The 72,089-nt window shown below is 40.6% G+C and overlaps 3 protein-coding genes, 3 long non-coding RNA genes and 1 pseudogene across 22 annotated transcripts in view; 4 read left to right on the top strand and 3 right to left on the bottom strand.

Annotated features, from left to right (window-relative positions):
* Positions 1–3,296, top strand: part of LOC147324192 (uncharacterized) — a 7,812-nt gene extending 4,516 nt beyond the window's left edge. For 2 of the 10 annotated variants that reach the window (XR_015130103.1, XR_015130104.1), the window contains exons 2-6: positions 216–294; positions 504–625; positions 723–1,993; positions 2,091–2,269; positions 2,626–3,296. This is a non-coding gene — a long non-coding RNA (uncharacterized LOC147324192). Of the gene's footprint in view, positions 295–472; positions 626–722; positions 1,994–2,090; positions 2,270–2,625 lie in introns of all 10 variants that reach the window. The other 8 variants (XR_015130101.1, XR_015130098.1, XR_015130100.1 and 5 more) reach the window with 8 other exon arrangements.
* A 14,383-nt stretch (positions 3,297–17,679) lies between these two features.
* LOC147324193 (uncharacterized) lies at positions 17,680–27,461 on the bottom strand (annotated as a pseudogene).
* Positions 27,462–27,614: 153 nt separating this feature from the next.
* Positions 27,615–29,480, bottom strand: LOC147324194 (uncharacterized). Its single transcript, XR_015130113.1, has 3 exons — positions 29,171–29,480; positions 28,884–28,971; positions 27,615–28,185 (listed from the first exon to the last, which is right to left on the bottom strand). It is a non-coding gene; the product is annotated as an uncharacterized LOC147324194 (long non-coding RNA).
* Positions 29,481–41,429: 11,949 nt separating this feature from the next.
* LOC147324195 (uncharacterized) lies at positions 41,430–46,753 on the bottom strand. 8 transcript variants are annotated; one of them, XR_015130110.1, is made up of 8 exons: positions 45,319–46,343; positions 44,431–44,509; positions 44,100–44,221; positions 43,412–44,002; positions 43,182–43,283; positions 42,732–42,963; positions 42,456–42,634; positions 41,430–42,100 (listed from the first exon to the last, which is right to left on the bottom strand). It is a non-coding gene; the product is annotated as an uncharacterized LOC147324195 (long non-coding RNA). The 8 variants fall into 8 exon arrangements; XR_015130108.1 differs by having other exon boundaries at positions 44,676–46,343; XR_015130106.1 differs by having other exon boundaries at positions 41,431–42,100; positions 43,412–43,775; positions 43,934–44,002; positions 44,431–46,334.
* A 7,414-nt stretch (positions 46,754–54,167) lies between these two features.
* Positions 54,168–57,585, top strand: LOC147324196 (uncharacterized). The gene has a single exon (XM_086297824.1). The coding sequence runs from the start codon at positions 55,004–55,006 to the stop codon at positions 56,033–56,035; it is 1,032 nt and encodes a 343-aa protein (XP_086153950.1). The 5' UTR covers positions 54,168–55,003; the 3' UTR covers positions 56,036–57,585.
* Positions 57,586–62,909: 5,324 nt separating this feature from the next.
* LOC147324197 (uncharacterized) lies at positions 62,910–71,257 on the top strand. Its single transcript, XM_086297823.1, has one exon. The coding sequence runs from the start codon at positions 64,126–64,128 to the stop codon at positions 65,155–65,157; it is 1,032 nt and encodes a 343-aa protein (XP_086153949.1). The 5' UTR covers positions 62,910–64,125; the 3' UTR covers positions 65,158–71,257.
* Positions 71,258–71,400: 143 nt separating this feature from the next.
* LOC147324198 (uncharacterized) overlaps positions 71,401–72,089 on the top strand; it is a 1,502-nt gene continuing 813 nt past the window's right edge. Inside the window, exon 1 of the mRNA XM_086297825.1 lies at positions 71,401–72,089. This exon is cut by the window's right edge and continues 813 nt beyond it. Within this exon, the coding sequence (XP_086153951.1) occupies positions 71,555–72,089 (535 nt within the window). The 5' untranslated portion in view covers positions 71,401–71,554.

The raw sequence follows: 72,089 nt of genomic DNA on the forward strand, positions 1-72,089 counted from the left end.
TCTATTACAAACGTTAAAGGACTTGTGTGCTGCAAAATACCCTCACATGGTGCGTAAAGCAGTTTTTGCATTAGAGTTCTGCTAGCTTTTTATAAACTGATGATGCTAACGTTAATTGCTAACGTTAACTGGAGCGCCAAGACTGAAAATCATTTGAGTTGCGTTAGTTATGCGTTTATGTCACAGAGTTCTGCAAAAATCTCTTTCCTCTTTAGCTTGAAAATGAGCGATTCAGAGGATCCCGAGCTGGAGGAAGAGCTTCAGGCTGCTGACGAACTCCTTCAAGATATGCAGGTAATATTTTTAGTGGAAACAGTTGTTAAAGAGGGAACACGCTTGTCTAATATTTTGTACGGAGTAAACGTTATATTATTTGAAATTTTTTTTTATATATGTGTATATATAAGTTTGTCAAATTAAGTTGGTTAACTTAAGATGTTTGATAATCTTTGCTTTATGGACTGTATTTTAGGTGTTCCCTTTTTTCCTTGTTAATTGCGTAGAATGATGCACAGAGTGAACCTCAGCCAAGACCAGTGCGCTGGAAAACACGTGACAGACAGACAGGGAGATTTTATTCCTCAAAGACCATCAACCAGTCGATGTACTAGTTGCATGCCACGTGGTCAGTGTTCACACAACCAATGATTTTATCTCACAACTTGTTTTCACCAAAGAATTTCAGTAAGTAAATATTCTTCAATCTCTTTTTTTCCTCCCAGTGTCCAGAGAGCAGCATCAATGTCCACGTGAAGAACCTAGTTATGTTGCCAGTGTCAACCCAACAAAAGGTACTTTACCTTCTTGTATATGTTGTGATTTCTGTTTACTTTTATATTTGTTGTTATAGTTGAGTTAGGCAGGGCTTTTGTGCAGTCCTAAGAAACATACTGCCTAGAGTGTTTTTCACTTTGTGGAAGAGTTTCTTCCTTTATTTTTTTTCTGTTAGTGTATGGAACTGAGGTGCTTCGTCAGGAGCTCCTTCAGTTGTTGGAGGATGGAGAAGAGGACGCAGCCATGACTTGTGAGACGTCGTCTGAGTCAGCTGCTACTCACTGGGCGATCAGAAATATGGTGTCCTCGCAAAAGTGGAAAGAGGCCAGGCCTTGTCTTATAGATAATATGTTAGCTACTCTGGATCCACAGTCACACCGTGTGTGTCAGTGTGGCAAACAAGTAGTTGTGAGGTGTCTGGACTGCCTGCCTCTCCCATTCCTTTGTGCTGACTGTGATATTGCAGTTCACACACGCTTTGTCCTGCACAACAGAGAGGCAGTAACAGGAGGGTTTTTGCAGCCTTCATCACAGTTTAGGTACGGTTTTTAAGTCTTATGCATTTCTTGCTATGTACTATGAGTGGGTGCTGTTATTGTATATTTGTTGTGTATCAGTTAATTTCCAATTCCTTTTTATATATATATATTGTGTGTTTTAATGTTAGTTCGGCTGTTGCCTGTGCAAAGGCCAAAACATGTGTGTGACTGCCCAGCAGGTAACGTTGAGGTTTCACGCGGCGCAATTGTGGCTCTTGTAACCATAAATGGTAAGTTGCCCTTTTGTCACACACTACATACACAATAGATGTGTTTGGAGGTTTTATTGCAAATTGTGCATTGCTATCTTGGTTTGAATTACCCTCGGCCTGCAGTATATGTGGGCACCTGTCAAAGGTCATTTGGATTTACCAGACCGATTTGAAAACAACATGAAAAAAATGAATGCTTTGAGCCATGACTGAATTTATCCTGATCCTTTCTAAAGGCCGTTATAACCTTGCACTGCCAGTGGTGAGCTGCACCAGCTGTGGCCTAATGTGGTCCCCCTCAGTTAAGGACATCCTGGGTAGTGGATATTGGCCTGGCACCTTAAATTTCTGCACCCTGTTTTCAATGGATGTCTTTCAGTCTTTCTATGACATTAAGAAGGCTGCACCAGGGATGTCACTTAAGGCATTTGTCAAAGTGCTGGATGAACGAACAGCCATTTTGGAAGGGTGAGTTTCTAAATTTGCCAAGTTTAAGGAAATTGTGTAAATCAATGTTTATGATGACTGTCCTTGAATATTCTGTTGTATGTCCTCTATGTAAAAGACTGGCCGAATATCAGCTGATGCCTTCAGTAAAAGTTTCTTGGAGTGGAGTGCTGTAAAGTTTGAGGTGGACAGGATGTGCAAGGAGCCATGCTTTAGCTGCCCTGCCTGCACTCCAGACATGCTTGCCGTCTCAGTTGATGGAAACCGCAAGCTTTATCGCTTTCAGTCTAATGCAAGGTACGTTATGCATTGTGTACATAAGTCAAATATGGATTTGTAGAAAGATGTGTGTGTGTGTATACATATATGGATGGGTGGATATTTATTTTATTTTTCTCTTAGTGTTGTCGTAATACTATTTACTTTATCTTAATGTGTACTTAATTTTGTCACCATGTGTATTTAAAAAAAAAAAAAACAACAACAACAACATGATTTTTATTTTGTGTTGTCAGTGCTGTCCTGGGGAGATATGAGGTCTCGTGTAACTTAAGGCTAATTCAGCTAATTGTTATGCATTTGTTTTAAAAAGTTTGTCCCTGATAGGGCTTAATCATGCCGAGTCTTTTATGTTAAAATCTTTGGGTGTATAGGTCCCAGGGAAAGGGTTGTGCGGATCTTCATCTTGGACTGCAGCAAAGGAGTCGTCCAAAAAGTCCACTGGGAAGTTGGATGAAGAGGGCGTGGAAATAGCTGTTTGTCACCACGGAGTCCTCTTAGCTGCATTGAACATGTTTCGAGGGGAGATCTTTGCTTACCCTCTTTTTCTCCAGAGGAAGTTGGCAGCTAGCTTCCCAGGACATATTATGTTCCTTTGCTCCGATGTGGCCTGTAAATATTTCCCCCTATTTAACCAAGGTGGCTCAGCAGTGCCCTGAGCTGAGGAACCTCTTGTCAATGCGTCCTTTTCTCTCCGTCATGCATGCAAAGGCTCACACTTGGAAATGCGAGGTATACTGCAGCCTCGATACGCGCTTCGCGGAAACGCCCCCTCCATTACTCGACACACGCTCCGAAGCCTCGATACAGAACGACCCATCACTACATGCCCGGGTGTGGCAGCGTGTGTGGAGTTTTGGAGCGAGTGTGCGGAGGAGCTGTGGCGGTGACTGTGTGGAAGAGGAAGCGTGTGTGTGGATTTCCCCCCTCCTTCTCTCCTTGGAGCGCTGGACCCCCCTCCCAACTCACTGTACATATATATAGCACTGAGGTGATCCCTGTTGTAAATAAATCTCCTTTTGTTCTCTGAGAAAGAACTGTCTGCGCGTGAGTCCATTCAGTAGCCATGACAGATCTGTTTCTTGTGTGGTAAGCTTCCTGCTTTTATGATCCTTTTTGGTGAGCAGCAGGTCACACAAACATGAGAATGAGAATAAGTTTCTAAATTAGCTGTGGAAGCACACAGCAAAATCTCCAGTGTTAAATTAACACTATAGAGTGTCTATATATGGGTCCACACCTCTGAGTGTTAAATACAACACTGTTGAGTGTTAAATTACAGTTTTTTTTATAGCCGCTAGGACAAATTTCTCAATACTTACGTCACTTTTGCAAAACTCCTCACACAGTGAGCACAACAGAAGTCTATGTGGGCTAAACTGAGGATCAGTTATCATTGTTTTGGCACAAAATGCATTCAATGACTACATCTCTCAAATTTCATGAATTATTTTCTCACTCAGACACAACTGCCAAAAATCTTTGTACGTACAGGACATTTTGCATGTACTTACATACTGTTTTCAAAACTTAAACTTATGGTCAAAACAATAACATAATGCAAAACTGAATAAGACAGCAAAATTCAACAGCAATATTTTATTGAAACATATTTTAAATCTAAAAGTGCAGTTTAACCAGCAACAGCTGATTCTCATTGTAGATGAACATCTACACAGGTGTTACGCCTTCAATTTCATTACAAAAGGAGACAACTGCTGAATAGGTTTGTTTTGTGATGTAAACATGGACCCAGCCAGAAATGGAGAAGTGGCTGAAAGAGGAAGAAGAGTGGCTGGGAGGGGGCGAGGTATGCGTGGTGGAAGAAGAATAAGAGGAAGATCAAGAGCTGTAGTCTCAGATAAGATCAGAGCTACTGTAATTGATCATGTAGTAAATCATGGTCACTCAATGAGAGAGGCTGGTCAGAGAGTGCAGCCAAATCTGCAACGCTCTACAGTGGCATCTATTGTTAGAGTTTTCCGGCAAACCAACAGGTAACTTGTATTCTGCAGGGGCATTTGCACATTTCAGAAGTAAATAAGCTTTTGTGTAATTTTTGTTGCATTTCTGCTTAGGACTCAACAGTTACCTCACATAGGAGGGAGAGGACGGATGTTCACTGATGTGCAGGAAACTGCCATTGTTGATATGGTCATCAGAAACAATGGGATAAAACTCACTGAAATTAGACAGAGTCTTGGCAGACAACGTTACTTTCGCAAATATTCACAGTGTAAGCATAACAACAATTTCTAAAGTCCAGAAAAAACATCAGGTCAGGATGAAACCGTTGTATACTGTGCCTTTTGAGAGGAACTCTGAACATGTCAAGCAACTCAGGAACCAGTATGTCCAGGTAAGATCACAATAAAATACAGATCTGTTTTTGAACAAAACCAAACACACACAAAGACAATTTTTACAAATTTACTACTGTAACAGCTTATGTTGCCTTGTGGATTTATGTTAGAGAGTCATGGAGATTGAAGGCAGGCAAACGCACCACATTTTCATCTTTGTGGATGAGGCAGGTTTCAACTTGGCCAAAGCACGGCGACGAGGGAGGAATGTGATTGGGAAGAGAGCCACAGTGACTGTCCCAGGCCAGAGGGGTGCCAACATCACAATGTGCGCAGCAATATCCACCGATGGACTGCTGTTACACAGACCACTAATTGGGCCATACAACACTGAACGGCTCCTTGCGTTCCTGCATGATCTCTATGGACGGGTTGTGCTAGGTGAGGAAAGGGATGCAGAGAGAAGGAATCAGCCAACATTTATAATTGTATGGGACAACGTGGCATTTCATCACTCCCGTGCAGTCACCAAGTGGTTTGCAGCCCATCCCAGAATGGAGTCTCTTTTCCTCCCACCTTACTCTCCATTCCTCAACCCCATAGAGGAATTCTTTTCCTCATGGCGGTGGAAGCTTTACCACCATCATCCACATGATCAAATGTCCCTCCTGGATGCAATGAATGCTGGATGCCTGGAAATATCAGCAGAAGATTGCCAGGGATGGATCAGGCATGCCAGGAGATTCTTTCCTAGGTGTATCGCCCTAGATGACATAAGATGTGATGTGGATGAGAACCTGTGGCCAAATGGAGAAGACCGAGTAGATTAGCATTACTATTGTATGTGTATCAGTGGATGGTGTGTATACAAATTCTTGTATTTTGGGATTACTTAGTGCAAAAAAATAAAAATACATAAACATAAACATAAATACATGATGTCTGATTCATTCCAGTAACATATATTGAAATTATAAACAGAGATGTGTCCTTGTTTTACACAAGAAAACACTGTGTAATGCTACATGTTGTTAGTGTTTTTTAGGTCATTGTTTTGTGGGTGACAAAGTGTGTTTGTCGGCTGTCAACCTTTGCTAGTGTTCTGGAAGAATGAGTTTATTTGAGACCTGAATAAAGTGTTTTGGTAGTTGTAGTGCATTTTGAATGTGAAATGAACTGCTTTGCCAAGCTGAAGGTCAGTTAGAGGAGTTGTGTGAAGAGTTTTGCAAAAGTGACCTAAGTATTGAGAAATGTGTCCTAGTGGCTGTAAAAAAAAAAACAAAAAAAAAAACCTGTAACACTTTTGACAGTGTTATATGTTTAAAAGTAACCTAGTCAGTTTTGAAAATTAACAATGGCTAACACTGAGCAGTGCTGATTTTCTAACACTGGAATATTTCTAACATTTTGAGTTATTTTCCAGTGTTAGAAAATCAGCACTACTAGCACGTAGAGGCCTCCTCTGTGCTACGATAAGCCAGCCAAACACTGGCTGTAGCTTCAGATGTCCTGCACAAACATGAGAGGCAGCAGTGCTCTTATAACACTCAGCAAGAAGGTGAAGATCAAAAGTCAAAAAGATTTCTTTGAGTTTATTGCTGTTTATTGCTTTATGTCCCTCCTTTTAACTTTTTGTCCCTTGCATCATATCCTTTCTAGGTTTTTAATGACGTTTGAGTTTTGTATTCTTCATGTATGAGTGTAGTTTTACGGTGGTTTAAAGACCCATCTAAGAATGGGCACAGTAAGCAACCCTAGGCTACATATGTGCTTCTAGAAAGTGCTGCAGGAACAAACCTGAAATGCCTGAAATAAGTTTGCATTTTGCACTTACTGGTCCCTTTTCTCTCAAATCCTGTGGGTTATATTTTCTGAACAGTTCACAAGTTCTGTGGGTAAGTTACAAGTTACATTTTTGAGAGGTGGAAATAAAGCAAGTAAAAAGTAGACATAAAGCGAAAAATAGAGCAATCTACTAATAGTATTTCCTACATGACAACTCTGTACAGAGAGGGTGGTAATGCACGTATTTGCTGGCGAGAATCCAAATAGCATTCTGGGTATTTCACACATAGTATTGCACCTTTTGATATTTAGAATATTTTACCTAATATTGCACCTGTTTCTCAAATCAGTTTCAGTAAGCATATTGTACATTAAACAGACAGTGATTTATCACATTGTACATTCGAAGTGAGGTGAGGTAGTGTTGTATTATTTCACGCGTCCAGTGTTTTGTTTTGCCATCAGTCTGACTGTGGCGGGGAAGAAGCTGTTGAAAAACCTTGTTCTGTGTGTAATGATCCGGTCCGCTCTGTTGTGTCTCACTTTGTACAGTTTTTGTGTCTCAGCAGAGAGTGAGCTGGATGGTGAGTCCCAGATAATTCCCTCTGCTCTTTTTCGGCAGCATTGTACATACAGATTACATGGAAGGAAGTTTTGTCCCTGTGATCTCTCTGCAGTCTTTATGACTCTTTTCAGAGCCTTCCTCTCTGCCTGTGTGATGTTCCCATACCAGACAGTGATGCCTGCAGTGAGGATCAGTCCTCTGTAAAAAAAATAAAAAAAATCATCCCTACCTTCAATATGATGGTGATGGGGGCATCCTCTGACAGCGTGTTGTGCCTCAGGTAGACTTGGCCCTGTATAACAGTAATATTAGTTCTGCTTTTCTTTTCATGAGTGGAGCTGGACACAAAGAGCAGAGCAAACACAAGCGTGATTAGTGTCATGTTCTTGTTCTTTTGCATGTTCACCCTAAAACTGTGTGGTCTCTCTGCATACTCAGACTTCCTCCCACAGTCCAAAAACTTAATGGCTACATCTGAAACTAATAAATATATGTACAATATATAATAGTATATGCATTTCTGGATGTGTATACTAAATATTTTTCTACGTGTGTGTGTGTGTGTGTGTGTGTACACATATTTACAAATTAAATAGAGTAAACAATAAGTAGAATATTTAAAATAATAAAATAAAATATACAGAGTGATAATAAACTGGTCAAAGGTGTGAATGGTTTCCTCTGCTGATCTAGGAATCTGAGCAGAGCTCCAACACAACCCATAACTGGACAATGAGTCAGAAATTAGATGGATCCACTAATATAAGACTAAAAGCTTAAGCTTCTGCCCCAAAGGTAAATGTAAATATAACAATACAGTCTACTTCTTGTGTATTCTTAAAAGAAAACCAATTAATATACTCTAAAGTATAAGACTAAAATATTTGCTATATTAGAAGAGTAGAGTTTACTACTCCTTTCACAGAAAAGTGCAAACCAGACTGAACCATAACAAAAGTTGGAGAACTGAGTGCAGAACTGAGGAAGGGTACAAAGGTCATTCAGTGTCAGCTCATCAAATGTCTCCCACCTGACCATGTGAGATTTTCTTGAAAAGTGACACTACAGCTAGATAAAAAGAGTTGTTCCTTTCATATTAAAGCTTTAATGTCTATAAAACAATTCACATGATTTAAACTGTTAATTTGAAATCATAATTAAACAATATCATGGACATTGTGTACGACCAGGGGTAGGCAACTCCAGGCCTCGAGTGCTGGTGTCCTGCAGGTTTTAGATGTGTCCTTGAACCAACACAGCTGATTCAAATGGCTAAATTACCTCCTCAACATGTCTTGAAGTTCTCCAGGGGGATGGTAATGAACTAATCATTTGATTCAGGTGTGTTGACCCAGGGTGAGATCTAAAACCTGCAGGACACCGGCCCTCGAGGCCTGGCGTTGCCTACCCCTGATATAGACAGTGCTTGAAGCAGTTATGACCTTCTTGCCATATTGGCAGAATAAATGACCTGGAAGCTGTTGCACTGTCTGCACCTGTAAACTCCAGGACACGTTTACAAACAATTTTCGTTGTTATTTGCGCTGCAGCTGCAGGTTAGGGTGGAGTTACTGTGTGTGTGTTTACAAGTAGTTTTAAACCTTGTGATCCACAAAACAGCATAACAGTAAAAGAAGAATTGACTGCGTTACAGTCAATGCGGGAGCGGCGGCTTTGCTCGTGCGCGATTCATTTGCAGTTTGGACGCACGTGAACATCTCCTGCCCTGATAGCGGCTGGAGGAGGACTATCCTCCGCCTGTGAGTGCTTTGGCACGAGCGAGGTGCCCACGGCAGCACCCGCTGCTTGTTGAGAGCAACAAGCGCTTTCACGTCAAAAGTCGTCATAAATAAGCCTCCAATAACACCAGAAAAAGTCGCCAGATTTGTCGCTAGTCGCTTTTTAGAAAAAAAACGACGCTAAGGGGGGTTTGAAAACTCCCTAAATATAGCGACAAAATCGCTAAGTTGGCAACACTGTTTGGACTGTTTTCAGGGTATTTAAAAAAATTCAAAACAAAACAAAACCGTGCGTCACAATGGGTATTCTCTGAGTATGCGCAGAATTACGCACAGCTGTCATGTGATCCTGTGATCGAACAAAGGATCAAAGGCTCAAAGAGCGCTGACGTCAAATTCGCTGCCACGAAAGTCTATAAATAGCCCCTCTTCACCTTTGCAAACACAGTTTTACTTGGAACATTTTCAGAAACAGCGAGTTGTGTTTAGCAAACCAGAAACCTTTCAGAAAGGGACTGTTTTTAAACTTTAACAATTAAGCAGACATTTTTTCTTGTCGACACTTTGCATTAAGAGTTTAAAGAAATGTCAAACGAAGCATTTAATAATTTACAGTCTGACGGAGAGATTCGAGAGGAATCACAAAGACTGTATGGGTTGATGGAGACAGAAATACCTGACCCTATGGAGCTTCAAATGAAAATTCAACAACTCCAGTTGGAGTTGAGCACCCTGAACAGCACAACAGAAAGTCTTACACTGCAAATATTTTGGCTGGAAGAAAAAGTCAAAAAGCAAAATTTCAAGATTGTTCATAACGAAGATCTCATAGATGAACTTTATGAAAATCTTAAAATGAAAAGAGAAATAATTAATAATCTTAAGGATGAGCTGAGAAGGGAGGAGGAAGAAAAAATATTAGCTGCTGTTCACAACATCACTGGTGAACCTCTGCAGCTGGAGAATCTTCCTCCTGAACCCGAGGAGCTTTATTTTCCTGCCTTGGAACCATCTCCTGATGTGGTTCCAACACAGGAGAATCTTGCTCCTGAACCCGAGGAGCTTTTTTTTCCGGCCTTGGAACCATCTCCTGATGTGGTGCCGACTAGTGGTTCATGGCGTCATGGTGCTAAACGCCTACTTAAAATAGGTTTAGGTGTTGCTGCAGTAGGCCTTATTATAGCTGCAGGTTACTGGGGCTTTTCAGTGCTTAACAGTGATTGCCTATTTAACTCTGTCTATGGCCTCCTTGAGCCATATTGCTACCTTGGTGATCGATTAGTCCCTTTTTAAAGACTAGTAATGATGGACTGCTTTTCATCCACAGTCCAGAAAACCATACGTTGTTCATATCAGACAACATAAGCAACATTTAGCTAACTTGTGCTCTCATTTTTCTTTTCTTTTGCCTCTCACCCCCCAGCCAGTCGCGACAGATGGCTGCCCCTTCCTGAGCCTGGTTCTGTCAAAGGTTTCTTCCTGTTTAAAGGGAGTTTTTCCTTTCCACCGTGCCTAGTGCTTGCTCACAGGGGATCATTTGATTGTTGGGGTTTAATTTGTTAAAAAACATAAGAAATTAGGTGAGGGGTTCACATAATAGAGAGCACAACAAAAACTACAAATTTTTAAAAAATTTGTTAGTTGCAAATCAAAATAAAGACAACAGTTTCTGAAAAACATCTCTTACGGCTCTGTTTATTTGCTTAAATGAACACTTGTATTTTTTTGTCATAGAAGAATATACATTGTCTTAAGTATTTAATAATTTTAAATTTAGCCCTGCGCTGCGTGAGATAAACTGAGATGAGATAAACACAGACGGCTGTCGAGGCCTGGCGAGGGAAAGTTCCTCTTCAACCTCCAAACTGAACCCAGTTTGTTACTCGCAGCATCGCAAAATTAGACACAGCAATTTCTTAGAGTCTGGTTTAAGTCCTGAAATGACATCTCCTTACCTGTCACGATTCTGGGTCAGTTTGACCCAGTATTTTGAGTTGTTATGTTTTGGTGTTTTTGCATTATGGATAGTTTTCTTATTCTCTTGTGGTGCTTTTTTTGGTTATCATGATGATGATGATGATGATTAATCTATGTTTTAGTTCTTCTTGTTTAGGGATTAGTTCTTAGGTTTTGTGTTCTCATGTTTTTTGCTGGTTTAGTTCAGTGTCTAGTCTGTCTCTCTCTGTCCGTGTCTTAGTTTAGTGTGTATTGTTTCCTGTTTTATTTTGAAGGATTGTGTCTTATGTCAGTGTGTCCAGCTTCGATCCCCTGACTCGTTAGCCCCAATCTCTCCCAGCTGTGTCTCCCTCCTGTTTTCCATTCCCTGATTACTTCCCTGTGTATATTAGCCCTGTGTTTGCCCTTGCTCAGTGCTGCATCGTACCGTCGGATTATGCCTTTGTGTTTTATACTGTGTTCAGTATTTTCGTGTTCACTACCCTTGTTCAGTTCATGTTTTAATTTCTCCAGCAATAAAGCTGAGGTTTTGAGTTACAATTCTGTGTTTGAGTCCTGCATTTGGATCCTCATCTCCGCCTGCCCGCACACAGAGCCCTGTATTTAAAATCCAACTCTTACCTGAACTCTGCTGCCTTTCTGTCTCTCTCGCTGCTTTGTAACGCACCATCCCCCTTTTGACATTAGATAATGGTAAATCAAACCTGCACTGCAGAGAGGTTGGCATGACAGGAAGTCGAGATGATAACGATAGACCAGCCTTCAAACTAAGACGCGTGATGTATAAAAGTCTTTCTACTGAGTAAAGGACAGTTTGAGTTTCCTGCTGGCACCATGCACTGTCTTCACAAGTTTCTTCTTTGTTTTCTACCATGTCTACAAGGCATCAGTGTGAACATCAAATATATCTGATTTATCTTACGGCTGTAAACGGCACACTAACTTTATCATCTTCTTTTTTTTTTTTAATTTACCAGAGTTTTCAACAGGAATTATTCATGGAACAAAAGCTCCGGACAACTCGATACCCTACATGGGATCAGTTCAGAATAACAAGGGTCAACATGTCTGTGGAGAATTCCTCATCACTGAAGACTTTGTGCTCACTGCTGCACACTGTGACCGGTTGTGAGTTAGATTTCCTGTTCATGAAGTTCATCCAAAAACAAACTTTTTCAAACTTGTGTTTATTGATCAGATCACTCGAAGTTATTGATAAGGCAGATGTTATTTCGAGGGAAAATAAAACACAATTAAGTGCAATAGCATCAAATAAAAATGACCTTTGACTTCTGACAGCCGTTGGTTACATGAAAATGTGTTTCTATTTTTTACTTCATGTTGTGTCTCCAGTTGTGTGTGAACGTTCGATTAGTTCACAGAGTACAAACAATTCAGCCTCCACTTGCTGAAATAAACCTAAAAGAAAATCAAGTGTTTCAGGTGGCGAACCTGTTGATGAGCCGACGGTGGTGGACGTGTCTGTCATTGAACCAAAGGTCTGTAAGAAACACTGGCCTGGTCTTCCTGCCAGTGTTTCCTGTGCAGGTGGATATGGAACAACCAAAGGATTCTGTCAGGTATGTTTTCTGTGATTTCAGTGGAAACTTGTGTTCTGTTGACAAATGTATAAAAAAAAAGAATATAATCTGACATATTAAAATCCTCACAGGGTGAGGTAATACCAGGATGCTCTGTAGAATCCTGACCACTTTGTCATGGGAACTGATCGGCTGCTGACCGCAAGGCACTGCAGCGGGTGATATAAACAGCCCAATTATTCCACCATTTATACTGGCCTTATCTGTATTTATACATGTAAATGGTAAACGGCAAATGTACTGGTTCTTATAGAGCTACTCTTTCTACTGTTCTTTACACAACTTGTGCATTCACCCATTCGCACAAGCACATTTTTCTAGGTGCTTTCTAAGTAACATTCACACACACTCTGTGTGAATGTCGGAGATGATCTGCTCTACCACCTGAGCTACAGCCACCCCGTGTGTGTTGACAATAAACTGAAATCCTAATCCTAAAATGTGGGTCGTGTTTTGGGTCTGCCACTTGAGGATACACAGAAATAAGCCATGCTGAACAGATTTCCACATCTTTTCATCTCATCACAAATGCCTCCAAGATACCTGAAAAGCTTCTGTTTCATTTTATATGGAGAAATAAAAGCTAATATTTACAAACAGTATTTTGTTTAATGTTAAAAGAATCTGGTGGTTTGGAAGTTTAAAGTTTGAGACATTAAAGTTACACGGTTAACTACTGTAAGGAACAAAAAGACACTGTTAGAAACTCTTTCTTCAAACATATCCTTCATTTGATACATTAAATGATGCATGAATTCTACTAATTCTATTCTACTACATCAGTCATGCGTGATAAGCACTGTTGATGATTCACCAGCAGGATCGTTTTACGCTGAAATCATTTTGAAATCAGGACGGTGTGTGGCCACAAAATAAATGATTCATATCAAATGTGTTAAACCTAAAGTAAGAAGCTCATTTTGGAAATGTGAGGGGGGAGAAAGTGGAGACGTTTGACTTCAGATGTTTGGTGTAAAAACAAAGCTCTCAGGAGACTCCTCGAATACTGTAACTCTGTGAGTACAGTAATGGAGTATTTTTACTTTGTTACATCATTGATTAACATCAGTCAGCCTTTTAATATCATTTATTTAAAAAGACGTTTGTCTGTCTGTGTGCGTGATGCTCTGCGAAGCGTCCTGCATTAGAAACAATGGAAAACTATCCACATCTCTCATTTTCAGCGACTCGTTTGATTTCTGATGCAGTACGCTCATTTGGCCACACAGCGGCGCTGCTGACTTGTTAAATAGCTCAGCAGAAACATTTCAAATTATTTCATTCAGCATTTGTTTCGTGTCTCACTATGAAAAGGCCTCATGCGTGACCTCATCAGAAGCTCAAATGCCATTACAGCAGCAATAAGTGACGCCCATGTCAGGAGCGACAAGTTTCTGGTCACCTTCTGGTGTGCTGTATACAAAAGCCAGCCGGCCCTCATAGATCCAGTTAAAATTTTTATTTTATCTTAAAAGCTGGAGCTGCTTTTATTTGAACTCATTTATCACAAAAGAGAAAACACATTAATAGAGGAAAGGGGAGGACGAGTCACAGATATCCTCGGTCCTGCTATGTTTTCTGAAGCGTCTCATTCTGTGGCTTGGAGCCACTGCTGGATGAAACACGAGTCGACTTTTCAGGAATGGAAGAGAACCTGCTTTAATTTTGCAGCTGTAACTTGGAGTGTTTTACAACAATTTGTAAGCAGCTCCACAGCGACAGTCGGGCTCCCTGGCTGCATAAAAGTCACTTTTTTTTTTTTTGCCTTTTTTAGGTTGTAATTTGTACTCACACTGCTGCTTGGCTAAAGTAGCAGCTAACAGAAAAGACACACACACACACATTTTGTTGCTGTTTCTCCCTCTCATGTTAACTTTGGGCAGAAAAAAACAGGCTATGTGGTCAATCAAATTTAACTTTCAGTTGATCTCCAGTGATTAACAAGGCAAAAAAAACTTTAGATAAAATGATCATAATGCAACATTTTGTTTTATTATGCTGTTAGTGGTTTGTCTTTCAGCAGTGGCGTGTCCAGCGGGGTGGCCTGGGGGGGCACAGGCCACCCCCCCAACCAGACTGGCCACCCCAGGTGCCACCCCAAAGGCAAAACAATAAAATTCAATCAAATATCAAATGTACGATTATGTTTTCACGGTGAAGCTCAGATATCCGAGTGTAAGTGAATGCAGCATTGGCTTCTGCGCTATGTGCATCAAGTTAGCAAAGGTAGGAGAGCCAAGCACGAAAGATGGCACTGCACGAAACAATTTTTCGGTGAAAGAAAATGAGGACAGAATAAATGTCCCGGTAAGTAATATTAAGTTTGTTGAGTTTAGTAAACTTCGGTGAAATTAGAATCCCAAGGAAAAAATTACACTTAAAGAATTATTGCAGCCGTGGAATATTTCAGACAGTATGCTACAGAGGGCAGCTAACATAAGAGTTATGAGTTATAAAATATAATCTAAGTCGTAACATTGCTGTATGGAGCTGCAGATTTGGTTGCAGGTTAACATAGCTGGACTGGCCATCGGGCATACCGGGCATATGCCTTATTTTTTATTTTTTTTTGTAATGGCATGAACAATGAGAGGTGGTGGATTGGCCAGATGCAGGTCGATGTGTAAAAATAACTCCGTTGTTTGGTGGTGGCTATGGCGGGGCTTCCACAGAGGCCAGCAGGTGGATGAGGGAAGGGGAGGCAGGAGGAGAGCCCCGAGGCGGCCACCAGTCCGAGTGTCAGGTGAACTGAACTTCAGGTAAGAAGTTATGACCTGCAGTCTATCTGGGTCAGATATAAACCAAGTTTAGGTGGAGTTTATTTTCGTTGTGCTGACTTTTTACTGTCAGTTACAATAACTCATACTGCGTTCTAGCCAGCTTGGAGTTTTTATACAGCTGGGTGGGTGCTATGATGTTACTGATAGTGAACTTCTCTCATTCTCCCCCCTCCCTCTCCTGTTGCTACTTCAATCATGAAACTGATCAATGATCAGCTGATCGGCTTTTTTCTCTTGTTTATTTATCGCCCACTTTGCGCCAGAAAGGAAACCAGCAGATGTCGCGCTAAACAACAGCAGCACGTTTAAGCTTGATCAGCTTTTGTTAGAATTTATTTAATATTAATTTCTAGTATCAGCTGATGTTGGCTGGAGCCACAGCTGTAAACCTGCTGGTCATGATGTCGGTTTGGTTATGTGGTGAGAGGGAAACATGAAGATGAAACCAGGAGATGTCCTTACTGAATCATCAGAGCTGAACAGATGATGGAGAAACAGGTTTACCTTTTAGGTGACATGGATGAGTTGAAGGGAAGTTATGAACTGTTTCTGAGAGACAAATAACACCAGGATCCTTTTTTATGTAGCTGACAGCTGGTAACTGTGCAGGGGCGGGTCTAGGAAAGTTTTGCCAGGGGGGCAGGTAGGGCATTAACAGGCAAAAGGGGGGCACAAAGAAATACCTTTCTTTCTTATTCTCATTTAAAATGTCTAGCTTTTATTAAATAATTATCTAAATCTTACAACCAAAGTTTTTATCTGATGTAAAATGTATAGAAATCATACATATACCAACAAGACGGTGTACATATGGAAAAGATATATATAAATTTTATAAAGTTTGTATCTGTCTTGTGTGAAACTTGTATGAAAAGCATACAAGAGTAAAAACAGATATAAGATCCCTTGAAAGATTATATAATGAATCTTGTATGTTTTGGATACTAAAACAACATATGAAAGTAATAAGAAAGTGGCCACTTTCATGAGTAAATCATGTAAGTTTTTACTATTTCTTTTCCATATGGGACTGTCACAACAGCATTTGTTTTCATTCAAAGGCTTTATGGCTTTAATACCTGGTGGGCCGGTCTGTAGTCAAAATGCCCGATTTTCTGTCCCAGTCCAGCCCTGCAGGTTAATACTGGCAGTGTCACCATGCCAGCTGACTGTATTTCATCATCAGCCAGTGTTGTTCTTGATCAATATTACCAAAGTTTACCATAAGGCAGCATAGAAAGTATTTACTTGCTTTCAGGTTTTATTCAAATGTTAGTCTTTTCAGTTGTTTCTCCACTTTTTTCCTGTTTCAAAATCAAACACCAGTTTGTGAGAAGATTATCTTCTTTTTTTTAACAGGCAGATAAAGTTTTACATTGGAACTGGCTAATTTGTCAATTGTTTGTTACAAATGTTCGTATTTTAATATTCAAAAATGTTTTTGCCCAAAACATATGTGCACTATATGTCAGTAAAAATACTATGCAAATATTGCTGTCCTTGAATACTGAGTAAACACTGACAAAGCACTGATTGTATCTCTTGTACTTTATCAACACAGTATCTAAAAACTTTGCACCATAGTGGTTAAAATCTCATTCGAATAAGAGTTAAAAGCGCATTCAGTTATTAGGTTTACAGGATTATTGAATTATGGTTAACGGTTGGTAGGTCTGTGAAGGTTCTCAGTCATCCAGGTCATCGTAGTCAAAGGAGCTTGCAAGCTCCTTTGATTAACGGTTGGTAGAATTTTTTTAACTTTATCTGCCAATTACATCTGCCACCCTTCTCCAAATCTGTGCCCCTACCTGGCCCCCCCAACAAAAATTTTCTAGACACGCCACTGTCTTTCAGTGCACCGTTTCCTAGCTGCACTTCCTGCCGGGCTGTAGAAGGTTTGCTATAGAAACTAATAGTGTCAGTTGAATTATGATTATGGTACAAAAATTCCCTTGTCAGAGGAAACTTTCAATAAATCTGACTTTTGTCCAACAAATTACTATTTTTCATCCATCTCACCCTATCTCTAGCATCCTCCCACATCACACCAACCCTCTGTCCTCCTTCATTCACAAACCTCCTCTGAGGTTGTCTTCTTTTACTCCTGCCTGGCAGCTCCATCTTCAACATCCTTTGACAATCCTTCCTCTGCACATGTACAAACAAGCTCAACTTTGCCTCTCTAACTTTGTCTCCAAACCGCTCAACCTGAGCTGTCAATTTACTTGCAACCTCCAGCTCCTACAGTGATGGTGATAACTTTAGTTTGATCTTTTCTTACAGGTACCAGAATAATAACATGATTTTCCATTGCAGATGTAACCATGATCATTCCATACACATTGCAGTTTGTTGCTTATTCTAGAGTTGTGCTCAAGGTAATTAAAGGTTAAAAGCTACAGCCAGCGCGAGTCTGGCTGATCTATGGAGGGCAAAGGCTTTGAGCTTGGAAGGCCGCACGCGCTTACACAGCACTTATAAGATGTTATTCTTGGTGATTTTGTGCTTAGTCATGTTTTAATATGTTTTAAGTAGAAGTAGCTGATCCAGCAATATTCATTTAATATTATATACTTGATTTAGAGCAATACACACTGATGGTCTTAACAAATGAAAGAGTCCTTGTAGCTGCCATGTTGTGTCTTAGCAGGGTACAGACGGTTCCAGGAGCAGTCAGCGTCTGCCCTCGGGAAGGAGACAATGTTTTTATTTATTTATTTATTTTTATATATATCCACAGATATATCCACAGTTCCTCCGCACACACGCGTTAGTTCCACAGCAAAATACACACAGGGGATTCTTTCGAAACTGCCAAGGTTCAACGTTCCAGCGGTGAGCTGCTCAGTGCCACTGCCTTAAATAGCAGCTGGGGAAATCAGCCAGATCAGCAGCAGGTGGACACAATCACACAGGTGCGTGGGCCAAGAGCGAGAGCCCGTAACGAGCTCCACCCAGGCAGAGAGGAGGAGGAGAGACAAAGAAAACAAAAACTAACAACAACAAAACCAGGGGTCCGTTCTTCGTACCTCGCTCACTACATCCAAGATCAAATGACACATCCAAGATCAAATCATCGCGCTAACTTTGAGCTCGCTATTCTGGTTCTCCGAACACACCTGTTGTTGACGATTAGTATAGCTGGATGAAGTAATGTGAGATCACTGGGTGGCTTAACAGGGGCTACGCATCGATAGTAGAAACATTGATCGGCAACCCTCTGATTGGTCGGCGAAAATGTCGAAGGAGCGCGCTTGGTATTTCTCGGCAGCAGAGCAAGAACTCTTGATTGAGGGATTTCAGGAGTTTCAGAGTTTAATTAAAGCTCAAGGGAACACTGCAAAGGCTGCAAAAGCAAGGAGGGCTTGCAGAAAGTTGCTGACAAATTAAACTTGTAAGTAATTTAATAATAATAATGATAATGGAGTGGATTGATATAGCGCTTTTCAAGGCACCCAAAGCGCTTTACAATGCCACTATTCATTCACTCTCACATTCACACACTGGTGGAAGCAGCTACGGTTGTAGCCACAGCTGCCCTGGGGCAGACTGACTGAAGCCAGGCTACCATATCGCGTCATCGGCCCCTCTGGCCAACACCAGTAGGCGGTAGGGTAAATTTATTATATTATATTATATTACATTATATCCTCTTTCACATTAGAGCCACGACAGGACCCACTAGAACATGGGAACAAATAAAAGTGAAATATAAGAATATTCTACAGAATGGTAATATTTATCACTTATATTGCTTTTAGTCTCTTGGAAAGAGACCCTGAAATAATCTGTTTGTTTGTTTATAACAGCAACCAAGAAAAGGGCAGAGCAAAAAAAGACAGGTGGTGGTCCTGCACCCCCTCGTCAACAAGTTGGTTAGGTAAATAATACCCTCACGGGAAAACCGATATCTCTCTATGAGCACACTGTCGCGCTGAGCTAAAGGATCCTGTCTATCCCGCAATATACGCTGAATTCTGAGGACTCTCCTTATCAATCTTGCACCTTCCGCAATGGGTTGCTCGCGTATACGGACAGGACATGGCTGCAACAGGCTTCCCAAATCCACCTTCACTTTTATAGCCGTGGTCTCCCATCTTGATTACACAAAGTAATTTGCAATTACTACTCTGAAATATGAATTACATCTGAAATAATCAAATACATGTAATAGAATAATTAATAGTACATTTCCCTTTTTTTAGGAAATGACCTGTATGTATCTGTATGGAATCAATAAAAAGGATCAAGTGCTGCATTATCTTTAGTTACATTGATGTTATTTATTTATGGAAAAACAGTGGTCAAATATCGCTGTTGCTTTCGTATACATGAAGCGGACATATCTGAGTGGCCGCGATCTAATCTTGTTTACATAAAGTAAACCTGCTCCCGAGCAGGTTTACGCTTACGGATCTGTTGCTATGACAGCAAGTCCCGGATGAGCTTCGGAGAACCGAACGATCCAAGATCACGCGAAATCGTCAACAATCTAATCCAGCTAACTTACTTAGCGAGGTACGAAGAACGGGCCCCTGTAGCCAGCGTGGGCCAACCAGAGAGACACGGGGACCGTGACAAGATCTTTCAGATAAGATGTGCCTACAATAAAAAACCCGTCAGCCTCCCCCACCAACAAATTGGCTGGAGAGGTGGTCAGAGACAAAGGAATGTCTTTGATCCTATAGTTTCAACTAAGATTTACAAATTTAAGTAGCACAATGACAACATTTAACAATTTGACTCCAACACAGTCTAAAAGAGCTTCATCTGCATCTGACAACAATATCAATATAACTCTTTGGAATTCTGTTTATGATCATCTGGAACTGAGAACATTTCGATACACAGACCATAATGTTCTAGACTTAGAAAAGGATATAGACCCAGAAAATAATTTCTTCTACAACATCAGCAATAACTGCTGCTGCTTCACCGATGAACAGTTTAATTATAAAAAGTGTAAGGAAGCAAATAAAGGTCCCTATATATATGAATAACAGAAATCCTTAAATATATATAATTTTGAGGACCCTGATTTTAAAAATTCAATGCGAAGATAAGTTTAGCCGCTTTTGGAAGAGGCGAACGTTTCAGTCCGATTGAGTGTTACAGACACCCGTGCACCCACGCGTCCTCGGATGAGCTGAATACTGATTCACGGAGCCGGGCCACGCAGTGACCACGGCGTGGCACATGACTTTAAATCAGAAGGCATGTGGATGTAAACGTCGTTACATGAAGAGCGTTTTAGGCACAACAGTTTCAGCTTTCAGGAGGATTATCGGCACCCGCTGCCACTTTGTGCTTAATGGACAAAAGGAGGGAACGATCAGGGTGGGGGGCTGGTGGCAGGCAGTGGAGGTATGTGGTCAGGTCAGCTGGGATCCTGTTGGAGGATTTATTAATACATTTTCAGGTCTTGCATCTTTTGATTCTGTCCACATTTTTTGGCAGTTCTTGGGATTCGTGCTGGGGTGGTTTGCTTCCCGCTCACTTGAAAGATCAAAGTCACACAGGAACTCGGAGCACTGAGGTGCAGCGCTCTGTCTGCGTCCATTTATTATTCGGTAAACGCCTTCCACCCACGCTTCAAGAAACATCTCCAGAGATGACAGAAGAGCGGGAACTGTCTGCAATCAGTCCTCAGTCCCAGATGTTCAGTTAGGCCACAGCCTGAGCGGCCTCGGGTACGAGGGAGGAGAAGAAGGTTTTGAAGAAAACCCAGGCCGTCCAGCTGCTGGTTCATCCTGCTGTCTGTCGGCGTGCTCACCTGCCTGAGGAGACACACACACACGTCACACATCAGCCTGCAGCACTTAATTCACCCACTACAGCAAACATCAGGGCCTGTGTGCAGGTTAGAGACTCGACCTGACCCTGGTCTCTCTGCTAGCTCATTTCAAAAACATTCAGTCTTTTCTCAGTGTGCAGCATTTAGCTGGAGTTTCATCAAATGTAGGGAAAAGTGGACAAGAGAGAAAAATGATGAGTTTCTTACTGGATTCAGGTTTGGGTTCCTGTTCTGGTTCTGCTGGTTCTCGGGGGGCTGCAGCTGGTTGGGTTCTGGGACCTGCACTCTCCTTCTGAAGGGAAACCAGCCGACGGTGTGTCTGGAAAACAAGGCAGGAAATTCAGGGGTTACAAGGAAAAGCTAACTATCTATAATCCTGAAAGAAGCTCCAAAGGTTTGTAACGTCACATCGTGGTTGGATCTTCCTGCACCGTGATGCCCACATAGAGCAGCCAGTATAATGTATATAGTTACATTTTAATCTACACTCATCAATTTGTTTGCTAGAACAAATCACATCCAGCTTAAACAAACCTGGATCTGATTTTATTCTGTTTACAAAGTAGCTGTACAAGCTGTACAAACTCAGCATCAAACGGTCCATTTCAAAGAAACTGGGACGTACCATTTTGTCTGTAAAGACTTTGTGTTCGCACTCTGATGATGACGACAAGCTCCTCTATTCGTGCCTGCAACGCTCCAAGGCTGCCATCAGTTTGATCACTTTCTAAGTGAGAGGAATATTAATCAGAACACAGGATGAGTAACAGTCACCAAACTACAGTGGACTCTGTAATCACTGACTTGATGACATTCATTATAAGACATCTGGAGCCTGCATGTGCTGCATTATCATTAGATAACAAGTATGTTGGTGTTCAGGTTTATAAAACCAACTAGTACGACATCATTTCAACCCAGGTTCTATCCAATTTGATGAAACGCAACAACTCTGCCATAAATTCTGCTTTTACAAGGCTTATTTTTCATTGTTTGTTGACACTGTCGTAATTCTACCTTAAGTTCTTTAATGAGGCCATGGTGGGTCCTGTTGTTATACACGAGTGCATTATATTGAGACTCACCTTCAGCCCATTTCTACACATCGGCCACCCATTGCTGCAGTGTGTCGTCTTCTACACCCAGCTCATTTCTGGTCGCATTCAGGCTCTCCACTTGTTCTCTAAGGATCCTTATGATCTAAGAATACATTAATAAATGTCATTCATATTGACATTAAAAGAGTACGGGTGTTTTTCCCCCATTACCCCACACATTAAAATGGTTTTTGAAAAGAAATCACCTTTAGATATCTCTGGCTCAAAGTGCAGCCCAGTTGTTCCACTTTCCTTTTGTTCCAGCCCAAAGCCAGGAGGGTCAGCATGTCTGTTCGCCCTGCATTTCAGTTAGTATACAAATAAGAATGAATGAGCAGGAGACTGAGTGGAATCTCACACACAGACACATACCTAATTTAGACATGTACTTCGTTGTGATGGCCGCCCTAGACAGGAAACTGTTTACTTGTTCCACCTCTTCTCCAACTGTTGAACCGGCCCCATCCTCAAACGCACCTCCCCATTTGATCTATAGAAAGGAGGTCACAATACATGACTGCTGAATTCATTCAACCTTATAACAAAATGTCTCAAACTAATCCAAAATTACAAGCTGCAGTATACCTCGCATTTCCAAGTGTGAGCCTTTGCATGCATGACGGAGAGAAAAGGACGCATTGACAAGAGGTTCCTCAGCTCAGGGCACTGCTGAGCCACCTTGGTTAAATAGGGGGAAATATTTACAGGCCACATCGGAGCAAAGGAACGTAATATGTCCTGGGAAGCTAGCTGCCAACTTCCTCTGGAGAAAAAGAGGGTAAGCAAAGATCTCCCCTCGAAACATGTTCAATGCAGCTAAGAGGACTCCGTGGTGACAAACAGCTATTTCCACGCCCTCTTCATCCAACTTCCCAGTGGACTTTTTGGACGACTCCTTTGCTGCAGTCCAAGATGAAGATCCGCACAACCCTTTCCCTGGGACCTATACACCCAAAGATTTTAACATAAAAGACTCGGCATGATTAAGCCCTATCAGGGACAAACTTTTTAAAACAAATGCATAACAATTAGCTGAATTAGCCTTAAGTTACACGAGACCTCATATCTCCCCAGGACAGCACTGACAACACAAAATAAAAATCAAAATAAATACACATGGTGACAAAATTAAGTACACATTAAGATAAAGTAAAGTAAACAGTATTACGACAACACTAAGAGAAAAATAAAATAAATATCCACCCATCCATATATGTATACACACACACACACACACACACACACACACACACATATGTGTATATGGTTATGGCATTAACGTCATTTTAACAAGATTAACGCTAACAGCACTAATATACATGTGTATCTTACATGATTTGTGTGTCTCTGGATGTATTTCACAAACTCAGAATCTTCCTCATCTTTTTCAATGAAGACACCTTCAAAGTTCCCCTGCTCTGAAGTGCTGAACGAACACAGTGACAGTTGTTTGAAAAGAAACATTAAAATACATTTTTCTACAAATCCATATTTGACTTATGTACACAATGCATAACGTACCTTGCATTAGACTGAAAGCGATAAAGCTTGCGGTTTCCATCAACTGAGACGGCAAGCATGTCTGGAGTGCAGGCAGGGCAGCTAAAGCATGGCTCCTTGCACATCCTGTCCACCTCAAACTTTACAGCACTCCACTCCAAGAAACTTTTACTGAAGGCATCAGCTGATATTCGGCCAGTCTTTTACATAGAGGACATACAACAGAATATTCAAGGACAGTCATCATAAACATTGATTTACACAATTTCCTTAAACTTGGCAAATTTAGAAACTCACCCTTCCAAAATGGCTGTTCGTTCATCCAGCACTTTGACAAATGCCTTAAGTGACATCCCTGGTGCAGCCTTCTTAATGTCATAGAAAGACTGAAAGACATCCATTGAAAACAGGGTGCAGAAATTTAAGGTGCCAGGCCAATATCCACTACCCAGGATGTCCTTAACTGAGGGGGACCACATTAGGCCACAGCTGGTGCAGCTCACCACTGGCAGTGCAAGGTTATAACGGCCTTTAGAAAGGATCAGGATAAATTCAGTCATGGCTCAAAGCATTCATTTTTTTCATGTTGTTTTCAAATCGGTCTGGTAAATCCAAATGACCTTTGACAGGTGCCCACATATACTGCGGGCCGAGGGTAATTCAAACCAAGATAGCAATGCACAATTTGCAATAAAACCTCCAAACTAGGGCTGCCACAAACGATTATTTTGATAGTCGACTAGTCACCGATTATTTTTGCGATTAGTCGACTAATCAGATCATCATCCATTGGACGTAAAGCGTACAGCTTATTGCACCAGCAGCGTCTGCTCTTATATAACTATCATTAGCTTACAGCTTTAAGTGTTTAAGGTACGTGCTAACTAAAAATAAAGACAAGATGATAGTTTATTAAATTTTAATGAAATTAGCAGATTGTCTCGGTGGAGTTTAATAAACTCCTTGCTATCTAAAATATAACAGGACACCGGAGTAAATTCTCGAGCATCTCACATAGGGCTGGGTATCGTCACTGATTTCTAGAATCGATTCAATTCCGATTCACAAGGTCCCGAATTGATTCGATCCACGATTCGATTTAATTCGATTTAATTCGATTCTATTTAAATCTGGGAAATTTTGACAGTCAGAAATATTATAATTCAGATCAGTACATTTACATATTTTTGTATCAATAAAAAGGAAGCTGACACACGCAAGACTTTATCACAGGTGTGAGCGTCACAGCAGAGGCCTTTGTGTCAAAGTAGCTGAAGATAAAACACAGAAAAACATGAAGGTGATTTTCCTGGCCTGGGATTTTATAAAAATATTCTGCAGTACATCAAAAACGAAAGAAAACCATTAATCAATATATGAACATTACCTCTGAAGTTACAGCGGTTTTATTAGAGACACGGTTAAGCGTTTTGCATTTTGAATAATTTTAAAAAGTTTAAATTTGTTCAGTATTGAACGGCAGAAATTAGGTTTTCTTTTCGGAAAATGTAAAAGGGAAAAAAAACAGCGGCTGACAGCCTGTAAACAACAGTAGACTGGTGTGTAACAAGCAAGCCAATAATGAAGAAAGGGAAACTGTTCTTGAAGTACAGAGAGAGAGAGAGAGGGAGAGAGAGCTGCGCATCGCGGTGGAAGCAAAACAGTGAAAGTCAGAGTGAATTCATGACGATGTTTATGTAAAGCGTTTGGATCTTCTTTTGCTGCTGGTTCGGTCAATATTGTTTGGAGAGAGATCAAACTAACAGCTTTAGAATCGGCTCATTAAGGGCGTGAACACAAAGCGCGATTCAAAGAATCAGCGCGCTGTCGGCTTTCACCCCCACCGTGAGAAAGGCAACATCTAACTGATTCTGATCCGCGGGTCGCGCTGTGTGTTTAAGTCTATGTGCAGAATCCGTGTACCTGCTCTCATTTACTGTCTTAGCTGTTTGGTGGTTCTTGAAATTTTGTGAGATGTCACCAGAGATTCTGGCATTTCGGGCAAAATAAATTTATATTAAAAAAATCGATTCAGGATTTTAATGAATCGATTTTACGTTATCCAAGCCAGAATCGATTTTAATCGATGAATCGATTATAAAAACCCACCCCTAATCTCACACTTCTGATAATCAGCTGTCTGCTTGATGTTTATTCAGCTGTGTAAAAACTATAACTTTAATCTCAGCCAAACCGATTTACTCAGGAACAAATAAAATACTGAAAAAAGCCAAATAACATTTGGAAGTTATCCACCAAGTGACTTCTATATCATGTTTAACCTGAGTAGCGAAATTTGCCGGGAGTCCGGTGTTCTCACGGCTCTTGAGCCTAGCCCCCGGTTAGCTATCGAGCTAGTGGGTAACAGACGGCTCCGAAAACGTAGGAGCGCTTTTGAAAATATGTGGTGTCTTGATAAACTGAGCAGATATTTGAGGTTTACACAGCTACATTCTCGCCTGAAAATATGTTAAACGTTTATTTTGTGACCCAGAAAGAATAATAAGAGTAATATTAAAACTAACTAGCTGCCGCCATTGTTGGAAACTGAGCTGGGCTGCGCTATGAATTCTGGGACACAGCTTCTTCTTCTTCTTCTTCTTCGGGGTTTAACGGCAGCTGGCATCCTTGTACATGCAGTGCTGCCATCTTCTGTTTCAGTCCGTTATTACACTCTTAAATCCTACTACTTATACCTGCGTCTTTTGGGATCTTACAAAGCTTCAAACGACGCGTCGACTATTAAATCAGTCGTCGACGATTTTGATAGTCGACGTAATCGTGACTAGTTGACTAATCGTGGCAGCCATACTCCAAACACATCTATTGTGTATGTAGTGTGTGACAAAAGGGCAACTTACCATTTATGGTTACAAGAGCCACAATTGCGCCGCGTGAAACCTCAACGTTACCTGCTGGGCAGTCACACACATGTTCTGGCCTTTGCACAGGCAACAGCCGAACTAACATTAAAACACACAATATATATATAAAAAGGAATTGGAAATTAACTGATACACAACAAATATACAATAACAGCACCCACTCATAGTACATAGCAAGAAATGCATAAGACTTAAAAACCGTACCTAAACTGTGATGAAGGCTGCAAAAACCCTCCTGTTACTGCCTCTCTGTTGTGCAGGACAAAGCGTGTGTGAACTGCAATATCACAGTCAGCACAAAGGAATGGGAGAGGCAGGCAGTCCAGACACCTCACAACTACTTGTTTGCCACACTGACACACACGGTGTGACTGTGGATCCAGAGTAGCTAACATATTATCTATAAGACAAGGCCTGGCCTCTTTCCACTTTTGCGAGGACACCATATTTCTGATCGCCCAGTGAGTAGCAGCTGACTCAGACGACGTCTCACAAGTCATGGCTGCGTCCTCTTCTCCATCCTCCAACAACTGAAGGAGCTCCTGACGAAGCACCTCAGTTCCATACACTAACAGAAAAAAAATAAAGGAAGAAACTCTTCCACAAAGTGAAAAACACTCTAGGCAGTATGTTTCTTAGGACTGCACAAAAGCCCTGCCTAACTCAACTATAACAACAAATATAAAAGTAAACAGAAATCACAACATATACAAGAAGGTAAAGTACCTTTTGTTGGGTTGACACTGGCAACATAACTAGGTTCTTCACGTGGACATTGATGCTGCTCTCTGGACACTGGGAGGAAAAAAAGAGATTGAAGAATATTTACTTACTGAAATTCTTTGGTGAAAACAAGTTGTGAGATAAAATCATTGGTTGTGTGAACACTGACCACGTGGCATGCAACTAGTACATCGACTGGTTGATGGTCTTTGAGGAATAAAATCTCCCTGTCTGTCTGTCACGTGTTTTCCAGCGCACTGGTCTTGGCTGAGGTTCACTCTGTGCATCATTCTACGCAATTAACAAGGAAAAAAGGGAACACCTAAAATACAGTCCATAAAGCAAAGATTATCAAACATCTTAAGTTAACCAACTTAATTTGACAAACTTATATATACACATATATAAAAAAAAATTTCAAATAATATAACGTTTACTCCGTACAAAATATTAGACAAGCGTGTTCCCTCTTTAACAACTGTTTCCACTAAAAATATTACCTGCATATCTTGAAGGAGTTCGTCAGCAGCCTGAAGCTCAGAGGCGGAGCCAGACATTTGAAACACCCGGGGCTTAGCCCAAAGAGTAGTATGCATGTGGGATTTTTTTTTTTTTTTTTTTTTGGGGGGGGGGTGTAGAAATGACTGAAAGATTAATAGGCTCTGTTCAAAAAAGAATGACTTCATATAGGGAAAAATATATATCACATGTGCAGGACACCTTAAACTAGTTTTTTAATTAAGCAGCAAGGCAGAACAAGGTCAGGGCTGCATCAAGACACGAGGACTAAACCCCAATTCAACCAGACCCAGAACTGATCCAGAATTAAAAACAGGACTACAACAGTTCAAAATCAGGACTACTGAGGACTTAACCAAGACAGAACCAGAATCAGAACTAGATGATAGCACTAAAAATCTTCATAGACCTGCACTACACTTATTTTTTTAATTCTACCAAAGTACACTATTTAGATTGAGAAAAGTTTATATAATTATTCAGCCTTGTTGTGCAAACAAGCCTGCAGAACTTAATAAATACAGAATTTGAAAAATAACAAACCTAAAAAGAAACACTAGGTACGAGATACATGAGGACCTATGATACGGTGATACTTTTGGTAAACAACCATTTGACTAACATGTGTGTCTCACCTGCTCTTGTTCATCTGTTCTGTCCTCGTTCTCCTCTCTCTCCCTCTTTGTGCTGACAATCATCAAATATACAGTTGAAACCAGATATTTACTCTTCAGATAAAAACACTTTTTTAATTGTAACATCAAATCAGACTAAATGTTTATTTTTTTTAGATTGATAAATATAAAAACATATTTGTTAACTTTAAGAGTAAAGAGAGAAACTGTCTGTATTTCTTAATAGCAAATGGCACCAAATTGTATTCAAACTGAGCCACACTTATGGAGCTCCACAGTTCTTTTCCTGGTGTTTTGGTTGATATCTCTTGATTTTCCCATGTCAAAGAAACAGGCTCTGTGTTTTGCCTTATATGCATCCACAGCTGTGCCAGCAATTTACTCACATGGACTCTACTAACCTATCAGAAGCTTCTTCAGCTCAGAATGGAATCGTCTGGAGTTTTCTTATTAATTAACAATAAATTTAGTGTACATGTACTCCTAAATTTGATGAAAGTGATAAAAATAGCTCTGTCTCTCTTTATTCTGAAATTTAACTAATTCAAAATATATTTCAATATTTATCTAAAACAAAAATTTACTCTAAATTGATGTTGTACAGTAAAAATGTTTTATGTTTTCTCCCTAAAGTGTATGTAAATATCTGGTTACAAATGTGAATATCCTGCTGTGTACTGAAATCCCTCTTGTTTTGCATAGAAATATACTGAACAACATACAAAGCATAATATATAAAATAACATTTACCTGAGTTTTTTCTTTGAAAGAACCCTCGAATGTCCATTCTTATGTTTCAGTACATAACTGAAACCGATTTAGTCGGGGAGGGTAAGAACTGAAAATATGAAATAAACACACGTAAGCTAAGACTCTAAAAAAAATAGCATTTGTTCGGCTTTTCATTTTGCCATTTGTTGATTCACTTGAAGAGCAAGTAACGTAATATTGGTCAAGTGATCAGTTTCATATCAATCTTTCGTGATGCACCGTCATATTTACATTATTTGTACAGTACGAATGATTTGCTTTGGTACCTGGTCAAACTTAAGCTCTCCTTAGTATGGCTGGCTCCGTCTCTCCAACAGCGCACTCACGGGCAGCAGCTGCCCCGCCCCCTCGCTCAGTCGCTTAGTGCCTGAGCTTGGATCATACCAATATCAGGGGGGGATTCACGCACAGTCGTAAATTCCCACAGTGTGCACTATGTGCTTCGAATATTGTGTGTACTTTTTGTTTTATACAGTTGTCAGCCAGGCATCTAACTATGAAAAAATTACACTCCAAAATACCCCGGGCTTCTGACAAAACAACCCGGGCTTAAGCCCCGTAAGCCACCCCCACGCTCCGCCCCTGCTGAAGCTCTTCCTCCAGCTCGGGATCCTCTGAATCGCTCATTTTCAAGCTAAAGAGGAAAGAGATTTTTGCAGAACTCTGTGACATAAACGCATAACTAACGCAACTCAAATGATTTTCAGTCTTGGCGCTCCAGTTAACGTTAGCAATTAACGTTAGCATCATCAGTTTATAAAAAGCTAGCAGAACTCTAATGCAAAAACTGCTTTACGCACCATGTGAGGGTATTTTGCAGCACACAAGTCCTTTAACGTTTGTAATAGATTTAATCCATCATCGTTGGATTAAATGGCTAATGCTGCAGTAGCCACGTGTAGTCGTTACCTAGCAAGCATGCTGACGGTAGCTGTAGTCATTTTTAAATGCATTAAACCGTTTCGAGATCAGTCACCTCTGTTTGTTTGAAGCTTTTATGAAAAACAAACTTTGAAACACACATCAAGATCCATCCATCCATCCATCCACCCATCCATTCGCTTCCGCTTATCCTTTTCAGGGTCGCGGGGGGCGCTGGAGCCTATCCCAGCTGACATAGGGCGAAAGGCGGGATACACCCTGGACAGGTCGCCAGTCTGTCGCAGGGCTAACACATAGGGACAGACAACCATTCACACTCACATTCACACCTAGTGGCAATTTGGATTATCCAATTAGCCTATCCCCACAAGCTGCATGTCTTTGGACGGTGGGAGGAAGCCGGAGTACCCAGAGGGAACCCACGCAAACACGGGGAGAACTTGCAAACTCCACACAGAAAGACCCCAGCCTGATGGTGGAATTGAACTCAGGACCTTCTTGCTGTGCGGCAACAGTGCTAACCACCGTGCTGCCCTATTACTTTAAATATGTATTTTTTACATACCTGCATTAGAATCAATCAGTTCCGCCTCATTTTCTTATTCTTATAAATGGGTCTCTCCATTCTCCCATCATCCTTTGCTTACACAGGTTGCATCTGATTGGTTGGAGCCGAGCACATCCAAAACTAACAGGAGTGGTGGATGAATCTATAAATGTGTTTTACGTGTGAAATGAAAATAATAAACCTAACAAAGGATTATGTACGTTAAATCTGAGCACTTTCAGCTCGTGAATCAGTTTGGAAAACACTGTGTGATGGCCACAACATGAAGCGATTTTATTGTTGCATTATCAGTGATACTTTCATGTGTTTTTGTTGAGAAATGTTAACGATGTCCATTAAAAGAAAGCATTAAATTAGGGAGAAAAACCCGTTCGCGGAGAGGGTCCCCGGTTCTCCAGTTAGATTGTGCTTCACAGCGTCATGTTTCGCTGTGACGGGATTATTATTGGAGTAAATGGATGGCTGGAGCCTCTGCTCGAAGCGTCTCTGATCGCGCGAGCGGGTTCATATTGGAATGAATTGACAACCCACAGCGTCACATAAAAACGTGGAAGGATACCTTTAGCGTCAGCATGAGAAGTTAAGGGACGCGACAAATCATCATTATTTTACGTGTCGGGAGTGAGAACGGGTTGCTCCAAGCCACAGAATGAGACGCTTCAGAAAACATAGCAGGACCGAGGATATCTGTGACTCGTCCTCCCCTTTCCTCTATTAATGTGTTTTCTCTTTTGTGATAAATGAGTTCAAATAAAAGCAGCTCCAGCTTTTCAGATATTTTAAGATAAAATTAAAAATTTTAACTGGACCTATGAGGGCCGGCTGGCTTTTGTATACAGCACACCAGAAGGTGACCAGAAACTTGTCGCTCCTGACATGGGCGTCACTTATGGCTGCTGTAATGGCATTTGAGCTTCTGATGAGGTCACGCATGAGGCCTTTTCATAGTGAGACACGAAACGAATGCTGAATGAAATAATTTGAAATGTTTCTGCTGAGCTATTTAACAAGTCAGCAGCGCCGCTGTGTGGCCAAATGAGCGTACTGCATCAGAAATCAAACGAGACGCTGAAAATGAGAGATGTGGATAGTTTTCCATTGTTTCTAATGCAGGACGCTTCGCAGAGCATCACGCACACAGACAGACAAACGTCTTTTTAAATAAATGATATTAAAAGGCTGACTGATGTTAATCAATGATGTAACAAAGTAAAAATACTCCATTACTGTACTCACAGAGTTACAGTATTCGAGGAGTCTCCTGAGAGCTTTGTTTTTACACCAAACATCTGAAGTCAAACGTCTCCACTTTCTCCCCCCTCACATTTCCAAAATGAGCTTCTTACTTTAGGTTTAACACATTTGATATGAATCATTTATTTTGTGGCCACACACCGTCCTGATTTCAAAATGATTTCAGCGTAAAACGATCCTGCTGGTGAATCATCAACAGTGCTTATCACGCATGACTGATGTAGTAGAATAGAATTAGTAGAATTCATGCATCATTTAATGTATCAAATGAAGGATATGTTTGAAGAAAGAGTTTCTAACAGTGTCTTTTTGTTCCTTACAGTAGTTAACCGTGTAACTTTAATGTCTCAAACTTTAAACTTCCAAACCACCAGATTCTTTTAACATTAAACAAAATACTGTTTGTAAATATTAGCTTTTATTTCTCCATATAAAATGAAACAGAAGCTTTTCAGGTATCTTGGAGGCATTTGTGATGAGATGAAAAGATGTGGAAATCTGTTCAGCATGGCTTATTTCTGTGTATCCTCAAGTGGCAGACCCAAAACACGACCCACATTTTAGGATTAGGATTTCAGTTTATTGTCAACACACACGGGGTGGCTGTAGCTCAGGTGGTAGAGCAGATCATCTCTGACATTCACACAGAGTGTGTGTGAATGTTACTTAGAAAGCACCTAGAAAAATGTGCTTGTGCGAATGGGTGAATGCACAAGTTGTGTAAAGAACAGTAGAAAGAGTAGCTCTATAAGAACCAGTACATTTGCCGTTTACCATTTACATGTATAAATACAGATAAGGCCAGTATAAATGGTGGAATAATTGGGCTGTTTATATCACCCGCTGCAGTGCCTTGCGGTCAGCAGCCGATCAATTCCCATGAAAAAGTGGTCAGGATTCTACAGAGCATCCTGGTATTACCTCACCCTGTGAGGATTTTAATATGTCAGATTATATTCTTTTTTTTTATACATTTGTCAACAGAACACAAGTTTCCACTGAAATCACAGAAAACATACCTGACAGAATCCTTTGGTTGTTCCATATCCACCTGCACAGGAAACACTGGCAGGAAGACCAGGCCAGTGTTTCTTACAGACCTTTGGTTCGATGACAGACACGTCCACCACCGTCGGCTCATCAACAGGTTCGCCACCTGAAACACTTGATTTTCTTTTAGGTTTATTTCAGCACGTGGAGGCTGAATTGTTTGTACTCTGTGAACTAATCGAACGTTCACACACAACTGGAGACACAACATGAAGTAAAAAATAGAAACACATTTTCATGTAAAAACTCTTTTAAAAATATAATTATTCTACAAATACATCACATGAAACTGATGCTGCTTTCAATGATGTCATTAGCATGTTCAGTGTTTTGGTATCCTTCATGGATTTCATTTTCTCTCAATCTTTATTTTGGGATGATCAGTGTGTGCGGTCACTGTGTGAGTAATCATTGAGAGGGAATTAAAAATGTCAACAATTTTAAACTGATATCTTTATTTCTCATTAGGCAATCGTCACAAGCAGGTTAATGTCAGCATTGCTGTAACCAACGGCTGTCAGAAGTCAAAGGTCATTTTTATTTGATGCTATTGCACTTAATTGTGTTTTATTTTCCCTCGAAATAACATCTGCCTTATCAATAACTTAGAGTGATCTGATCAATAAACACAAGTTTGAAAAAGTTTGTTTTTGGATGAACTTCATGAACAGGAAATCTAACTCACAACCAGTCACAGTGTGCAGCAGTGAGCACAAAGTCTTCAGTGATGAGGAATTCTCCACAGACATGTTGACCCTTGTTATTCTGAACTGATCCCATGTAGGGTATCGAGTTGTCCGGAGCTTTTGTTCCATGAATAATTCCTGTTGAAAACTCTGGTAAATTAAAAAAAAAAAAGAAGATGATAAAGTTAGTGTGCCGTTTACAGCCGTAAGATAAATCAGATATATTTGATGTTCACACTGATGCCTTGTAGACATGGTAGAAAACAAAGAAGAAACTTGTGAAGACAGTGCATGGTGCCAGCAGGAAACTCAAACTGTCCTTTACTCAGTAGAAAGACTTTGATACATCACGCGTCTTAGTTTGAAGGCTGGTCTATCGTTATCATCTCGACTTCCTGTCATGCCAACCTCTCTGCAGTGCAGGTTTGATTTACCATTATCTAATGTCAAAAGGGGGATGGTGCGTTACAAAGCAGCGAGAGAGACAGAAAGGCAGCAGAGTTCAGGTAAGAGTTGGATTTTAAATACAGGGCTCTGTGTGCGGGCAGGCGGAGATGAGGATCCAAATGCAGGACTCAAACACAGAATTGTAACTCAAAACCTCAGCTTTATTGCTGGAGAAATTAAAACATGAACTGAACAAGGGTAGTGAACACGAAAATACTGAACACAGTATAAAACACACAGGCATAATCCGACGGTACGATGCAGCACTGAGCAAGGGCAAACACAGGGCTAATATACACAGGGAAGTAATCAGGGAATGGAAAACAGGAGGGAGACACAGCTGGGAGAGATTGGGGCTAACGAGTCAGGGGATCGAAGCTGGACACACTGACATAAGACACAATCCTTCAAAATAAAACAGGAAACAATACACACTAAACTAAGACACGGACAGAGAGAGACAGACTAGACACTGAACTAAACCAGCAAAAAACATGAGAACACAAAACCTAAGAACTAATCCCTAAACAAGAAGAACTAAAACATAGATTAATCATCATCATCATCATCATCATCATGATAACCAAAAAAGCACCACAAGAGAATAAGAAAACTATCCATAATGCAAAAACACACCAAAACATAACAACTCAAAATACTGGGTCAAACTGACCCAGAATCGTGACAGGTAAGGAGATGTCATTTCAGGACTTAAACCAGACTCTAAGAAATTGCTGTGTCTAATTTTGCGATGCTGCGAGTAACAAACTGGGTTCAGTTTGGAGGTTGAAGAGGAACTTTCCCTCGCCAGGCCTCGACAGCCGTCTGTGTTTATCTCATCTCAGTTTATCTCATGCAGCGCAGGGCTAAATTTAAAATTATTAAATACTTAAGACAATGTATATTCTTCTATGACAAAAAAATACAAGTGTTCATTTAAGCAAATAAACAGAGCCGTAAGAGATGTTTTTCAGAAACTGTTGTCTTTATTTTGATTTGCAACTAACAATTTTTTTTTTAAATTTGTAGTTTTTGTTGTGCTCTCTATTATGTGAACCCCTCACCTAATTTCTTATGTTTTTTAACAAATTAAACCCCAACAATCAAATGATCCCCTGTGAGCAAGCACTAGGCACGGTGGAAAGGAAAAACTCCCTTTAAACAGGAAGAAACCTTTGACAGAACCAGGCTCAGGAAGGGGCAGCCATCTGTCGCGACTGGCTGGGGGGTGAGAGGCAAAAGAAAAGAAAAATGAGAGCACAAGTTAGCTAAATGTTGCTTATGTTGTCTGATATGAACAACGTATGGTTTTCTGGACTGTGGATGAAAAGCAGTCCATCATTACTAGTCTTTAAAAAGGGACTAATCGATCACCAAGGTAGCAATATGGCTCAACGAGGCCATAGACAGAGTTAAATAGGCAATCACTGTTAAGCACTGAAAAGCCCCAGTAACCTGCAGCTATAATAAGGCCTACTGCAGCAACACCTAAACCTATTTTAAGTAGGCGTTTAGCACCATGACGCCATGAACCACTAGTCGGCACCACATCAGGAGATGGTTCCAAGGCCGGAAAAAAAAGCTCCTCGGGTTCAGGAGCAAGATTCTCCTGTGTTGGAACCACATCAGGAGATGGTTCCAAGGCAGGAAAATAAAGCTCCTCGGGTTCAGGAGGAAGATTCTCCAGCTGCAGAGGTTCACCAGTGATGTTGTGAACAGCAGCTAATATTTTTTCTTCCTCCTCCCTTCTCAGCTCATCCTTAAGATTATTAATTATTTCTCTTTTCATTTTAAGATTTTCATAAAGTTCATCTATGAGATCTTCGTTATGAACAATCTTGAAATTTTGCTTTTTGACTTTTTCTTCCAGCCAAAATATTTGCAGTGTCAGACTTTCTGTTGTGCTGTTCAGGGTGCTCAACTCCAACTGGAGTTGTTGAATTTTCATTTGAAGCTCCATAGGGTCAGGTATTTCTGTCTCCATCAACCCATACAGTCTTTGTGATTCCTCTCGAATCTCTCCGTCAGACTGTAAATTATTAAATGCTTCGTTTGACATTTCTTTAAACTCTTAATGCAAAGTGTCGACAAGAAAAAATGTCTGCTTAATTGTTTAAGTTTAAAAACAGTCCCTTTCTGAAAGGTTTCTGGTTTGCTAAACACAACTCGCTGTTTCTGAAAATGTTCCAAGTAAAACTGTGTTTGCAAAGGTGAAGAGGGGCTATTTATAGACTTTCGTGGCAGCGAATTTGACGTCAGCGCTCTTTGAGCCTTTGATCCTTTGTTCGATCACAGGATCACATGACAGCTGTGCGTAATTCTGCGCATACTCAGAGAATACCCATTGTGACGCACGGTTTTGTTTTGTTTTGAATTTTTTTAAATACCCTGAAAACAGTCCAAACAGTGTTGCCAACTTAGCGATTTTGTCGCTATATTTAGGGAGTTTTCAAACCCCCCTTAGCGTCGTTTTTTTTCTAAAAAGCGACTAGCGACAAATCTGGCGACTTTTTCTGGTGTTATTGGAGGCTTATTTATGACGACTTTTGACGTGAAAGCGCTTGTTGCTCTCAACAAGCAGCGGGTGCTGCCGTGGGCACCTCGCTCGTGCCAAAGCGCTCACAGGCGGAGGATAGTCCTCCTCCAGCCGCTATCAGGGCAGGAGATGTTCACGTGCGTCCAAACTGCAAATGAATCGCGCACGAGCAAAGCCGCCGCTCCCGCATTGACTGTAACGCAGTCAATTCTTCTTTTACTGTTATGCTGTTTTGTGGATCACAAGGTTTAAAACTACTTGTAAACACACACACATACAGTAACTCCACCCTAACCTGCAGCTGCAGCGCAAATAACAACGAAAATTGTTTGTAAACGTGTCCTGGAGTTTACAGGTGCAGACAGTGCAACAGCTTCCAGGTCATTTATTCTGCCAATATGGCAAGAAGGTCATAACTGCTTCAAGCACTGTCTATATCAGGGGTAGGCAACGCCAGGCCTCGAGGGCCGGTGTCCTGCAGGTTTTAGATCTCACCCTGGGTCAACACACCTGAATCAAATGATTAGTTCATTACCATCCCCCTGGAGAACTTCAAGACATGTTGAGGAGGTAATTTAGCCATTTGAATCAGCTGTGTTGGTTCAAGGACACATCTAAAACCTGCAGGACACCAGCACTCGATATATTAATTGGTTTTCTTTTAAGAATACACAAGAAGTAGACTGTATTGTTATATTTACATTTACCTTTGGGGCAGAAGCTTAAGCTTTTAGTCTTATATTAGTGGATCCATCTAATTTCTGACTCATTGTCCAGTTTGGGGTTGTGTTGGAGCTCTGCTCAGATTCCTAGATCAGCAGAGAAAACCATTCACACCTTTGACCAGTTTATTATCACTCTGTATATTTTATTTTATTATTTTAAATATTCTACTTATTGTTTACTCTATTTAATTTGTAAATATGTGTACACACACACACACACGTAGAAAAATATTTAGTATACACATCCAGAAATGCATATACTATTATATATTGTACATATATTTATTAGTTTCAGATGTAGCCATTAAGTTTTTGGACTGTGGGAGGAAGTCTGAGTATGCAGAGAGACCACACAGTTTTAGGGTGAACATGCAAAAGAACAAGAACATGACACTAATCACGCTTGTGTTTGCTCTGCTCTTTGTGTCCAGCTCCACTCATGAAAAGAAAAGCAGAACTAATATTACTGTTATACAGGGCCAAGTCTACCTGAGGCACAACACGCTGTCAGAGGATGCCCCCATCACCATCATATTGAAGGTAGGGATGATTTTTTTTATTTTTTTTACAGAGGACTGATCCTCACTGCAGGCATCACTGTCTGGTATGGGAACATCACACAGGCAGAGAGGAAGGCTCTGAAAAGAGTCATAAAGACTGCAGAGAGATCACAGGGACAAAACTTCCTTCCATGTAATCTGTATGTACAATGCTGCCGAAAAAGAGCAGAGGGAATTATCTGGGACTCACCATCCAGCTCACTCTCTGCTGAGACACAAAAACTGTACAAAGTGAGACACAACAGAGCGGACCGGATCATTACACACAGAACAAGGTTTTTCAACAGCTTCTTCCCCGCCACAGTCAGACTGATGGCAAAACAAAACACTGGACGCGTGAAATAATACAACACTACCTCACCTCACTTCGAATGTACAATGTGATAAATCACTGTCTGTTTAATGTACAATATGCTTACTGAAACTGATTTGAGAAACAGGTGCAATATTAGGTAAAATATTCTAAATATCAAAAGGTGCAATACTATGTGTGAAATACCCAGAATGCTATTTGGATTCTCGCCAGCAAATACGTGCATTACCACCCTCTCTGTACAGAGTTGTCATGTAGGAAATACTATTAGTAGATTGCTCTATTTTTCGCTTTATGTCTACTTTTTACTTGCTTTATTTCCACCTCTCAAAAATGTAACTTGTAACTTACCCACAGAACTTGTGAACTGTTCAGAAAATATAACCCACAGGATTTGAGAGAAAAGGGACCAGTAAGTGCAAAATGCAAACTTATTTCAGGCATTTCAGGTTTGTTCCTGCAGCACTTTCTAGAAGCACATATGTAGCCTAGGGTTGCTTACTGTGCCCATTCTTAGATGGGTCTTTAAACCACCGTAAAACTACACTCATACATGAAGAATACAAAACTCAAACGTCATTAAAAACCTAGAAAGGATATGATGCAAGGGACAAAAAGTTAAAAGGAGGGACATAAAGCAATAAACAGCAATAAACTCAAAGAAATCTTTTTGACTTTTGATCTTCACCTTCTTGCTGAGTGTTATAAGAGCACTGCTGCCTCTCATGTTTGTGCAGGACATCTGAAGCTACAGCCAGTGTTTGGCTGGCTTATCGTAGCACAGAGGAGGCCTCTACGTGCTAGTAGTGCTGATTTTCTAACACTGGAAAATAACTCAAAATGTTAGAAATATTCCAGTGTTAGAAAATCAGCACTGCTCAGTGTTAGCCATTGTTAATTTTCAAAACTGACTAGGTTACTTTTAAACATATAACACTGTCAAAAGTGTTACAGGTTTTTTTTTTTGTTTTTTTTTTTACAGCCACTAGGACACATTTCTCAATACTTAGGTCACTTTTGCAAAACTCTTCACACAACTCCTCTAACTGACCTTCAGCTTGGCAAAGCAGTTCATTTCACATTCAAAATGCACTACAACTACCAAAACACTTTATTCAGGTCTCAAATAAACTCATTCTTCCAGAACACTAGCAAAGGTTGACAGCCGACAAACACACTTTGTCACCCACAAAACAATGACCTAAAAAACACTAACAACATGTAGCATTACACAGTGTTTTCTTGTGTAAAACAAGGACACATCTCTGTTTATAATTTCAATATATGTTACTGGAATGAATCAGACATCATGTATTTATGTTTATGTTTATGTATTTTTATTTTTTTGCACTAAGTAATCCCAAAATACAAGAATTTGTATACACACCATCCACTGATACACATACAATAGTAATGCTAATCTACTCGGTCTTCTCCATTTGGCCACAGGTTCTCATCCACATCACATCTTATGTCATCTAGGGCGATACACCTAGGAAAGAATCTCCTGGCATGCCTGATCCATCCCTGGCAATCTTCTGCTGATATTTCCAGGCATCCAGCATTCATTGCATCCAGGAGGGACATTTGATCATGTGGATGATGGTGGTAAAGCTTCCACCGCCATGAGGAAAAGAATTCCTCTATGGGGTTGAGGAATGGAGAGTAAGGTGGGAGGAAAAGAGACTCCATTCTGGGATGGGCTGCAAACCACTTGGTGACTGCACGGGAGTGATGAAATGCCACGTTGTCCCATACAATTATAAATGTTGGCTGATTCCTTCTCTCTGCATCCCTTTCCTCACCTAGCACAACCCGTCCATAGAGATCATGCAGGAACGCAAGGAGCCGTTCAGTGTTGTATGGCCCAATTAGTGGTCTGTGTAACAGCAGTCCATCGGTGGATATTGCTGCGCACATTGTGATGTTGGCACCCCTCTGGCCTGGGACAGTCACTGTGGCTCTCTTCCCAATCACATTCCTCCCTCGTCGCCGTGCTTTGGCCAAGTTGAAACCTGCCTCATCCACAAAGATGAAAATGTGGTGCGTTTGCCTGCCTTCAATCTCCATGACTCTCTAACATAAATCCACAAGGCAACATAAGCTGTTACAGTAGTAAATTTGTAAAAATTGTCTTTGTGTGTGTTTGGTTTTGTTCAAAAACAGATCTGTATTTTATTGTGATCTTACCTGGACATACTGGTTCCTGAGTTGCTTGACATGTTCAGAGTTCCTCTCAAAAGGCACAGTATACAACGGTTTCATCCTGACCTGATGTTTTTTCTGGACTTTAGAAATTGTTGTTATGCTTACACTGTGAATATTTGCGAAAGTAACGTTGTCTGCCAAGACTCTGTCTAATTTCAGTGAGTTTTATCCCATTGTTTCTGATGACCATATCAACAATGGCAGTTTCCTGCACATCAGTGAACATCCGTCCTCTCCCTCCTATGTGAGGTAACTGTTGAGTCCTAAGCAGAAATGCAACAAAAATTACACAAAAGCTTATTTACTTCTGAAATGTGCAAATGCCCCTGCAGAATACAAGTTACCTGTTGGTTTGCCGGAAAACTCTAACAATAGATGCCACTGTAGAGCGTTGCAGATTTGGCTGCACTCTCTGACCAGCCTCTCTCATTGAGTGACCATGATTTACTACATGATCAATTACAGTAGCTCTGATCTTATCTGAGACTACAGCTCTTGATCTTCCTCTTATTCTTCTTCCACCACGCATACCTCGCCCCCTCCCAGCCACTCTTCTTCCTCTTTCAGCCACTTCTCCATTTCTGGCTGGGTCCATGTTTACATCACAAAACAAACCTATTCAGCAGTTGTCTCCTTTTGTAATGAAATTGAAGGCGTAACACCTGTGTAGATGTTCATCTACAATGAGAATCAGCTGTTGCTGGTTAAACTGCACTTTTAGATTTAAAATATGTTTCAATAAAATATTGCTGTTGAATTTTGCTGTCTTATTCAGTTTTGCATTATGTTATTGTTTTGACCATAAGTTTAAGTTTTGAAAACAGTATGTAAGTACATGCAAAATGTCCTGTACGTACAAAGATTTTTGGCAGTTGTGTCTGAGTGAGAAAATAATTCATGAAATTTGAGAGATGTAGTCATTGAATGCATTTTGTGCCAAAACAATGATAACTGATCCTCAGTTTAGCCCACATAGACTTCTGTTGTGCTCACTGTGTGAGGAGTTTTGCAAAAGTGACGTAAGTATTGAGAAATTTGTCCTAGCGGCTATAAAAAAAACTGTAATTTAACACTCAACAGTGTTGTATTTAACACTCAGAGGTGTGGACCCATATATAGACACTCTATAGTGTTAATTTAACACTGGAGATTTTGCTGTGTGCTTCCACAGCTAATTTAGAAACTTATTCTCATTCTCATGTTTGTGTGACCTGCTGCTCACCAAAAAGGATCATAAAAGCAGGAAGCTTACCACACAAGAAACAGATCTGTCATGGCTACTGAATGGACTCACGCGCAGACAGTTCTTTCTCAGAGAACAAAAGGAGATTTATTTACAACAGGGATCACCTCAGTGCTATATATATGTACAGTGAGTTGGGAGGGGGGTCCAGCGCTCCAAGGAGAGAAGGAGGGGGGAAATCCACACACACGCTTCCTCTTCCACACAGTCACCGCCACAGCTCCTCCGCACACTCGCTCCAAAACTCCACACACGCTGCCACACCCGGGCAGGTAGTGATGGGTCGTTCTGTATCGAGGCTTCGGAGCGTGTGTCGAGTAATGGAGGGGGCGTTTCCGCGAAGCGCGTATCGAGGCTGCAGTATACCTCGCATTTCCAAGTGTGAGCCTTTGCATGCATGACGGAGAGAAAAGGACGCATTGACAAGAGGTTCCTCAGCTCAGGGCACTGCTGAGCCACCTTGGTTAAATAGGGGGAAATATTTACAGGCCACATCGGAGCAAAGGAACGTAATATGTCCTGGGAAGCTAGCTGCCAACTTCCTCTGGAGAAAAAGAGGGTAAGCAAAGATCTCCCCTCGAAACATGTTCAATGCAGCTAAGAGGACTCCGTGGTGACAAACAGCTATTTCCACGCCCTCTTCATCCAACTTCCCAGTGGACTTTTTGGACGACTCCTTTGCTGCAGTCCAAGATGAAGATCCGCACAACCCTTTCCCTGGGACCTATACACCCAAAGATTTTAACATAAAAGACTCGGCATGATTAAGCCCTATCAGGGACAAACTTTTTAAAACAAATGCATAACAATTAGCTGAATTAGCCTTAAGTTACACGAGACCTCATATCTCCCCAGGACAGCACTGACAACACAAAATAAAAATCATGTTGTTGTTGTTGTTTTTTTTTTTTTTTAAATACACATGGTGACAAAATTAAGTACACATTAAGATAAAGTAAATAGTATTACGACAACACTAAGAGAAAAATAAAATAAATATCCACCCATCCATATATGTATACACACACACATCTTTCTACAAATCCATATTTGACTTATGTACACAATGCATAACGTACCTTGCATTAGACTGAAAGCGATAAAGCTTGCGGTTTCCATCAACTGAGACGGCAAGCATGTCTGGAGTGCAGGCAGGGCAGCTAAAGCATGGCTCCTTGCACATCCTGTCCACCTCAAACTTTACAGCACTCCACTCCAAGAAACTTTTACTGAAGGCATCAGCTGATATTCGGCCAGTCTTTTACATAGAGGACATACAACAGAATATTCAAGGACAGTCATCATAAACATTGATTTACACAATTTCCTTAAACTTGGCAAATTTAGAAACTCACCCTTCCAAAATGGCTGTTCGTTCATCCAGCACTTTGACAAATGCCTTAAGTGACATCCCTGGTGCAGCCTTCTTAATGTCATAGAAAGACTGAAAGACATCCATTGAAAACAGGGTGCAGAAATTTAAGGTGCCAGGCCAATATCCACTACCCAGGATGTCCTTAACTGAGGGGGACCACATTAGGCCACAGCTGGTGCAGCTCACCACTGGCAGTGCAAGGTTATAACGGCCTTTAGAAAGGATCAGGATAAATTCAGTCATGGCTCAAAGCATTCATTTTTTTCATGTTGTTTTCAAATCGGTCTGGTAAATCCAAATGACCTTTGACAGGTGCCCACATATACTGCGGGCCGAGGGTAATTCAAACCAAGATAGCAATGCACAATTTGCAATAAAACCTCCAAACACATCTATTGTGTATGTAGTGTGTGACAAAAGGGCAACTTACCATTTATGGTTACAAGAGCCACAATTGCGCCGCGTGAAACCTCAACGTTACCTGCTGGGCAGTCACACACATGTTCTGGCCTTTGCACAGGCAACAGCCGAACTAACATTAAAACACACAATATATATATATAAAAAGGAATTGGAAATTAACTGATACACAACAAATATACAATAACAGCACCCACTCATAGTACATAGCAAGAAATGCATAAGACTTAAAAACCGTACCTAAACTGTGATGAAGGCTGCAAAAACCCTCCTGTTACTGCCTCTCTGTTGTGCAGGACAAAGCGTGTGTGAACTGCAATATCACAGTCAGCACAAAGGAATGGGAGAGGCAGGCAGTCCAGACACCTCACAACTACTTGTTTGCCACACTGACACACACGGTGTGACTGTGGATCCAGAGTAGCTAACATATTATCTATAAGACAAGGCCTGGCCTCTTTCCACTTTTGCGAGGACACCATATTTCTGATCGCCCAGTGAGTAGCAGCTGACTCAGACGACGTCTCACAAGTCATGGCTGCGTCCTCTTCTCCATCCTCCAACAACTGAAGGAGCTCCTGACGAAGCACCTCAGTTCCATACACTAACAGAAAAAAAATAAAGGAAGAAACTCTTCCACAAAGTGAAAAACACTCTAGGCAGTATGTTTCTTAGGACTGCACAAAAGCCCTGCCTAACTCAACTATAACAACAAATATAAAAGTAAACAGAAATCACAACATATACAAGAAGGTAAAGTACCTTTTGTTGGGTTGACACTGGCAACATAACTAGGTTCTTCACGTGGACATTGATGCTGCTCTCTGGACACTGGGAGGAAAAAAAGAGATTGAAGAATATTTACTTACTGAAATTCTTTGGTGAAAACAAGTTGTGAGATAAAATCATTGGTTGTGTGAACACTGACCACGTGGCATGCAACTAGTACATCGACTGGTTGATGGTCTTTGAGGAATAAAATCTCCCTGTCTGTCTGTCACGTGTTTTCCAGCGCACTGGTCTTGGCTGAGGTTCACTCTGTGCATCATTCTACGCAATTAACAAGGAAAAAAGGGAACACCTAAAATACAGTCCATAAAGCAAAGATTATCAAACATCTTAAGTTAACCAACTTAATTTGACAAACTTATATATACACATATATAAAAAAAAATTTCAAATAATATAACGTTTACTCCGTACAAAATATTAGACAAGCGTGTTCCCTCTTTAACAACTGTTTCCACTAAAAATATTACCTGCATATCTTGAAGGAGTTCGTCAGCAGCCTGAAGCTCTTCCTCCAGCTCGGGATCCTCTGAATCGCTCATTTTCAAGCTAAAGAGGAAAGAGATTTTTGCAGAACTCTGTGACATAAACGCATAACTAATGCAACTCAAATGATTTTCAGTCTTGGCGCTCCAGTTAACGTTAGCAATTAACGTTAGCATCATCAGTTTATAAAAAGCTAGCAGAACTCTAATGCAAAAACTGCTTTACGCACCATGTGAGGGTATTTTGCAGCACACAAGTCCTTTAACGTTTGTAATAGATTTAATCCATCATCGTTGGATTAAATGGCTAATGCTGCAGTAGCCACGTGTAGTCGTTACCTAGCAAGCATGCTGACGGTAGCTGTAGTCATTTTTAAATGCATTAAACCGTTTCGAGATCAGTCACCTCTGTTTGTTTGAAGCTTTTATGAAAAACAAACTTTGAAACACACATCAAGATCCATCCATCCATCCACCCATCCATTCGCTTCCGCTTATCCTTTTCAGGGTCGCGGGGGGCGCTGGAGCCTATCCCAGCTGACATAGGGCGAAAGGCGGGATACACCCTGGACAGGTCGCCAGTCTGTCGCAGGGCTAACACATAGGGACAGACAACCATTCACACTCACATTCACACCTAGTGGCAATTTGGATTATCCAATTAACCTATCCCCACAAGCTGCATGTCTTTGGACGGTGGGAGGAAGCCGGAGTACCCAGAGGGAACCCACGCAAACACGGGGAGAACTTGCAAACTCCACACAGAAAGACCCCAGCCTGATGGTGGAATTGAACTCAGGACCTTCTTGCTGTGCGGCAACAGTGCTAACCACCGTGCTGCCCTATTACTTTAAATATGTATTTTTTACATACCTGCATTAGAATCAATCAGTTCCGCCTCATTTTCTTATTCTTATAAATGGGTCTCTCCATTCTCCCATCATCCTTTGCTTACACAGGTTGCATCTGATTGGTTGGAGCCGAGCACATCCAAAACTAACAGGAGTGGTGGATGAATCTATAAATGTGTTTTACGTGTGAAATGAAAATAATAAACCTAACAAAGGATTATGTACGTTAAATCTGAGCACTTTCAGCTCGTGAATCAGTTTGGAAAACACTGTGTGATGGCCACAACATGAAGCGATTTTATTGTTGCATTATCAGTGATACTTTCATGTGTTTTTGTTGAGAAATGTTAACGATGTCCATTAAAAGAAAGCATTAAATTAGGGAGAAAAACCCGTTCGCGGAGAGGGTCCCCGGTTCTCCAGTTAGATTGTGCTTCACAGCGTCATGTTTCGCTGTGACGGGATTATTATTGGAGTAAATGGATGGCTGGAGCCTCTGCTCGAAGCGTCTCTGATCGCGCGAGCGGGTTCATATTGGAATGAATTGACAACCCACAGCGTCACATAAAAACGTGGAAGGATACCTTTAGCGTCAGCATGAGAAGTTAAGGGACGCGACAAATCATCATTATTTTACGTGTCGGGAGTGAGAACGGGTTGCCATTTCACAAGCCTCGCACTTCCGGCCTTAGCGGTCTTTGAGTACGCGGCCCTTGAGGACTTTAAGGCTGCAGACCCTGAATTGGGATACAGCCCATATGTGATAGACAACAGGAAATTCGCATGATCTGAGCATGCGCAGAATGATCCACAGCGCTCCTTTGATCTTCTCAAACGATCACTGTGACGTCATATTCTTTGCCACTATAGTGGCAAAGAATATGACGTCACAGTGTCCATAGTCTATAAATAAGAGCTCGTTTAACACAGTTTACTTTGGAGCATTTTCAGAAACCAGGAACCTTTCAAAAAGCTAATACACCGTGACACTGTGCGGTCAATTTAAAAAAAAAATGGCAGAGGAAAGGTTAAATAATTTACGCTCTGTACCAAACATTGATCAGCCTTTTAACAGACTGAGTGGTACAATGCAGACGTTGATTACAAAGGCTCAGATAAAGGAAGAGGGTCACCTTAAGGCGATAAGGAGCCTTCGTGCTGAGGTGTGCGAGGTCCAAAGTAAGGTAGATAAACTCATGCAGGAGAACGCACAGCTTAGAAAAGACAATGCAGAACTCAAGGAAACTGTGGAGACCCATACTTGGTGGTGTAAAGTAGGCTTGGGTGTTGCCACAGTGGCCATTGTTGTTCCTGCAGCTTGCTGGGCCATCTCAAACCTCTTTGGCTGAGTGAATGTCCCGCTCTGTGGGGTCATGATTATTATCAGGGGTGCACATAAGTGGTCCGCATGCGCTGTCAAAATAAAAGACGCGCACCAGATAAGAATTTGCAATGCGTGTTTGCGTACATAAGATTTTCTGGAGGAGGAGTTTGTTTAGATCTCCTCAAGATCGCATGTGCACCTGCGGACCACTTATGTGCACCCCTGATAATAATCTGATCTTATAAAATTTTTATAAAACTTTATCTTATAAATACGCTGTGCTCTCCTTTATGTTTGATTTTATTTTGCCCCTCACCCCCCAACCAGTCATGGCAGAAGACCGCCCCTCCCTGAGCCTGGTTCTGCCAGAGGTTTCTTCCTGTTAAAAGGGAGTTTTTCCTCTCCACCGTTGCCAGAGTGCTTGCTCATAGGGGATCATTTGATTGTTGGGGCTGAATTTTTAGATTTCATTTAATTGGCTTGAACTGAAAAACCTAAAAAATTCAGGTGAGGGGTTCACATAGTGGAGAGCACTACATTTGTTAACTGCACTTTTATTTGTAGATTTTGTAGTTCTTCCTACTACAAAAACTACAAATGAAAACAAGGCAGTTAGCAGCAAATGAAAATAAATAAAACACATTTAAAATAATCTGCTACTGTTCTGTGTGTTTACTTCAATGAACATTTGTATGTTTTTGTGTTAGAAGATTATAGATTGTCCAAATATGTGAGAGTTTTTAAATCAGCACTGCATGAGATTAACTGTGACACAGACGGCTGTCGGCCTGGCGAGGGAGAGCTCCACTTCAGCCTCCAAACTGGAGCCAGTGTGTTACTCACAGAATCACAGATTTACTCACATTTACTGACAGTGGATTGTCTGATTGTTCTGTGGGGTCTTTGCAGTATTCAGCCCCTTCCGGTGACTGTTGTTGTGACTGCAGGTAACATTTGGACAAAAGTCTTATGACTCCATTTTTAGGGTTTAATTAGGTTAAATATTTAACGAGTCAATTCGAGAATTCAAGACATATTTATCACTAAAATGATAGGTGAGAGCAGACGGAGGGGGAGTACATGTTTGTTTCTTCTTTTTACATTTCAGAGAAAACTAATCGGTGTAAGATATAACAACAGACGTCACTCACACATCAGAGTCCTTTTACATATTTTAATAATGGAAAATCTCTATTTTCATTGTTTGTTAAGTGCACACACTGCATGAGGTCACATATTTATAAGCATTTTTGGTTTGTTCCACAGTTTTCAGGAACCTGTTCAGTGCATCCCAGATCATGTTCTGTTGCTCTCGAGTGTTCACACAGAGTACACATGCTTAACCTTGACCTTAACAATTAACAGCCTTGTCCCTGATGCTGAAATTTAAAAAAAAAAAAGTAAGTTTCATCAATGATATGGTGAAAAAAAATCTGAACTTTATCACCTTTTGATCTGAAAAGTTACTGGTAATATATAACCTAACTTCCCCAGAAGCTGGTAAAGAAGTTGGACTCACTAGGAATAAACACAGCCCACTGCTGTTCACCCTGCTAACACATGACTGATAGAATCCACACAAACTCTGTTCAGGTGACAAATCTTTTCTAGTTTATTTAGCGACTGCTGTGTCTTGTGCTTGTACAAAGACGTGTTCTGTGTTTGAACTGCCTAGGGTAGAGCAAGCTTTGTAAGTCAGTGCAGCCTCACTATGCTGCCCTCACGACACGTGACCATGTGAAGCTAGACAGCTAGCGAACAAAATAGAGGAGATCTTCCTTGGAGTTCTCGATTTGTTTTGTTTTGCTTTTTGTTGTTTTTTGTAAATGTGCATATGTTTCTATATAATGTTAAAGGATTAGTTTGGACCTTTAGAAGTCTGGTTCTGTAAAATAGTGCAGTGTCACCACGCATAATTTAGACTAGTCGCTTGACTGCAGAAACATGACTATGATCTCTTAGAAATTTATAGATATCTAAATTTTGATCATTTGGAGTTAAAGCAGACTTGTAAATATCCAAAGTAACCCTTTGGGTCTTAAAAAAGATGCTTCACCACCATGTATTAAAACACAAATACACACACACAAACGCAAGCCCCGTTTGATTCCTCTTCATTTACCAGGGACACTGTTCTGTACTTCTGCCTGGTTACTGGTTTGGGCTTAGATGCAGCAGGGTATGCATTGCATAATGATGAAGTCTAAATTAACAGTTAGATAAGATAAGATAACTCTTTGTAAATGTTCATTTTTATGCAGTCAAATGGAAAAAAGTGGTCAAAATAGTTTATATTTTACTTGTCATTGGAAAGAGTTTGTGCAATACTGCAGAATGTTATCTAGCACAATTTTGTAAAATACATATTTTACTGATTTGTTTGTGTTTTATTACTTCCATACAATTGTGTTTTGAGGTATTTTTAGAAAAATGAAAGTATTAATTACATTTGAGCAAACAATGAATATTGTAATGAGTGGTAGTGATAAATACAATGTGTATGTAGGTTAAGTTCATTGCTAATAAAAATGAAGTGTAAGATGTTTAACTACATTGCTGTCTGTGTTATTGATGAAGTCCTAAATTATCACCTTTAAAGTGGTTGTGCTAATAACATCATGTGCAGTAAGACAAGCATGGAGAAAAGCTCTGACTGGGAGAGGCTGTGAACAAATGACATAGAATAGAATAATCCTTGAATTGTCCCACAAGGGGAAATTTGGATGTAACAGTAGCAAGAAAGACACATGTACGAACAAACAGTACACAAGACACAGAACTGAAACACACACAATTTTTACATATTTACCTTAAGAACAATGCTTACCAAAAACAAAGTACTGTACTGTTATTAAATTAAATAAAGAGGCAAACCTCTGAATCAACATTAAGATTTAAGAGATGGATAGACCGTGGTAGAAAACTGAGAACAGGTCACAGTTTTTTGGCTTTTTTAGGTTGTAATTTGTACTCACGCTGCTGCTTGGCTAAAGTGGCAGCTAACAGAAAAGGAAATGCTGGAAACAGGCTGAAGATGAGTCGGGGAATCTGTCATAGAGCAAGAATATGTCTACAATTCTAAGATGATCTGTCCCACTGGAGGTCAAACACAGTTCGTCTCATTCACAGGAGGTTTAGGCTGAGTTCTGATCTTTCTTGCTCAAGCCATTTTTACTCTGTGGTAATCCATCAGTATGGTCTGTGTGGTTGCAGGATTTAGCTGGTGGGCTTAGTGGTTTATATTCACTGTGAGGTATGAATACACATGTGACGTGACACACAGCACAACACATGGCACACTCTGTTAGGTCTGCGCTTCCACAGGCCCCGCTAATTTAGAAACTTATTTTCATTCACGAAAGCAAGGAAACAAAACGGAACCAGGTTTTACTTGCTAACAAGGGAAGGCTGTACTGACTGACATCCTCTCTAGGTTATCCAAGCTGTATTTGTGCCTATTGTAGTCCAGGATTGCTTCTTGCTTCCAGGCTTCCTCTATTGCCCATCACTGACTGCTGGTTCCCTGTGTGTTGTGCTCAAATGAAGCACATTCCTCCGTTGCTTTGGCATGTGGGAAATTGTCATAGTAGTGCTCCTGAACCTGAGGAGCTTGTTTCTCCAGTCTCAGAACCATCTACTGATGTGGTCCCGACACAGGAGAATCTTGGTCCTCAACGTGAAGAGCTTGACTCTCCTGTCTCAGAGTCCTGCAGGTTTTAGATGTGTCCTTGAACCAACACAGCTGATTCAAATGGCTAAATTACCTCCTCAACATGTCTTGAAGTTCTCCAGGGGGCTGGTAATGAACTAATCATTTGATTCAGGTGTGTTGACCCAGGGTGAGATCTAAAGCCTGCAGGACACCGGCCCTCGAAGCCTGGCGTTGCCTACCCCTGATATAGACAGTGCTTGAAGCAGTTATGACCTTCTTGTAGTGATGGCCAAATGAAGCTTTCCGAAGCACTGAAGCTTGTATTGAAAAACGGTTCATTACTCGAAGCTTTTCAACACAGTCCTCTCCGGTGACATCTGGTGGTGAAAATTTTGAAGAGCAGCTTGAATCTGCAAAATAAAACGGACTGCTCAATCATCGCTGCTCACTCAAGAGTGGAGTTCTCTCTGATATTGGGCCACCGTTCCGTTGCTTTGAACATGTAATTGGTTTTGTTTTCTCGATTGGGGGGCTGAAAAAAATGTAATGCGTATTTGCGTAATACATTTTGATCAATAAACTTTCCCTATTTAAACATGCACTATGGTGTGGCCTTTCTTTGCTCATAACTCCTTGATGTTGGTAAATACAATAAGTGAGCAATATATATAATATACATATGAGAATGCACAGCACATTATGGAGTATGCCCCTGCTGTGAAGTCCTGCCTCCATCTACTTGTCGTTTAATCACTGGACAGCTGGACAGGTTCATACAAAATATTAGATGAGGCCAATTGTCCTATACATATTTTTGACCTAGGGGTGGGATTGATTGTGAACTGGAAAGGGAAAATGCTTAGGGAGCTGAGTACGGCTGCATCGTCACTGATTTGTAGAATCATTTTTGATTCGATACAGGATCCGATTCAATTTGATTGGAATCTGGAAAGTTTTGCCTCAGTCAGAAATATTACAATTCTGATCATTTAACAGTATATATCCATAATTTCGTATCTATTAAAAGAAAGCTGACACATGTGAGACTTAATTAGAGATGTAAACAGAGAGTTATGAAACCTGCAGCTGCAGAAGCCAGCGGAAAAAAAGAGAGGCAAACACAGCGCGGACCCGACGACGCACCAAAATCTGACTCTGACGCGTCGGGTCCGCGCTCTGTGTTCACGTTTGTATGCAGAATCCGTAAACCTGCTCCCAGTTACTGTGTTAGCTGTATGGTGTTTGACGACATGTTGTGAGGTTTAACCTGAGATGCTGGCGTTTCAGGCATAATAACGTTAATTTACAAATCGACACGGGATTTTAATGAATCAATATCACTTTATTCAATTTAGCATGGATTGTAATCAGAAAGGCGATAATCAAAACCCACCCCTAATCAAGAACTTGCAAAGTAAAAACATGCTCTATGTCAGGTAGCCCTTTTGTTATTTACATTTAAAAAGAGGATTAGTGTTACTGTGTGCTGGCTGAGTCTGTTTCTTTTCTTAGAAATAGTTTCTCCTGCCCTGGAGAAAATCCACTTGCATGGAACAGAAGAGGCTGTGGAGTGCAGGAACTACACTGCAAGCTGGTAGATATGCAGGTATTCCTGGGTCCTGCAGACTATCACCTAAAAACAATAAACAAAATGATTTTCTAAACTGTGTAGCAATGTAATGTACGCAGAGGTGGGACCAAGTCATTGTTTTGCAAGTCTCAAGTAAGTCTCAAGTCTTTATCCTCAAGTCTCAAGTCAAGTCTCAAGTAATGTCAGGCAAGTCAGAGTCGAGTCTCAAGTCACTGGTGTAAAAGTCCGAGTCAAGTCACAAGTCTGAAACTTTGAATTTCAAGTCCTTTCGAGTCTTTAAAAAAAAAAAAATGAAAAAATAATGTTGCAGTTATGCTAAATGTAAATATTAGACCATGTAATTTTAAAATCTGTGTTTTTCTCAACACATGACAAAATAGTGAACTTAGAAAATATACACAAATTGTGAAATTGCACCTCTTTAAAATGCAGCTCAATTAAACCTAGCTCCAATAATAATTTTCACCGACAGTTCTGAGATAAGCTGCATGTTATTCTTGGATGCGGTTGTAGGACCGGCTTTAAAATCGCATGACAAAAATATCATACACATTAAAAAAAACTGTATCACCAACGTAGCCTGGACAACATTTGCTAGTTGGATGAAGTCAGCTATCTCATCTTAGCATATTTATATGCATATTTATAATTATACGGTTCTTGGAGTGAGTGCATACACTCATGAAGTTTAGTAACTTCAGGTCACTGCAACAAGCCCAGGTACAGTTTACCGACGGATGGGTGCAGGACCTTGAAATGCACCGTGTAGAAAGTAAAGACCATCGTATGAACAAAGGTAAGTTTACCAGTCTCACATATCGTCGTCATAAATACACATTCCTTAACCGTTTATTAATAGGACCTTTGAGCTCAACGGTAATTAATTAGTAGTGGAAATAACTTCTGGTAGCATCACAGAAATGTAGCAGTGACAACAATATTGTATGCTGTAATCGTACTGGACAATTGGTGATACAAAAAACCTGTTTTATCCTGTGAATAAAAGTATATGTTTTTATCAGTGTACCATAATAACAGAAGCGAAACGCAATATTGTGTCAGGACAATTTACTATTTATGCACAATAAATAAAGGAGCATAGCGCGACAATTTCTGTTCAGCGCCAGACTTGCTTGTAACCTATATCACCAATTATGTTATGAAAAATGACGTATTAACTACTAAAAAACACTGACCTTCGTGTAAATGCTTGGAGCAGACTAACCTGTGAGCTGGAGTGTTCTGGGACGTTATATTTGGTCTTTGAATGGCTGCAATCCAGTCGCGTCTTTGTTACTTCGGAAACATGGCTCGAACAATTTCTCTTCAACGACGTAATCCGATAACAACCGATCTCTTTACCCGTCGGCTTCCCGTGGCTGTCATGCGACCGGCTATTGCAGTTAATAATACAACAGCTTCTTGACATTTTTGTGTTTCTTTTTATCGCTGTGTAACTGATTTTAATTGAAAGCCTGCGTGCGGTAGTACCGCTTGCCACGAGTTCCCAGAATCCTTTGCGGTTCTACCCGTGAATGACGTCACATTTTCAATCTCCATATAATATGCATGTTAAATTTTATATTTGGGGTAAAATATCAAGTCTTTTCAAGTAAACCGGTTCAAGTCCAATTCAAGTCCCAAGTCATTGGTGTAAAAGTCCAAGTCAAGTCACAAGTCTTAGAACATTTTTTCAAGTCAAGTCTAAAGTCATAAAATTAATGACTCGAGTCTGACTCGAGTCCAAGTCATGTGACTCGAGTCCACACCTCTGAATGTACGTATAGTGTCAAATACATTTTTGTAGTCTTCATTAGCTTTAATTCACATGGAAGTGTTCCTGAAGTCATATGCTGTAATGATATTTACATTATGAAAACATGATTTTGGACATTTCAAGTTTTTCACTTCGGCAGATAAAATGAATTGAGCAAAATCAACTCAAAATATTCCCACACGCCAGAATGTCCTCTCTTCCTCGCTGGCTCCATATCTGTCAGTGGAATGATCACCTCTTCGCTCTCTGTCACCATCAACACACTCCACGAATCCCGTGGATGATTCACTTCCTTATATCCGTTTGAATCAGGTACCGAAGCAGTTACGTGCGTAATGAAGCTTCGGACGTCACTGGTCACGTGACTTTTGCCAAACGAAGCAAGCCTCGACACAGTGCTTCTGAACCAGTGTGTTGTTTTTTTCGACACACGCTCCGGAGCGTCAGCTTCAAGCGGGCCATCACTACCTTCTTGCCATATTGGCAGAATAAATGACCTGGAAGCTGTTGCACTGTCTGCACCTGTAAACTCCAGGACACGTTTACAAACAATTTTCGTTGTTAATTGCGCTGCAGCTGCAGGTTAGGGTGGAGTTACTGTATGTGTGTGTGTTTACAAGTAGTTTTAAACCTTGTGATCCACAAAACAGCATAACAGTAAAAGAAGAATTGACTGCGTTACAGTCAGTGCGGGAGCGGCGGCTTTGCTCGTGCGCGATTCATTTGCAGTTTGGACGCACGTGAACATCTCCTGCCCTGACAGCGGCTGGAGGAGGACTATCCTCCGCCTGTGAGCGCTTTGGCACGAGCGAGGTGCCCACGGCAGCACCCGCTGCTTGTTGAGAGTAAGAGCAACAAGCGCTTTCACGTCAAAAGTCGTCATAAATAAGCCTCCAATAACACCAGAAAAAGCCGCCAGATTTGTCGCAAGTCGCTTTTTAGAAAAAAAAAAAAAAAACGACGCTAAGGGGGGTTTGAAAACTCCCTAAATATAGCGACAAAATCGCTAAGTTGGAAACACTGTTTGGAGTGTTTTCAGGGTATTTAAAAAAAATTCAAAACAAAACCGTGCGTCACAATGGGTATTCTCTGAGTATGCGCAGAATTACGCACAGCTGTCATGTGATCCTGTGATGAAACAAAGGATCAAAGGCTCAAAGAGCGCTGACGTCAAATTCGCTGCCACAAAAGTCTATAAATAGCCCCTCTTCACCTTTGCAAACACAGTTTTACTTGGAACATTTTCAGAAACAGCGAGTTGTGTTTAGCAAACCAGAAACCTTTCAGAAAGGGACTATTTTAAAGTTAAATAATTAAGCACACGTATTTTTCTTTCGACACGTTGCATTAAGCTTTTAAAGAAATGTCACGAGAAATAGTCAATAATTCACAGTCTGACAGAGCGATTCCAGCGGAATCAAACGAACTATATGGGTTAGTGGAGAGAGAAATATCGTATAGAGACCTTCAAATGAAAATACAAGAACAAATTAGTACGATCCACCGTGATGTCAAGGCAGAGTTAGAGAGACTTGAGCACCAAGTGGGAGAAGCTCACCACAAAATAACAAAAAAAGAAGAGATAATAGAAAAACAGAATAGAGAAATAGATCACAAGACTGAACAAATAATTGAGCTGAAAAAAGAAATATGTGTTCTTCAGCGTCGGGTGAGACAGGCTCTGGATGAAAAACAGTCAAGGGTGGATTCTCTGGAGGCTAAATTGCAGGAACAGGTTAACACCGTTCAAATGATGCACCGTGACTTTCTGGAAAAGGAAGAATATCTCCTTAGACAGAACAGCAGCATTGCTGCTCAGTTGTCACTTATTGAAAGGGAGAGAGACGAACTCAAGAAAACTTTAGAGCCTCTTGAGTACCAAGAACAACAGTCACAGGTGGAATCTCTGGAGGCTCTGCAGCTGGAGAATTTTGCTCCTGAACCTGAGGAGCTTTTTTTTCCTGCCTTGGAACCACCTGTGGTCCTGACACAGGAGAATTTTGCTCCTGAACCCGAGGAGCTTTTTTTTCCTGCCTTGGAACCACCTGTGGTCCTGACACAGGAGAATTTTGCTCCTGAACCCGAGGAGCTTTTTTTTCCTGCTTTGGAACCACCTCCTGACGTGGTTCCGACACAGGAGAATCTTGGTCTTCAACCTGAGGAGCTTGATTCTCCTGTCTCAGAACCATCTCCTGACGTGGCTCCGACTAGTGGTTCATGGCGTCATGGTGCCAAACGCCTACTTAAAATAGGTTTAGGTGTTGCCGCAGTAGGCCTTATTATAGCTGCGGGTTACTGGGGCTTTTCAGTGCTTAACAGTGATTGCCTATTTAACTCTGTCTATGGCCTCGTTGAGCCATATTGCCACCTTGGTGATCGATTAGTCCCTTTTTAAAGACTAGTAATGATGGACTGCTTTTCATCCACAGTCCAGAAAACCATACGTTGTTCATATCAGACAACATAAGCAACATTTAGCTAACTTGTGCTCTCATTTTTCTTTTCTTTTGCCTCTCACCCCCCAACCAGTCGCGACAGATGGCTGCCCCTTCCTGAGCCTGGTTCTGTCAAAGGTTTCTTCCTGTTTAAAGGGAGTTTTTCCTTTCCACCGTGCCTAGTGCTTGCTCACAGGGGATCATTTGATTGTTGGGGTTTAATTTGTTAAAAAACATAACAAATTAGGTGAGGGGTTCACATAATAGAGAGCACAACAAAAACTACAAATTTTTTAAAAATTTGTTAGTTGCAAATCAAAATAAAGACAACAGTTTCTGAAAAACATCTCTTACGGCTCTGTTTATTTGCTTAAATGAACACTTGTATTTTTTGTCATAGAAGAATATACATTGTCTTAAGTATTTAATAATTTTAAATTTAGCCCTGCGCTGCATGAGATAAACTGAGATGAGATAACGTGGAGCCAGTGTGTTACTCACAGAATCACAGATTTACTCACATTTACTGACAGTGGATTGTCTGATTGTTCTGTGGGGTCTTTGCAGTATTCAGCCCCTTCCGGTGACTGTTGTTGTGACTGCAGGTAACATTTGGACAAAAGTCTTATGACTCCATTTTTAGGGTTTAATTAGGTTAAATATTTAACGAGTCAATTCGAGAATTCAAGACATATTTATCACTAAAATGATAGGTGAGAGCAGACGGAGGGGGAGTACATGTTTGTTTCTTCTTTTTACATTTCAGAGAAAACTAATCGGTGTAAGATATAACAACAGACGTCACTCACACATCAGAGTCCTTTTACATATTTTAATAATGGAAAATCTCTATTTTCATTGTTTGTTAAGTGCACACACTGCATGAGGTCACATATTTATAAGCATTTTTGGTTTGTTCCACAGTTTTCAGGAACCTGTTCAGTGCATCCCAGATCATGTTCTGTTGCTCTCGAGTGTTCACACAGAGTACACATGCTTAACCTTGACCTTAACAATTAACAGCCTTGTCCCTGATGCTGAAATTAAAAAAAAAAAAAAAAAGTAAGTTTCATCAATGATATGGTGAAAAAAAATCTGAACTTTATCACCTTTTGATCTGAAAAGTTACTGGTAATATATAACCTAACTTCCCCAGAAGCTGGTAAAGAAGTTGGACTCACTAGGAATAAACACAGCCCACTGCTGTTCACCCTGCTAACACATGACTGATAGAATCCACACAAACTCTGTTCAGGTGACAAATCTTTTCTAGTTTATTTAGCGACTGCTGTGTCTTGTGCTTGTACAAAGACGTGTTCTGTGTTTGAACTGCCTAGGGTAGAGCAAGCTTTGTAAGTCAGTGCAGCCTCACTATGCTGCCCTCACGACACGTGACCATGTGAAGCTAGACAGCTAGCGAACAAAATAGAGGAGATCTTCCTTGGAGTTCTCGATTTGTTTTGTTTTGCTTTTTGTTGTTTTTTGTAAATGTGCATATGTTTCTATATAATGTTAAAGGATTAGTTTGGACCTTTAGAAGTCTGGTTCTGTAAAATAGTGCAGTGTCACCACGCATAATTTAGACTAGTCGCTTGACTGCAGAAACATGACTATGATCTCTTAGAAATTTATAGATATCTAAATTTTGATCATTTGGAGTTAAAGCAGACTTGTAAATATCCAAAGTAACCCTTTGGGTCTTAAAAAAGATGCTTCACCACCATGTATTAAAACACAAATACACACACACAAACGCAAGCCCCGTTTGATTCCTCTTCATTTACCAGGGACACTGTTCTGTACTTCTGCCTGGTTACTGGTTTGGGCTTAGATGCAGCAGGGTATGCATTGCATAATGATGAAGTCTAAATTAACAGTTAGATAAGATAAGATAACTCTTTGTAAATGTTCATTTTTATGCAGTCAAATGGAAAAAAGTGGTCAAAATAGTTTATATTTTACTTGTCATTGGAAAGAGTTTGTGCAATACTGCAGAATGTTATCTAGCACAATTTTGTAAAATACATATTTTACTGATTTGTTTGTGTTTTATTACTTCCATACAATTGTGTTTTGAGGTATTTTTAGAAAAATGAAAGTATTAATTACATTTGAGCAAACAATGAATATTGTAATGAGTGGTAGTGATAAATACAATGTGTATGTAGGTTAAGTTCATTGCTAATAAAAATGAAGTGTAAGATGTTTAACTACATTGCTGTCTGTGTTATTGATGAAGTCCTAAATTATCACCTTTAAAGTGGTTGTGCTAATAACATCATGTGCAGTAAGACAAGCATGGAGAAAAGCTCTGACTGGGAGAGGCTGTGAACAAATGACATAGAATAGAATAATCCTTGAATTGTCCCACAAGGGGAAATTTGGATGTAACAGTAGCAAGAAAGACACATGTACGAACAAACAGTACACAAGACACAGAACTGAAACACACACAATTTTTACATATTTACCTTAAGAACAATGCTTACCAAAAACAAAGTACTGTACTGTTATTAAATTAAATAAAGATAAGAGGCAAACCTCTGAATCAACATTAAGATTTAAGAGATGGATAGACCGTGGTAGAAAACTGAGAACAGGTCACAGTTTTTTGGCTTTTTTAGGTTGTAATTTGTACTCACGCTGCTGCTTGGCTAAAGTGGCAGCTAACAGAAAAGGAAATGCTGGAAACAGGCTGAAGATGAGTCGGGGAATCTGTCATAGAGCAAGAATATGTCTACAATTCTAAGATGATCTGTCCCACTGGAGGTCAAACACAGTTCGTCTCATTCACAGGAGGTTTAGGCTGAGTTCTGATCTTTCTTGCTCAAGCCATTTTTACTCTGTGGTAATCCATCAGTATGGTCTGTGTGGTTGCAGGATTTAGCTGGTGGGCTTAGTGGTTTATATTCACTGTGAGGTATGAATACACATGTGACGTGACACACAGCACAACACATGGCACACTCTGTTAGGTCTGCGCTTCCACAGGCCCCGCTAATTTAGAAACTTATTCTCATTCACGAAAGCAAGGAAACAAAACGGAACCAGGTTTTACTTGCTAACAAGGGAAGGCTGTACTGACTGACATCCTCTCTAGGTTATCCAAGCTGTATTTGTGCCTATTGTAGTCCAGGATTGCTTCTTGCTTCCAGGCTTCCTCTATTGCCCATCACTGACTGCTGGTTCCCTGTGTGTTGTGCTCAAATGAAGCACATTCCTCCGTTGCTTTGGCATGTGGGAAATTGTCATAGTAGTGCTCCTGAACCTGAGGAGCTTGTTTCTCCAGTCTCAGAACCATCTACTGATGTGGTCCCGACACAGGAGAATCTTGGTCCTCAACGTGAAGAGCTTGACTCTCCTGTCTCAGAGTCCTGCAGGTTTTAGATGTGTCCTTGAACCAACACAGCTGATTCAAATGGCTAAATTACCTCCTCAACATGTCTTGAAGTTCTCCAGGGGGCTGGTAATGAACTAATCATTTGATTCAGGTGTGTTGACCCAGGGTGAGATCTAAAGCCTGCAGGACACCGGCCCTCGAAGCCTGGCGTTGCCTACCCCTGATATAGACAGTGCTTGAAGCAGTTATGACCTTCTTGTAGTGATGGCCAAATGAAGCTTTCCGAAGCACTGAAGCTTGTATTGAAAAACGGTTCATTACTCGAAGCTTTTCAACACAGTCCTCTCCGGTGACATCTGGTGGTGAAAATTTTGAAGAGCAGCTTGAATCTGCAAAATAAAACGGACTGCTCAATCATCGCTGCTCACTCAAGAGTGGAGTTCTCTCTGATATTGGGCCACCGTTCCGTTGCTTTGAACATGTAATTGGTTTTGTTTTCTCGATTGGGGGGCTGAAAAAAATGTAATGCGTATTTGCGTAATACATTTTGATCAATAAACTTTCCCTATTTAAACATGCACTATGGTGTGGCCTTTCTTTGCTCATAACTCCTTGATGTTGGTAAATACAATAAGTGAGCAATATATATAATATACATATGAGAATGCACAGCACATTATGGAGTATGCCCCTGCTGTGAAGTCCTGCCTCCATCTACTTGTCGTTTAATCACTGGACAGCTGGACAGGTTCATACAAAATATTAGATGAGGCCAATTGTCCTATACATATTTTTGACCTAGGGGTGGGATTGATTGTGAACTGGAAAGGGAAAATGCTTAGGGAGCTGAGTACGGCTGCATCGTCACTGATTTGTAGAATCATTTTTGATTCGATACAGGATCCGATTCAATTTGATTGGAATCTGGAAAGTTTTGCCTCAGTCAGAAATATTACAATTCTGATCATTTAACAGTATATATCCATAATTTCGTATCTATTAAAAGAAAGCTGACACATGTGAGACTTAATTAGAGATGTAAACAGAGAGTTATGAAACCTGCAGCTGCAGAAGCCAGCGGAAAAAAAGAGAGGCAAACACAGCGCGGACCCGACGACGCACCAAAATCTGACTCTGACGCGTCGGGTCCGCGCTCTGTGTTCACGTTTGTATGCAGAATCCGTAAACCTGCTCCCAGTTACTGTGTTAGCTGTATGGTGTTTGACGACATGTTGTGAGGTTTAACCTGAGATGCTGGCGTTTCAGGCATAATAACGTTAATTTACAAATCGACACGGGATTTTAATGAATCAATATCACTTTATTCAATTTAGCATGGATTGTAATCAGAAAGGCGATAATCAAAACCCACCCCTAATCAAGAACTTGCAAAGTAAAAACATGCTCTATGTCAGGTAGCCCTTTTGTTATTTACATTTAAAAAGAGGATTAGTGTTACTGTGTGCTGGCTGAGTCTGTTTCTTTTCTTAGAAATAGTTTCTCCTGCCCTGGAGAAAATCCACTTGCATGGAACAGAAGAGGCTGTGGAGTGCAGGAACTACACTGCAAGCTGGTAGATATGCAGGTATTCCTGGGTCCTGCAGACTATCACCTAAAAACAATAAACAAAATGATTTTCTAAACTGTGTAGCAATGTAATGTACGCAGAGGTGGGACCAAGTCATTGTTTTGCAAGTCTCAAGTAAGTCTCAAGTCTTTATCCTCAAGTCTCAAGTCAAGTCTCAAGTAATGTCAGGCAAGTCAGAGTCGAGTCTCAAGTCACTGGTGTAAAAGTCCGAGTCAAGTCACAAGTCTGAAACTTTGAATTTCAAGTCCTTTCGAGTCTTTAAAAAAAAAAAAATGAAAAAATAATGTTGCAGTTATGCTAAATGTAAATATTAGACCATGTAATTTTAAAATCTGTGTTTTTCTCAACACATGACAAAATAGTGAACTTAGAAAATATACACAAATTGTGAAATTGCACCTCTTTAAAATGCAGCTCAATTAAACCTAGCTCCAATAATAATTTTCACCGACAGTTCTGAGATAAGCTGCATGTTATTCTTGGATGCGGTTGTAGGACCGGCTTTAAAATCGCATGACAAAAATATCATACACATTAAAAAAAACTGTATCACCAACGTAGCCTGGACAACATTTGCTAGTTGGATGAAGTCAGCTATCTCATCTTAGCATATTTATATGCATATTTATAATTATACGGTTCTTGGAGTGAGTGCATACACTCATGAAGTTTAGTAACTTCAGGTCACTGCAACAAGCCCAGGTACAGTTTACCGACGGATGGGTGCAGGACCTTGAAATGCACCGTGTAGAAAGTAAAGACCATCGTATGAACAAAGGTAAGTTTACCAGTCTCACATATCGTCGTCATAAATACACATTCCTTAACCGTTTATTAATAGGACCTTTGAGCTCAACGGTAATTAATTAGTAGTGGAAATAACTTCTGGTAGCATCACAGAAATGTAGCAGTGACAACAATATTGTATGCTGTAATCGTACTGGACAATTGGTGATACAAAAAACCTGTTTTATCCTGTGAATAAAAGTATATGTTTTTATCAGTGTACCATAATAACAGAAGCGAAACGCAATATTGTGTCAGGACAATTTACTATTTATGCACAATAAATAAAGGAGCATAGCGCGACAATTTCTGTTCAGCGCCAGACTTGCTTGTAACCTATATCACCAATTATGTTATGAAAAATGACGTATTAACTACTAAAAAACACTGACCTTCGTGTAAATGCTTGGAGCAGACTAACCTGTGAGCTGGAGTGTTCTGGGACGTTATATTTGGTCTTTGAATGGCTGCAATCCAGTCGCGTCTTTGTTACTTCGGAAACATGGCTCGAACAATTTCTCTTCAACGACGTAATCCGATAACAACCGATCTCTTTACCCGTCGGCTTCCCGTGGCTGTCATGCGACCGGCTATTGCAGTTAATAATACAACAGCTTCTTGACATTTTTGTGTTTCTTTTTATCGCTGTGTAACTGATTTTAATTGAAAGCCTGCGTGCGGTAGTACCGCTTGCCACGAGTTCCCAGAATCCTTTGCGGTTCTACCCGTGAATGACGTCACATTTTCAATCTCCATATAATATGCATGTTAAATTTTATATTTGGGGTAAAATATCAAGTCTTTTCAAGTAAACCGGTTCAAGTCCAATTCAAGTCCCAAGTCATTGGTGTAAAAGTCCAAGTCAAGTCACAAGTCTTAGAACATTTTTTCAAGTCAAGTCTAAAGTCATAAAATTAATGACTCGAGTCTGACTCGAGTCCAAGTCATGTGACTCGAGTCCACACCTCTGAATGTACGTATAGTGTCAAATACATTTTTGTAGTCTTCATTAGCTTTAATTCACATGGAAGTGTTCCTGAAGTCATATGCTGTAATGATATTTACATTATGAAAACATGATTTTGGACATTTCAAGTTTTTCACTTCGGCAGATAAAATGAATTGAGCAAAATCAACTCAAAATATTCCCACACGCCAGAATGTCCTCTCTTCCTCGCTGGCTCCATATCTGTCAGTGGAATGATCACCTCTTCGCTCTCTGTCACCATCAACACACTCCACGAATCCCGTGGATGATTCACTTCCTTATATCCGTTTGAATCAGGTACCGAAGCAGTTACGTGCGTAATGAAGCTTCGGACGTCACTGGTCACGTGACTTTTGCCAAACGAAGCAAGCCTCGACACAGTGCTTCTGAACCAGTGTGTTGTTTTTTTCGACACACGCTCCGGAGCGTCAGCTTCAAGCGGGCCATCACTACCTTCTTGCCATATTGGCAGAATAAATGACCTGGAAGCTGTTGCACTGTCTGCACCTGTAAACTCCAGGACACGTTTACAAACAATTTTCGTTGTTAATTGCGCTGCAGCTGCAGGTTAGGGTGGAGTTACTGTATGTGTGTGTGTTTACAAGTAGTTTTAAACCTTGTGATCCACAAAACAGCATAACAGTAAAAGAAGAATTGACTGCGTTACAGTCAGTGCGGGAGCGGCGGCTTTGCTCGTGCGCGATTCATTTGCAGTTTGGACGCACGTGAACATCTCCTGCCCTGACAGCGGCTGGAGGAGGACTATCCTCCGCCTGTGAGCGCTTTGGCACGAGCGAGGTGCCCACGGCAGCACCCGCTGCTTGTTGAGAGTAAGAGCAACAAGCGCTTTCACGTCAAAAGTCGTCATAAATAAGCCTCCAATAACACCAGAAAAAGCCGCCAGATTTGTCGCAAGTCGCTTTTTAGAAAAAAAAAAAAAAAACGACGCTAAGGGGGGTTTGAAAACTCCCTAAATATAGCGACAAAATCGCTAAGTTGGAAACACTGTTTGGAGTGTTTTCAGGGTATTTAAAAAAAATTCAAAACAAAACCGTGCGTCACAATGGGTATTCTCTGAGTATGCGCAGAATTACGCACAGCTGTCATGTGATCCTGTGATGAAACAAAGGATCAAAGGCTCAAAGAGCGCTGACGTCAAATTCGCTGCCACAAAAGTCTATAAATAGCCCCTCTTCACCTTTGCAAACACAGTTTTACTTGGAACATTTTCAGAAACAGCGAGTTGTGTTTAGCAAACCAGAAACCTTTCAGAAAGGGACTATTTTAAAGTTAAATAATTAAGCACACGTATTTTTCTTTCGACACGTTGCATTAAGCTTTTAAAGAAATGTCACGAGAAATAGTCAATAATTCACAGTCTGACAGAGCGATTCCAGCGGAATCAAACGAACTATATGGGTTAGTGGAGAGAGAAATATCGTATAGAGACCTTCAAATGAAAATACAAGAACAAATTAGTACGATCCACCGTGATGTCAAGGCAGAGTTAGAGAGACTTGAGCACCAAGTGGGAGAAGCTCACCACAAAATAACAAAAAAAGAAGAGATAATAGAAAAACAGAATAGAGAAATAGATCACAAGACTGAACAAATAATTGAGCTGAAAAAAGAAATATGTGTTCTTCAGCGTCGGGTGAGACAGGCTCTGGATGAAAAACAGTCAAGGGTGGATTCTCTGGAGGCTAAATTGCAGGAACAGGTTAACACCGTTCAAATGATGCACCGTGACTTTCTGGAAAAGGAAGAATATCTCCTTAGACAGAACAGCAGCATTGCTGCTCAGTTGTCACTTATTGAAAGGGAGAGAGACGAACTCAAGAAAACTTTAGAGCCTCTTGAGTACCAAGAACAACAGTCACAGGTGGAATCTCTGGAGGCTCTGCAGCTGGAGAATTTTGCTCCTGAACCTGAGGAGCTTTTTTTTCCTGCCTTGGAACCACCTGTGGTCCTGACACAGGAGAATTTTGCTCCTGAACCCGAGGAGCTTTTTTTTCCTGCCTTGGAACCACCTGTGGTCCTGACACAGGAGAATTTTGCTCCTGAACCCGAGGAGCTTTTTTTTCCTGCTTTGGAACCACCTCCTGACGTGGTTCCGACACAGGAGAATCTTGGTCTTCAACCTGAGGAGCTTGATTCTCCTGTCTCAGAACCATCTCCTGACGTGGCTCCGACTAGTGGTTCATGGCGTCATGGTGCCAAACGCCTACTTAAAATAGGTTTAGGTGTTGCCGCAGTAGGCCTTATTATAGCTGCGGGTTACTGGGGCTTTTCAGTGCTTAACAGTGATTGCCTATTTAACTCTGTCTATGGCCTCGTTGAGCCATATTGCCACCTTGGTGATCGATTAGTCCCTTTTTAAAGACTAGTAATGATGGACTGCTTTTCATCCACAGTCCAGAAAACCATACGTTGTTCATATCAGACAACATAAGCAACATTTAGCTAACTTGTGCTCTCATTTTTCTTTTCTTTTGCCTCTCACCCCCCAACCAGTCGCGACAGATGGCTGCCCCTTCCTGAGCCTGGTTCTGTCAAAGGTTTCTTCCTGTTTAAAGGGAGTTTTTCCTTTCCACCGTGCCTAGTGCTTGCTCACAGGGGATCATTTGATTGTTGGGGTTTAATTTGTTAAAAAACATAACAAATTAGGTGAGGGGTTCACATAATAGAGAGCACAACAAAAACTACAAATTTTTTAAAAATTTGTTAGTTGCAAATCAAAATAAAGACAACAGTTTCTGAAAAACATCTCTTACGGCTCTGTTTATTTGCTTAAATGAACACTTGTATTTTTTGTCATAGAAGAATATACATTGTCTTAAGTATTTAATAATTTTAAATTTAGCCCTGCGCTGCATGAGATAAACTGAGATGAGATAACGTGGAGCCAGTGTGTTACTCACAGAATCACAGATTTACTCACATTTACTGACAGTGGATTGTCTGATTGTTCTGTGGGGTCTTTGCAGTATTCAGCCCCTTCCGGTGACTGTTGTTGTGACTGCAGGTAACATTTGGACAAAAGTCTTATGACTCCATTTTTAGGGTTTAATTAGGTTAAATATTTAACGAGTCAATTCGAGAATTCAAGACATATTTATCACTAAAATGATAGGTGAGAGCAGACGGAGGGGGAGTACATGTTTGTTTCTTCTTTTTACATTTCAGAGAAAACTAATCGGTGTAAGATATAACAACAGACGTCACTCACACATCAGAGTCCTTTTACATATTTTAATAATGGAAAATCTCTATTTTCATTGTTTGTTAAGTGCACACACTGCATGAGGTCACATATTTATAAGCATTTTTGGTTTGTTCCACAGTTTTCAGGAACCTGTTCAGTGCATCCCAGATCATGTTCTGTTGCTCTCGAGTGTTCACACAGAGTACACATGCTTAACCTTGACCTTAACAATTAACAGCCTTGTCCCTGATGCTGAAATTTAAAAAAAAAAAAAAAAGTAAGTTTCATCAATGATATGGTGAAAAAAAATCTGAACTTTATCACCTTTTGATCTGAAAAGTTACTGGTAATATATAACCTAACTTCCCCAGAAGCTGGTAAAGAAGTTGGACTCACTAGGAATAAACACAGCCCACTGCTGTTCACCCTGCTAACACATGACTGATAGAATCCACACAAACTCTGTTCAGGTGACAAATCTTTTCTAGTTTATTTAGCGACTGCTGTGTCTTGTGCTTGTACAAAGACGTGTTCTGTGTTTGAACTGCCTAGGGTAGAGCAAGCTTTGTAAGTCAGTGCAGCCTCACTATGCTGCCCTCACGACACGTGACCATGTGAAGCTAGACAGCTAGCGAACAAAATAGAGGAGATCTTCCTTGGAGTTCTCGATTTGTTTTGTTTTGCTTTTTGTTGTTTTTTGTAAATGTGCATATGTTTCTATATAATGTTAAAGGATTAGTTTGGACCTTTAGAAGTCTGGTTCTGTAAAATAGTGCAGTGTCACCACGCATAATTTAGACTAGTCGCTTGACTGCAGAAACATGACTATGATCTCTTAGAAATTTATAGATATCTAAATTTTGATCATTTGGAGTTAAAGCAGACTTGTAAATATCCAAAGTAACCCTTTGGGTCTTAAAAAAGATGCTTCACCACCATGTATTAAAACACAAATACACACACACAAACGCAAGCCCCGTTTGATTCCTCTTCATTTACCAGGGACACTGTTCTGTACTTCTGCCTGGTTACTGGTTTGGGCTTAGATGCAGCAGGGTATGCATTGCATAATGATGAAGTCTAAATTAACAGTTAGATAAGATAAGATAACTCTTTGTAAATGTTCATTTTTATGCAGTCAAATGGAAAAAAGTGGTCAAAATAGTTTATATTTTACTTGTCATTGGAAAGAGTTTGTGCAATACTGCAGAATGTTATCTAGCACAATTTTGTAAAATACATATTTTACTGATTTGTTTGTGTTTTATTACTTCCATACAATTGTGTTTTGAGGTATTTTTAGAAAAATGAAAGTATTAATTACATTTGAGCAAACAATGAATATTGTAATGAGTGGTAGTGATAAATACAATGTGTATGTAGGTTAAGTTCATTGCTAATAAAAATGAAGTGTAAGATGTTTAACTACATTGCTGTCTGTGTTATTGATGAAGTCCTAAATTATCACCTTTAAAGTGGTTGTGCTAATAACATCATGTGCAGTAAGACAAGCATGGAGAAAAGCTCTGACTGGGAGAGGCTGTGAACAAATGACATAGAATAGAATAATCCTTGAATTGTCCCACAAGGGGAAATTTGGATGTAACAGTAGCAAGAAAGACACATGTACGAACAAACAGTACACAAGACACAGAACTGAAACACACACAATTTTTACATATTTACCTTAAGAACAATGCTTACCAAAAACAAAGTACTGTACTGTTATTAAATTAAATAAAGAGGCAAACCTCTGAATCAACATTAAGATTTAAGAGATGGATAGACCGTGGTAGAAAACTGAGAACAGGTCACAGTTTTTTGGCTTTTTTAGGTTGTAATTTGTACTCACGCTGCTGCTTGGCTAAAGTGGCAGCTAACAGAAAAGGAAATGCTGGAAACAGGCTGAAGATGAGTCGGGGAATCTGTCATAGAGCAAGAATATGTCTACAATTCTAAGATGATCTGTCCCACTGGAGGTCAAACACAGTTCGTCTCATTCACAGGAGGTTTAGGCTGAGTTCTGATCTTTCTTGCTCAAGCCATTTTTACTCTGTGGTAATCCATCAGTATGGTCTGTGTGGTTGCAGGATTTAGCTGGTGGGCTTAGTGGTTTATATTCACTGTGAGGTATGAATACACATGTGACGTGACACACAGCACAACACATGGCACACTCTGTTAGGTCTGCGCTTCCACAGGCCCCGCTAATTTAGAAACTTATTCTCATTCACGAAAGCAAGGAAACAAAACGGAACCAGGTTTTACTTGCTAACAAGGGAAGGCTGTACTGACTGACATCCTCTCTAGGTTATCCAAGCTGTATTTGTGCCTATTGTAGTCCAGGATTGCTTCTTGCTTCCAGGCTTCCTCTATTGCCCATCACTGACTGCTGGTTCCCTGTGTGTTGTGCTCAAATGAAGCACATTCCTCCGTTGCTTTGGCATGTGGGAAATTGTCATAGTAGTGCTCCTGAACCTGAGGAGCTTGTTTCTCCAGTCTCAGAACCATCTACTGATGTGGTCCCGACACAGGAGAATCTTGGTCCTCAACGTGAAGAGCTTGACTCTCCTGTCTCAGAGTCCTGCAGGTTTTAGATGTGTCCTTGAACCAACACAGCTGATTCAAATGGCTAAATTACCTCCTCAACATGTCTTGAAGTTCTCCAGGGGGCTGGTAATGAACTAATCATTTGATTCAGGTGTGTTGACCCAGGGTGAGATCTAAAGCCTGCAGGACACCGGCCCTCGAAGCCTGGCGTTGCCTACCCCTGATATAGACAGTGCTTGAAGCAGTTATGACCTTCTTGTAGTGATGGCCAAATGAAGCTTTCCGAAGCACTGAAGCTTGTATTGAAAAACGGTTCATTACTCGAAGCTTTTCAACACAGTCCTCTCCGGTGACATCTGGTGGTGAAAATTTTGAAGAGCAGCTTGAATCTGCAAAATAAAACGGACTGCTCAATCATCGCTGCTCACTCAAGAGTGGAGTTCTCTCTGATATTGGGCCACCGTTCCGTTGCTTTGAACATGTAATTGGTTTTGTTTTCTCGATTGGGGGGCTGAAAAAAATGTAATGCGTATTTGCGTAATACATTTTGATCAATAAACTTTCCCTATTTAAACATGCACTATGGTGTGGCCTTTCTTTGCTCATAACTCCTTGATGTTGGTAAATACAATAAGTGAGCAATATATATAATATACATATGAGAATGCACAGCACATTATGGAGTATGCCCCTGCTGTGAAGTCCTGCCTCCATCTACTTGTCGTTTAATCACTGGACAGCTGGACAGGTTCATACAAAATATTAGATGAGGCCAATTGTCCTATACATATTTTTGACCTAGGGGTGGGATTGATTGTGAACTGGAAAGGGAAAATGCTTAGGGAGCTGAGTACGGCTGCATCGTCACTGATTTGTAGAATCATTTTTGATTCGATACAGGATCCGATTCAATTTGATTGGAATCTGGAAAGTTTTGCCTCAGTCAGAAATATTACAATTCTGATCATTTAACAGTATATATCCATAATTTCGTATCTATTAAAAGAAAGCTGACACATGTGAGACTTAATTAGAGATGTAAACAGAGAGTTATGAAACCTGCAGCTGCAGAAGCCAGCGGAAAAAAAGAGAGGCAAACACAGCGCGGACCCGACGACGCACCAAAATCTGACTCTGACGCGTCGGGTCCGCGCTCTGTGTTCACGTTTGTATGCAGAATCCGTAAACCTGCTCCCAGTTACTGTGTTAGCTGTATGGTGTTTGACGACATGTTGTGAGGTTTAACCTGAGATGCTGGCGTTTCAGGCATAATAACGTTAATTTACAAATCGACACGGGATTTTAATGAATCAATATCACTTTATTCAATTTAGCATGGATTGTAATCAGAAAGGCGATAATCAAAACCCACCCCTAATCAAGAACTTGCAAAGTAAAAACATGCTCTATGTCAGGTAGCCCTTTTGTTATTTACATTTAAAAAGAGGATTAGTGTTACTGTGCGCTGGCTGAGTCTGTTTCTTTTCTTAGAAATAGTTTCTCCTGCCCTGGAGAAAATCCACTTGCATGGAACAGAAGAGGCTGTGGAGTGCAGGAACTACACTGCAAGCTGGTAGATATGCAGGTATTCCTGGGTCCTGCAGACTATCACCTAAAAACAATAAACAAAATGATTTTCTAAACTGTGTAGCAATGTAATGTACGTATAGTGTCAAATACATTTTTGTAGTCTTCATTAGCTTTAATTCACATGGAAGTGTTCCTGAAGTCATATGCTGTAATGATATTTACATTATGAAAACATGATTTTGGACATTTCAAGTTTTTCACTTCGGCAGATAAAATGAATTGAGCAAAATCAACTCAAAATATTCCCACACGCCAGAATGTCCTCTCTTCCTCGCTGGCTCCATATCTGTCAGTGGAATGATCACCTCTTCGCTCTCTGTCACCATCAACACACTCCACGAATCCCGTGGATGATTCACTTCCTTATATCCGTTTGAATCAGGTACCGAAGCAGTTACGTGCGTAATGAAGCTTCGGACGTCACTGGTCACGTGACTTTTGCCAAACGAAGCAAGCCTCGACACAGTGCTTCTGAACCAGTGTGTTGTTTTTTTCGACACACGCTCCGGAGCGTCAGCTTCAAGCGGGCCATCACTACCTTCTTGCCATATTGGCAGAATAAATGACCTGGAAGCTGTTGCACTGTCTGCACCTGTAAACTCCAGGACACGTTTACAAACAATTTTCGTTGTTAATTGCGCTGCAGCTGCAGGTTAGGGTGGAGTTACTGTATGTGTGTGTGTTTACAAGTAGTTTTAAACCTTGTGATCCACAAAACAGCATAACAGTAAAAGAAGAATTGACTGCGTTACAGTCAGTGCGGGAGCGGCGGCTTTGCTCGTGCGCGATTCATTTGCAGTTTGGACGCACGTGAACATCTCCTGCCCTGACAGCGGCTGGAGGAGGACTATCCTCCGCCTGTGAGCGCTTTGGCACGAGCGAGGTGCCCACGGCAGCACCCGCTGCTTGTTGAGAGTAAGAGCAACAAGCGCTTTCACGTCAAAAGTCGTCATAAATAAGCCTCCAATAACACCAGAAAAAGCCGCCAGATTTGTCGCAAGTCGCTTTTTAGAAAAAAAAAAAAAAACGACGCTAAGGGGGGTTTGAAAACTCCCTAAATATAGCGACAAAATCGCTAAGTTGGAAACACTGTTTGGAGTGTTTTCAGGGTATTTAAAAAAAATTCAAAACAAAACCGTGCGTCACAATGGGTATTCTCTGAGTATGCGCAGAATTACGCACAGCTGTCATGTGATCCTGTGATGAAACAAAGGATCAAAGGCTCAAAGAGCGCTGACGTCAAATTCGCTGCCACAAAAGTCTATAAATAGCCCCTCTTCACCTTTGCAAACACAGTTTTACTTGGAACATTTTCAGAAACAGCGAGTTGTGTTTAGCAAACCAGAAACCTTTCAGAAAGGGACTATTTTAAAGTTAAATAATTAAGCACACGTATTTTTCTTTCGACACGTTGCATTAAGCTTTTAAAGAAATGTCACGAGAAATAGTCAATAATTCACAGTCTGACAGAGCGATTCCAGCGGAATCAAACGAACTATATGGGCTAGTGGAGAGAGAAATATCGTATAGAGACCTTCAAATGAAAATACAAGAACAAATTAGTACGATCCACCGTGATGTCAAGGCAGAGTTAGAGAGACTTGAGCACCAAGTGGGAGAAGCTCACCACAAAATAACAAAAAAAGAAGAGATAATAGAAAAACAGAATAGAGAAATAGATCACAAGACTGAACAAATAATTGAGCTGAAAAAAGAAATATGTGTTCTTCAGCGTCGGGTGAGACAGGCTCTGGATGAAAAACAGTCAAGGGTGGATTCTCTGGAGGCTAAATTGCAGGAACAGGTTAACACCGTTCAAATGATGCACCGTGACTTTCTGGAAAAGGAAGAATATCTCCTTAGACAGAACAGCAGCATTGCTGCTCAGTTGTCACTTATTGAAAGGGAGAGAGACGAACTCAAGAAAACTTTAGAGCCTCTTGAGTACCAAGAACAACAGTCACAGG

Source organism: Aulonocara sp. 'chitande type north' Nkhata Bay, linkage group LG7 (genome assembly GCF_057382095.1).
Source record: "Aulonocara sp. 'chitande type north' Nkhata Bay isolate Kocher_YH1m ecotype deep benthic linkage group LG7, A_spYH_male_GT1.1, whole genome shotgun sequence".
NCBI classification, from domain to species: domain Eukaryota; kingdom Metazoa; phylum Chordata; class Actinopteri; order Cichliformes; family Cichlidae; genus Aulonocara; species Aulonocara sp. 'chitande type north' Nkhata Bay.

What these genes read in the sequence shown, in the direction of transcription:
- LOC147324197 (XM_086297823.1), top strand. Translation starts at nt 64,126, where the DNA reads ATGTCACGAGAAATAGTCAATAATTCACAGTCTGACAGAGCGATTCCA.
- LOC147324196 (XM_086297824.1), top strand. Translation starts at nt 55,004, where the DNA reads ATGTCACGAGAAATAGTCAATAATTCACAGTCTGACAGAGCGATTCCA.